The sequence below is a fragment of the Polistes canadensis genome, unplaced genomic scaffold (assembly GCF_001313835.1).
Source record: "Polistes canadensis isolate GaletaPanama2010 unplaced genomic scaffold, ASM131383v1 scaffold_16, whole genome shotgun sequence".
NCBI lineage: Eukaryota > Metazoa > Arthropoda > Insecta > Hymenoptera > Vespidae > Polistes > Polistes canadensis.
The window spans coordinates 317549-385239 of NW_014569563.1; the positions used below are offsets into that span (position 1 = coordinate 317549).

General features: G+C 31.2%; 3 protein-coding genes across 6 annotated transcripts; 2 read left to right on the forward strand and 1 right to left on the reverse strand.

Annotated features, from left to right (window-relative positions):
- The first annotated feature begins 3360 nt into the window (after window positions 1–3360).
- On the forward strand, window positions 3361–4787 carry LOC106793654 (chromatin accessibility complex protein 1). Its single transcript, XM_014760788.1, has 2 exons — window positions 3361–3743; window positions 3965–4787. The coding sequence occupies exons 1-2, from the start codon at window positions 3609–3611 to the stop codon at window positions 4340–4342; spliced, it is 513 nt and encodes a 170-aa protein (XP_014616274.1). The 5' UTR covers window positions 3361–3608; the 3' UTR covers window positions 4343–4787.
- LOC106793653 (biogenesis of lysosome-related organelles complex 1 subunit 5-like) lies at window positions 4720–6957 on the reverse strand. Of its 3 annotated transcripts, none has more exons than XM_014760785.1 (4): window positions 6654–6832; window positions 6147–6335; window positions 5343–6070; window positions 4720–5265 (listed from the first exon to the last, which is right to left on the reverse strand). In XM_014760785.1, exons 3-4 carry the CDS (start codon window positions 5758–5760, stop codon window positions 5015–5017), a joined length of 669 nt encoding a protein of 222 aa, XP_014616271.1. In that variant the 5' UTR covers window positions 5761–6070; window positions 6147–6335; window positions 6654–6832; the 3' UTR covers window positions 4720–5014. The 3 variants fall into 3 exon arrangements, with proteins under 3 accessions (XP_014616271.1, XP_014616272.1, XP_014616273.1); XM_014760786.1 differs by having other exon boundaries at window positions 6686–6831; XM_014760787.1 differs by lacking the exon at window positions 4720–5265 and adding an exon at window positions 6854–6957 and having other exon boundaries at window positions 5358–6070; window positions 6654–6736.
- A 14799-nt stretch (window positions 6958–21756) lies between these two features.
- On the forward strand, window positions 21757–58004 carry LOC106793628. 2 transcript variants are annotated; one of them, XM_014760730.1, is made up of 4 exons: window positions 21757–21906; window positions 22859–23147; window positions 51934–52168; window positions 56982–58004. In XM_014760730.1, the coding sequence occupies exons 2-4, from the start codon at window positions 23019–23021 to the stop codon at window positions 57308–57310; spliced, it is 693 nt and encodes a 230-aa protein (XP_014616216.1). In that variant the 5' UTR covers window positions 21757–21906; window positions 22859–23018; the 3' UTR covers window positions 57311–58004. The 2 variants fall into 2 exon arrangements, with proteins under 2 accessions (XP_014616216.1, XP_014616215.1); XM_014760729.1 differs by having other exon boundaries at window positions 21757–23147.
- Window positions 58005–67691: the final 9687 nt, after the last annotated feature.

A 67691-nucleotide genomic window follows, 5' to 3' on the forward strand; every position in this document is an offset into this window, starting at 1 on the left:
AAATTTTTCAGATTTGTGTCGTTTATCGGATCTGTTGTAACTAAAGTTACTTGGTGACCTCGTAAACTTAAATGTTTGCAGATAGAGTTATAGACTATTTGATGACTATATGAAGGAATTGGRAAAATAGCYAAAATTCTTGCACTGTTTGTAAGTCTTATGTTGATAGTCAAAAGACATGTCAYTATTATAACGATTAATAATTTCATGATGGTATATTTTCTTTTGTCGACTTTTGAACCAACTCACGACAATGCACTTATAAAAGTAAGTAAAATAAAGTAAATGTACTGAAGAAATAATGCACGACAGACCTACTGATAAAAATGCTAATTGCGTTACATGTAGTCTATTACATTCATTCACGATAAAAAAGCCATTCTGAATTTATTCCGTTTTTGCTTGCTCTACGCACGTATGATACAATCAGACTGATCTGAGGAAGACTGTTGGATGATATAAGTACAAGTAGATAGATTTACTGATTCCTCTTATCTGTATATTTGATACTCTCAAAGTTCACTAACTAGAATCTTTTTAACCCTCTATGGGGTAATGTTCTTTCTGGTAACATGATAATTTTTCGGCATTTTACCAAATATTTTTAGTTCTTTTAATGAGATGGCGTATATATACATCTTAATTTTATAATGTCTCCGAGACAACTAATACCAATATTTATGACGGTTGCTAATAACATTAAAACTAAAATAACAAAGTTAATGTTGTGTAAGCTGTCTGCAGGAGAGTCAAGCAAAACCTTTTTTTTCAGTTGATATTATTTGTGCTTCTGTCGGTGTTTACCGAATAAAAAATTATGTAAATAATAGTTCAGTTTAAACCGGAAAATGTTTTTTTCGTTTGCATATATATGTTTATAATTGATTTTCAGTTCCAAAAAAATTTTTTTTTTTATAACAAAACTTCGGCCCATAGATGGTTAACGTATATCGTATAATTCTAATTAAATGGTGGATAAACTTATGTTTTTCCTTTAACTGTGAGTAAAAAACATTTAAATATTTACCGTAATGTTTTATTTTTATATGAGTCACTTATTTACAAATCTGAATTACTTCAGTAAACAAAATATTATATAATTTTTGATTAACTTCGTAAACTTTTCTTTATAACTAGTTTGTATTTGATATCTTAAAATATTCCAATGACTTGTTCAAATCAAAATGGGCCAAAAAAGATTGCGTAATGATTGATTATGAAATTGGTTTAAGTCAATTTACCGCCCGTAAATATGTATATATACAATGTTAATCGGAAGAGATCGTGGATGATGCAAAATGAACCAGCCCAGACGACATCAAAAGCAGAGATTCACCTAAAAAAGATTATGCTGTCAGTCTGGTTGGATTATAAAAGAATTCTGCACTTTGAACTTTTACCAAATAAGCAAACAATCAATTTAAACGTGTACGTTCAACGACTCGCCAAACTGAGCGATGCAATTCAAGTAAAGCGGCCAGTATTGGCAAATTGTAAGAGTGGTGTTTTCTACCATGATAATGCAAAGTCCCACACATCTTTGGTCACTCGCCAAAAATTATTGGAACTGGGTTTGAATGTGATGTCACATCCGCTATATAGCCCTGACCTTGCGCCTTCAGATTACTATTTATTTCGTATTATGCAGAACTCCTTAAATAGTAAAATTTTTAATGACGCTGATGATGTCAAATCACATTTAATTCAGTTTTTGGATAGTAGAGATCAGAAATTTTATAAATATTCATATTTAAAATCCGTAATCACTTAGTTGCCAACCCAATAAATTATTTTTTTTCATCCGGACTTCTCATTTCAATATCTTATCTACATTTTCTATTATTTAATATCATATTATTTTTTAATATTGTATCAATGCGTTCCAATTTTCCCTGTCTATTTCATTCGTACAATTTAATTACTTTATAATGTTTTTTAATAACTTTTTTATATTTTTTACAAGTAACACACAATCAAAAATTATTTAATAAAGCTAGCAATCCCTGGCGAGTCAGGGAAAGCTAGCAATTCCTGGCGGGTTTTGTGTCCATTCAATGTGTCTATGCAATTTTTATGCAATTCTTTAATTAAAACTACACTATAAATATGTAATTATTATATATAAATTACAGTTATACAATTGTAAATATTGAATTAATATTAAATAATAGAGTAACATGTAAGAATTAAATTAATGTTTCTCGCATTTTTAACGTATATGTAAATGAAAACAGAAAGTACATTTCTCTAAACAATTATACAACCAATATATGGTCAAATTTTTTCTACTAATTTTAATTTTCTTTCCTGTATATAATTAGAAATTAAGAAATGTAAAAAGAATTTGTATAACTTTAGGATAGAAAAACTTGAAAAAAAAAGTAATTCCCCTGCGAAGAATCGAACGGTAACTACCGATGCGAGAAGCAGAGACGATACTACTTACACTAGCGCGCCACTTAACAAATGTTTTATTTTTTTCTTACAACTTTTATGACTTTGAAGCTGAATAAAAATGCATTTCTGTTTTCTTATAACATAAAAAAAATGAATTAAAATTATGTCTAAACAAAATAAATTCCACGTTTTTAGAATATTCTTTCCTGTATATCTTGAATTAATTTTATGTATAGATATAAAATTCTTCTTTTTCAAATATGTATATAAAATTTGATACACAAATAAATTTTTAAGAGACAAATCTGTAATTTAAAATTTCCTAAAATACATAATTTAATAAGAAAAATTTTTAAATTATAAATTTCGTCTTAAAAAGAATACGTATTCAATTTGATATACAAATAAATTTTAGTGAGGCAAAAAATGTATATCAAGCTATTGATTTATCTGCGAGAGTCGTAGGATTGATCTGAAATCCGTGCCGCTTTATGTATTAACAACGGAGCTATACATGTATACAGGCTCCATGGTAAAAACCGTGGAAACTTTCTCCGCTTGCGAGAAACGACGTTTGAAAGGTGGTCACCTAGCGTCTGTATGCCGGAACTAATGTGATCGGCGCACCGCGGATGTGGCGAGGTAACCGCGAGTCGCCACAAACCTCCGAACACCACCGCCGCCCTCGTGGAAAATTATCGTACTCGGTATTTTCTTATTTTCAACAACACTAATTCGATGAAAACGCGTATCTCGATAGTTCTTCTTATATTATATATAGGCTTTGTGGTTGCGCTCCTATCTCGTTTTTAGTTGATATTTGTGCCATTCATGTCGCTGAAGTCAATCATACTTCGAGTGAAAGGTAGAGGATAGTCTTCAATTTTAATCGAAGTTTATGGAAATAATAAAATAATAGTGGGAAAATTTGCAACTATTTTTCGAAATATTTTTATGTATATATTTACCTTCTCTTAAATAGTGTGTTTCAGGTTTAGTAATAATATGTTAAGCGAGATTATGAATCTTGATGAAACATGAATTAAAAATGTAATAAAAATAAAATTTGTTCCTACGAAATATTATTTTGTATCGAAATAATGAAAACGTTTATTTCGATTTAAGTTAACGGGCAATTAAATCTGATACGTCGTTAGTTAATTTTAATAGCGTTGTTCAGTTTATATTGATTTGTTATATTAATTTTAAAAATGGCGGCGCAAGGTTTACCTACGAAAATGAAGGAATTACGTTTACCCATTTCAAGAGTTAAAACTATAATGAAAAGTTCGCCTTACGTAGACACGGTTGGACAAGACGGATTATATTTAGTTACAAAAGCTACGGTAAGTTTTTCATAACAAATAATCGGAAATTTGGAAGATATAAATATATTCGAGCACGATGGTTAAGCCGACATGCGCATTTTGCGGCGGGATTATTAAAAATATTGTTAATTTATATTATTTATTATCCTTTATTAAAATTGTATACATGAATATTCGCGCGAATATAATATTTAAATATGTATATTATTTGTCAATTAATAATGTTCTAATCTTTTTAGGAATTATTTATTCATTATCTGACAATAGAGGCTCATATGCAAAATAATAAAGGAAATAATTTAGATTATAAGCATTTGGCAGAGGTAGTACAGACAAATGAAACGTTGGAATTTCTACGTGAAATAATGCCTCGGAAAATTACAGTAAGGCAATTTAAAGAGATGATGGCAGCCAAATCATCGACCAGTAGTTCTTCGGATGAAAGTAGCTCGGATTCAGATAGTGATAGTGAATCTGATACTGACTCTTGTTCTAATAGCGACACAAAGGATGATAATGAAAACTCATCGGCTAGTGAACATGAATTAGAAACACAAGAAAATGGTAAAAGTAGTTATAGTGATAAAAGTGACAGCGATGAGGAATCTAAGAGGTAGAAATAAATAAATAGAATCTAATTCTATTACATTTATAAGTATTTTAGAAAATATTTTATCTACTATTTTATTTTTAAGACATCTTAATAAAGAAATCATATTATATCTTTATCATTCTTATTTGTTAATAGCTCTTATTATTTAAAAATCATTATTAAAGTTAAAGATTAAAAATATGAAAATTCAGTTAGAGTCTAAGATTAGCAGAAAATATAAAATTATTTGTATTTTTACTCACATACATACATTATTAGTGCGATAACTTTTAGAAAACAAAATTTCTTTAAAAATAAATACATTTTATCATCTTTAAATTTCATATATTTCTAAAGAAAATTGTAATTTTCAATTTTTTTTATTTACGTTACAATAATGTCTTTTGTATAATGTATCTATTTATTTTAACAAAGTGACAATTTCGATAATAAATTAAAAGCAAAGAAAAGCAGTATGCAATGTCTACATAGCCTTATATTTTGCTTTCTCTGAAATTTTGTCTCATTTATTGATATCATATAATGCATTATTATTATAAATAATTTAAAAGTATATAAAATATTATGAGTGCCATATAAATATTTTTTAGTAACAACAAATAAAATTCTGATTTCTAATTATTAGAATTATACACTGATGTATAAATACAAAATATTCTTGTCTAATTAAACAATTTTACTCTTGATGTAATTTTTTGAGCTTAGGCATTGAGAATGCATCGTAACAATCTTCATTTAATTTAATTGCCAGAAAATAGATTTCGGCTAAAGCAATTACCAATGCACATATTATGCCTAGTAATAATCTAAATCCAAAATCTAAATTACCAACTATTAATTCTACTCCAATAAAACCAAATGTGAATCCTGCTAGTACGGAGAAGATAAATTGTACAACGGCAATCAGTTGTTTATTTATTTGCTTCACTGTAAATAAAAAAGAAAATAGAATAAACATGTATTTGGAGATATAATAGAATATCATTTAAAATATTATTATTTACTTTGATAAGCTATCGTATCTTCTGGTAATTCTTTACGTGTTGTATCAATACTTTTGGTCATAGCTTTGTATTCTCTTTCATTTTGTTGTGCCGTAAGTTTTTGTATCCTTGCTTCCAATTCAGGATTTCTAGGTGTAATTTTGGGCGTTGGCAATATTACGTCAACGTCTTCTAAAATTTCATGCAAGTATACCTTTTGAGCTGTAATATTTCTATACTCTTCTAAATATTTATTTAACCAATTAATATCATTTAATTTTAATAGAACGTCGTTGCACTTTTTCCTACTACTTTTTTTTAAACTAACGATACCAGGCGGAGCATTATTTACATCGGATACATTTTTCCAAACAAAGTCTATTAATTTTGTATTTGGTTTCAGGCATAAGGAAGGATCATCAATAGTTTCTATAGGCATTTTTATGTTTTAAATATGATATAGATATTTTTTCAAAAAATAATGTTAGTATTTTAATAATATTTAGTATTTATATATGTGGCACTGCTGTTACTATTCTAAGAATTTATTTGGAAGTAGTAAATTTTAGATATTGATCGAATCAAGGCGTAATGTGTAACTTTTTTTCTAAATCAATATAATATTCTTTGATTTCGTTTTCTTTGTCCTGAAAAGCTTTATCCACTTTTTGACATTTGTCACTCATATCATTTATAAACTTTTCCCATTCTGCTTTACGAATTTCTCTGTTATGTTGCAACGCAAGATCCTGCAATATAGGAGTAGTTTTAGAATAGTTACCATATAAGTGAAGTCTTTTTTATTGTTATTTTTGAAGTACGTACACTGTTAAATTCTTCTTGTCTTTGAAGTACCCTTTCGCACATACTAAGCGCAACATCAATGTTTGCTTTTAAACTTGGCAAATGACAATCCCCTAGTTGCTCTGCACGGGGCAATTGATTTTGATCTAGTTCGGTTGAATATTCAAGAATTTTGAAAAGTCTTTCCACTTCTCTATCGTTTCTCTTTTCCTAAATAAATATCAATTTGCAAATATTCTAATTTTTTTATATTAAAGCCTTATCGTGTAACTACTTCATTCATTTGTTAATATTACAACATTATAGTATAATATAGAAATATATAATACAAAAAAATGTTAAGTGGTTACAAATATTATTTAAATATATTATTATTACAAATATTAGGTTATAGGTATCAAGGTAAAAAGAAAACTATGAAGTTTATACAAAATTATATTAAGTCAATTCAAGAAGCCAATTTATTAGATTTCATTTAGGTAATAAAATGATTATTAATTATTGTTAAAAAAGAAATATTAAATTTACCTGGAATTCTCGTAGAAAGAAATTTACTTCACCTTGTATAAATGGACGATGCTCGAAAAGTCTACTCCAAATTTCCCCCGTGTCTACGAAAATGTGATCTCGAGTAATATTATTATAAGCATCTTTTGTATAATAATATATTATTATAATTTTGAATTATTTTTCTTTCTAGATTTTCATATATGATTATATGTTCGCACCTTTGATAACGGACGCCATGCTGTAGATGGAAACACTTCGTGAACGTAACAAAAATGAGTTCAATCATATGATCAAGCATGGTTTATTGCGCAGGCGTCTATAGCTTTCTCTAATAATTGATTTTTTCAAACAAAATAAATAATTAGACAAGAATAAAATAACGATTGAAAAAAGTCAAATTTGCAAAAATAAATTTAAGTATTCATCTTAATACAATTCATATTTTGAATGAAATTTTCATTTCTTTAATTTATTCATTGATTATAATTCCATAGATTTACTTAAAAACAAACTTTTTATTAATTATGATGAAATATCATTATTATTGTGTAAAATATTTAAAAAATTATGACATACTACGTGTATTATATCGATATATTTGAATTTAATTTAATAGAGCGAGAAAACACGAGCTTTTTACATCTTTATACAAGATTTTTTCTTTTTCTTTTTTAAAATATCATTCTTACTTTTAATCAAAGATATTTTATAAGGCTCCGACGTGATGTCTAGAATATTGTTAAACAAATTTAGTTTAGTGTTACATGCGAATTACTGATTATGAGAGAAGTAATTTGAGAAGAAAGGCATAATGTTTCGCAGAATTTGAGACGTCTGGTATTATGATCAATAGGAGCTTTTGAACGCAATGACAAATATCGATTCGCGATTTTTTTTAGATAAACGATATCATTCATTGTTTTGTTGCAAGATTTTGATTTATTTAATCATGAAATAAGATTAATAATCGTTAATTGGTGTATCGATATAAATAAATAAATTAAATTAAAATTAATGTATTTTAAATTAAAAAAAATAAGAATAAAAAGAAAATAATTTCGTACAAAATTTGAAATAATTTTACTGTTTTACCTATCATCAATAAATTTTATAGAAACTTACATTTTTACCATCTGTCGATTAACCGTAATTACAAATGCAGTTTTTCTTTTTATTTTTAAATTCTCACAATATTTGATTTTATTTTCCAGATATTTATTATTTTCAATAATATTTCATTGAAATAAAAAAATAAATTGGGAAAATAAATATTCCATTGGGAAAGAAACAATAATTTCTAGTTAATTTATCTTTGTAATCATTTATATGTATATATTTATGCAAGTATATACTACTTATTTACGTACTACTTACATATTATATATCTTTGGTTGCTTTTCCAGTTCATGTCAGAGGAGAATTCGTAACGTGTATAATCTTTCCAATTAATTCACTAGTTTCCTTTCTGTGTGACAAACGTGCCGTTACTCTACGTCTTGTGGATCTTCCAAAAGGAAACTAACTGCAGGAAGTTAGTTTAGTTTCCAATTCGACGAAAACCGCGAGAAACTGCAACGATGACTCGACGCCAAGTACTACGTGTCTGACTTATCGTCGATTTGATCACTTATCTATGTTCTCCGAGTAACAAGGGTTTTGATCAATGGTACATATACATATATACATGTATACACATATATGTATAAGTAAATAAAATGTATCTATATTTTCCTGAAACATTTTTGTTAATTAAGTTTTCGTTTCCCCGCTTTTTGAAAGTAATATAAGTAATATAATATAAAAAAATTATGCACGTGTTTAAGATCAAAAGATACCTTTACAGTTGTTTGGGATATTTTTCAACTTTTTTAATGAATCTTTAGAAAAATATCAAAAACTATACTGATGAAGTATCGACAGAAGTCAGCGTAGGAGGCGAAGGAAAATGAAATAAGATCCTGATGCGAGATTACAGACAGTTTACCTACTAACGTATCGTGTAATCAAGTATTCTGAGGTTCACAGTGAAGCATCACAAGCAACCTGGATGGCGTACACCTAAGTAAGCATACATTACGTAAATAATTCCAGTTGCAATACGATAATAATCAATACTCTCGCGTTATGGCATCTACGTATGTATATGCATATTTTATTAGCTTGTACTGAGAGATATGTCTGACATTTGCTGATTTATCCGTTTACATGTTGAGTTGAAATTAGATTATGTTGTATGATGGAATCTACCGTTGAACATCCGTTTTAATCATTTCATCATATGTTTTATATTATATTTTTTAAGTACACGAATAATGCAGCATTGTTCCAATTTAATTGTAGGAAGTATAATAAAATATATATATATCTCAGATGAAAAAATTTCATGGTAATCTTAATAAATGAAGCCATCTTTTGAGATTTGTATCGGTCAATAGCGAATTGGACAATAATTTCAAAGTCTCGGTCGGAGTCGGATAATAATGGATGCTTTCGAACGGAAAAAGGGATTAAAATAAATCGTGAAATGGAAGAGAAGAAAAAGATAATGAAGAACCGTGGAACAGAATACGTAAAATTAAACCGAGATCTTGGAAAGAGAACGGGGAAGTAAGAGTAGAAAGGTAATTAAGTATTTTCGTTCGAAAAATGATGAAAAATCGAAGACAATAACGAGATATTAAAAGATGATGATCACTTATACATATATATATATTTATATATCTTTTTTTATTTGTTTATTCATTCATTTATTTATTTATTCATTTATTTTATAAAATTATGTGCATGCTATTGTCATGGTCTATACGATTTGGCTGGCGACTGGCAAATTTAATTGTAAATTGTTTCGTTCATAGAATAGAAAAGCTTAATGGTTATCGAAAATTATTGAATAAAATTAGTTGTACCCTAATGATTTACAACCTGATATTGAAATTACTAAATATACATATTCGGATAATTAAATGCAATTTACGTCGAGTTAATTAATATTTGTTTCATTAATTTTTTCAACGTTTTACAATAACTCTCATTATTCTAATACCATTAGTAATAATGACGAAAATTATTATTATAATATAGTTATCGTTCGTGTTTTATTTGTAGATACAATTATTACTGATTATTTTAATGAGGTGTGTCAGGACATAATTGAGTTTACTATTTGCAATGATTTCAATTTTCTAAATTGACTCAATCATTATTTGTTTTTCTCTCTTTCAGTAAATCTTTAGTTTTCTTCCTCGGATTTGAACTTACTAACGTAATTTTTATTTAACAAAGAATATTTGTAGTCATATCTTGTTATGAGAAGTTCAATCGTTAGTTGTATTTTAAACGCAGAAACTTTAGAATTCCGCTTTAAAATTGGTTTGCTTGGGTAAAATAGTAAACGGATTTTTGATTAAATATAGATGGAGAAAGTACTGTGAAAGTGGAAGAAAAAGAAAGAGAAAAAGAGATGGAGAGAGGAACAGACAGATAGACAAATAGGAAAGGATAAGATTTGTGAGTAACGAACTTACTTTAACGTACATTATAATATCGTTATTTTATTACAATTATTCTTTCATTAAATAAAGTATCAAGAAATGTTCTTTCATTGAGTTTAAGAAACTTAATATAGTATTTTTGTTTGTGCATTTAAACTTATTACATTATGTTAATGTTACAATGAGAGAGAGAAAGAGAGAGAGAGAGAGAGAGAGAGAGAGAGAGAGAGAAAGAAAGAGAGAAAGACAGAGAGAAAGACAGAGAGTATACAAGACTTTATCATGTTTTCCATAAGAATGTGAGTTGTTTGCATACGTTAGAATAGATTTTCTTGTAAAACGATGTAGAGAGAGAGAGAGAGTGAAAATATAATGAAAGATTATGTTGATGTTTTGTATGTAAAGAAAACAAAATTATAGCGAAGGAAAAATATTTCAATTATAATCAAAGTAGAGGAGTATAAATGAATATATAAGTCATAATAAAATTTCTGACGTACATATCGTTAATCTTTATGGGAAAATTTACTATTATTCATAGCTTAATAGGTCTGTAGTAGGCTGATAATAAGGTTGGTTGCACGAACTTTGGCTCTGTGGATTTCATGTTAAGGGATTTCCCATGGCAATATCCTCTTTTCTCATACTGCAGAGAAAGCGAACAGCTTCTTCGTTGCCGGTCTTAAGCCGATCTGAACATACGTAAGCTTTTGCATACGGTACATGTATATATGTAGTTAGATACGATGTGTTTGGGATTCACACACGTTACGTGTCAAGCCTAATGTAAACTCCTTGCAATTGTGTACTCGATATCAATGATATCATAGCCACGTAACTTATGGATTAGAATATATGGACCTTTCAAAACCTATCAACATAGTTTATATTATATTTCCATGAACAGTCACGTTTATAATTAACGCAGAATCCTATCAATGTAATTCTAGGTGTTACTTTTTTCTTTTAAACACATTATTTACCGGTAATCGATTAATATTTACATTGACAGCGTTTATTAATTGGTAGCTTAGAAATAGGCTTTCGTTGATTACGTTTATCGACTACCCGCGGTTGGTTAAGTAATGAATTAAGTACATTTGTTATTTTTTCATTGCACTTTGTTATTTAAAATTAAAAAAGAGACAGAATAGTATACATGGATAAAATTTAACAATAATTATTTATTATGTTTTTGGGATGAGTGTAGTAAAGAAAAATAATAAAAGAAGATATGAATGTTCTTAGACATTAAACAGAAACCACAATTGTCTTTCCATTACTTATCCAAAATAATTTTATTTTTAATTTTAATTTTACCTACACAAACCTGGTGTTATTTTGATTTCTGAATTTTGATGACTCTGCAGTATAACAAACTTAAATTCTGACTAAATTCTTTCTTACTCTTTTTCTCTTTTAAGTAGATTTTGTATCGATTCACAGAGACCTCGAGCATTATATTGAAGTCAACGTAGGGGTACTTTGGTCTGCCTCATGTCTAACAAATATAAGCAGTTAAGCATAGAAAGGGGTAGGTTAGGAAGACTTCAAAACGTAAGGTAGTTTGAGAGTAGGATTAGAGCATGTTTAGTTATAGAACAGATAAGTTTGACTTTGCTCGATAACGGCAACTGTGAGAGAAGATTATCTGCTGGAACAAGCACTTACATTAACTTATGTATTATATTTATGTATATAGGGATACATACAAATGTACTAAATCGTCAGAAGAAATCAACAATTATATCAACCATATTGTATCTTCTAAATTTGATCATATTTAATTTACTTTTTTATTTATATTAAAAAGAGATGATTTTAATATTAGATCTTGTTGATTATGAAAAAATTAACGAAATATGTACAGTGAGTTAAAGAAGTATTTATGTTCCTACTGCTCTAACCAATTTTTTTATTATTTATGTGAAATTATATTTCTCTAACAATAAAATGTTCTCTTATAATAAAATTTCATGTAACAAAATCAATTTGAAAGTTTAATAATCCAAAAATAAATTTCTCTATAGAATTTTATAATTTTGCATTACAAGCGAATATTAATTATTTAAAGTTTACAGTGATGGGCAAGTAAGAGTACTCCTGCGATTTAACGCATATTTTATTTATTTAATTTCTATTTTATTATTTGTAGTGTTGAGATTATACTTATTATTACTCTTCATTTTATTAAGAATTGTCAATATATTGTATATGCAGGGTGTTCAAAAATGTTAGGACCAAACTTAAGTTTATACGTAATTTCTTCGTCTATTTGATTTCACAATCAGTGATATGTAGTACAAGTTTGACCCCAACCTTTTTGGACACTTTATATATAATATATATATATAGAGTGCGTAAATACGGTAAGATAGAAGTTCCTTACTGTACAGGAAACGCTCGATTGGATCACGAAATTTCCTCGCTCTTTACTTATTAACTTATTGCATCTCCTAAGTTCTATCTAAACTGATATTAATTATCGTGGTTACTCGACCCGATACGCGCTTTGCTTTTCCTTCCGACCTACTTTCTCATCTTCTCTCATCCTTATTTTTCTCTTTATTTTTAATTTTCAGGATCATTTCTTTATTTGTGTATTTCAGTTATTTGTTTTTCAGTTTATATATTATTATTATATTTTTTCAATTTATTTTACAATGAAAGAAATTCCAATGATAACGTTCGATTAAAAAATTTCAACATTTAACGAATGAGCGCGAAATTATTTCTTTATTAAGCTCATATTTTCCTTATTATTTTTTTCTTTCCTTAATTAATGTTGTTGAAGATTCAATGCAAACATTGCTGGAGTAATGGCTGTGTGTTTTGGTACATTTAATTCATATTTTATTTTTCAAAGCTTTTCGATTTCATTGAATTAATCATTTGTGACTATAAATGATATTAAATGTTTCAATGTAATTTTTAAATATTGATTATTTTCAGGGATCATTTATGAGACTTGTATGTTATTAAATTGAAGGGGAGAGGTGACTCATATATTTTATGTTATCGTAAAAGACCGAAATTGGAGAATGTCAAGATTCATATGGTCGCTTGTCAACACATATGTCGGTGAAAAATCGAATATTTGGATTTATTTTTATAAATTAATATTTCGGACATACACCAAAGCGATCATGTGAATCTTGACGTTCTTTAATTTTGGTTTTTCACAGTAACATATATATATACACGTGTTATTTTGATTTTAAACGACGTAAAGAATAGTCGTATCGTGTTTGTTTTCCGTGTAAGAATTTATTCCTGGATAATTAAATAATAATTTATTACAAGAATTTTATATCTAATTAAATCTCATTTGATTTATGGGTTTTATGCGGTCGTAATCGTTGGTATTAATGTCCTTGAAATTAGGTAAAATGATTTGTAACCAGAATTAGAGGATCTTATATTTTTCTATGGTTGTGCTAAATTCAATCTAAATTTATTTACATGTTTAATTATTATTCACTTTCTTTTTGTCCTCCCGACATATTATTTTCTTTTTTTTTTTCAAATAAAAAATAAGTTTTGTGTCCAATGTTCCATTGAGCTTTATTTGGCCCAAGGGGGAGGGAGAATGTGTCGGGTAAAATTTGAAGTTAACAAAATTAACAAAAAAAAAATGAACGAGATATACAATCGCAAGAATCTTATGCTACTTTGTAGATAATAGTATAAAGAAGATATGATGTAAATTTCATTAAAGTCGGTGCATCGTATTTCATCACCCTAGTGCCGGTTGACCGTTCAAGGATTTACGTAAACTAAAGCAAGTTAACTTTTAAAACATTTTTATACTACATTTATTTTATAAGACAATTTCTGTAAATTAGACATTTCGCATCAGGGCTTTAAAAACGGGAATATGTTTATTTTATAACTTATAATACGGAATATTACATGAGCTTTTTTAATTAGTTCCACCAATGAATGTTTTTTGGTACGTAAACTGTTCGTGCGTTTAGAGAATGCACCACTGTAATAATAGAGCATGAAGCAAAAAAGAAACTCTCACAAAATTGTGTTTCAAGAGTATAAATACTATTCCAGATGACGAGTCATTTTCGAAAGTTCATAACATGTTTAAACATCCGCGGAGAATGATTCGTTGTTTTATATTTTTATTTCTTTCATTGTATTTATTTTTGCTCTTCAATAATTAATGTTAAATTTAAAAATAATGGTCTATTTAATATATTTTACATAAATGTGTGTGCCCCACAATTTTTTCAATAATATATGTAATAGGTAGAATTTAAAGAGAGATAGGATATCGTGTATATACTAATTATATAATAATAATAATAATAAAATAAAAAAATATTAATGAAATATATTTTACATCAAATTAATTACGAAATGTCGATAGATAGTTGATCGTATTCGTATGAAATCATTTTTCCTCTTTTTTTCGGAATCATTTTTCTACTCAAAGATAATGTATAATATAAAAATGGTGATCGATCGATTGGAGTAATCGATCTTTGGTACAATGAAATCACGTGGACATATCATCGATAATATAATATTATTTTTAGACTAGGTAAAAGTTGATCGATGCGACACTAGGATTTTTAAGGAGCTCGTAAATCGCCTAAGGATAAGAGTATCCTTTTCTTCTTCGAATATACATGTATATATAGACTTTTTCGTAGTTTCATAGTTTGATATAAACAAAAACTCCCCGGTGCACTAGAAAGCTGCTACTAGAGATTATTCTTATTCTCGTAATATTGCACGTAATGCAGTCCGTATTTCACGTAGAAATAATTCTAACATTTTATCGTGCAAAACCGAGAATGATAATACGTAGGAAAAAAAAAAAAAAAGAAATACATATTATTAAATTTTCGCAAAGGTGATTAATTAATTATATAGGACATAGTTATAACAAGAAAAAATCCGACGAATTATTTCGTTTTGGTAAATAATTTCAAGAAGTTAAAACTTAACTTTTTGAATTATTAAATAATTAATTAAGTCATTCATTATTTCCATTTAATTAAAGATCGTTGAGTCAAATCGGCGAGAGTTTAAAAATTCTTTTCTTTCTTCTCTAACATCGTCTAATCTTAAATGTATAAGAAAAGAGATAAGAAGAATAAGAAAAGAGAATAAGATCCTTCAACGATCGTTTTTATCTTTCCTTCTTCGAGTGTAACGCTCGTTTCACAATCGCGCGGTGGAAGAAAGTTTAATACTCGTCTTCAGTTCACGCAAAGAGGATTAATATCAAAAAGAAAATGAGAGACTTCCGATGACTAGGCAGTCGTTTAATAGAAGAAAGAATTCTCTTTCTTTCTCTCTCTCTCTCCCTCTCTCTCCCTTTCTCTTTTTATTTCTATCTCTCTATCTCATTAATCTAGAAAATAAGTTAAGAACAAACATTAATTTAAAACCTTCTAGTAGATTCTCGACCGATGAACGATGCTTTTTTATGAAAATTGTTAGATCTTCTTATAGAAGAAACATTAATTTCATCTAATTTTTTTTTTTTTTTCATATTCTTTCTCCTTTCATGTTGAGTATTACTGTCATAGTATTAAAATGTTTCCTTTTATTGTATTATATTTTCAAGTACTACATCTACACGAGAAACCACATGAACATTTTCTTGGACCGACTTAATTTCACTTTTGCACACGCAGCGTAGCTTTAATCATAGCAAAATCCTTTTCACGTTCTCTTAGTTAAACTCGACCGCGAGGGTTCTTCATATATATTTTTTTTTTCTTTCCCTTCCTTTTTGTTCTTTTTTTTCCTGAATAAAGTTTTTCTCCTATTTTTTCTCTTTTTTTTTTTTTTTTGAGTTTTCCTTTTTATCGTTGAAAACTTAAGTAAATATTTTATCCCTCGTGTTCACATATTCGCGATGGGATATCACATAGTGGCCATGCCCTCTTGGGATGCATCATTCATGCCGCGCGCCTACGGAAGAATAAATAAATTTATAAATAATACATGACCCCTTTCGTCCGCTTTCCTTCCTGGCTTGTACATCTCTTCGCGAAGATAGGTACTCCCTTATCACTCAAAATATATAGATACGTATATAGATCTGAAGATATATATATATATATAAACATGTGTATATTCTACTTAATAGTTGGTTTCTTCGAGCAATGATATCACATTCGAAAATGTTGTTTCATATCGAAATCTAAAATTAAAGAAAACTATTCAAAGAAAATTGAATATTTTTGTTTTTTATAATTAATAACTTGGCGAAAAGTTAACTAGACGATTAAAAAAGTAATCTATACGAAATAATAAATTTTACTTTAAGAATATTGCATTAGGTGTAGAAATTAATTCGGTACCTTTTAAAAAAATAAATTTAATGTCATACCAACGCACCGAATTATTTTTTCTACACTTATTTTAATATAAAATCACAAGAGAAATTTAAAAGATATTATTTATAGAAAACTTTGATAATATTTTATATTCTTTGCACACACAAAAGGGGAGTAGGTATTTATTTGAATATATGTTAACGTTTAAATATCTATATGGTCTATACACATATGTATACGAGGATCTATATTTTACGAGTTAACTTTAGATGTTTATACGTATACAGGTAACGTAAATTTAATCGTAAAAATATCATAAAGTTGACTCTTTTTCCTCTTCCATCTTGAAAGTCTTATCGCAAGCTCGGTACGTCGTTGGTTTTGTCAATACTGATTGGTAGAGAAGGGGGACAAACGGGGAAAGAGTATATATACAACGTGAGCAGGCATATTATAGACATAGTTTGAGAAAGAATTTTCACGTTGATCGCATATTGTATATTTAGTCGTGAAGTAGCATTCTCATGAGATAACATTTTGTAGATAAAACATTGTCCATTTGCGTAAGTTTGGAATCGTAACTGTACAGGAAGTTAAAATTCATGGTTTTCCTTTCTTTCTTTCCCTTTTCTTCCGAATTTCTTAGAAAATAAATAGAACGATGCCGTACGAAGGATTTCCATATTCTCATGTTGATGTAATAAGCTTTCTCTCGTTTCGAGACAAAGCTTGGCCAAAGCCAAAGCTTATATATCCGATTTTCACGGTACGATCGATCTCTGCCGGTCCGTTGAGAATCCTGGTTAAATCAACGGGTCCATAAAATCCTTTCTCTCTCTCTCTCTCTCTCTCTCCCTCTCTCTCTCTGTCTCTCAAATTATTCTCCAGCGATTGTTCGTACGTTTATCGTTAGATACAGTTACTAGGTAGATGTTCTATCATGAATATTCCCTATATTTAGCATATATATTCTCTTGTATTTCTCTAACAAGATCGAAAAGCAAATTGATAAACCCTTCCGATGCCATTCCAAATGTAATTCCATAACCAAAATCATTTCTATCCAATAATCATCATCATATCGTAGATTATAATATCTTTCAAAATTTTCTTTATTGTTTCTTGTAACATAGTAATTTGAATATTTGATTAAAACGTAACCTATGATTAAATATAAAAAAATATGATTTATTTTTCCGATTTGTATTCAGTCAAATTAGAAGCAATTCGCGTTACATGAATTATAGAGACAGAATCAAACTGTTTGACTTCCATTATTCTGCTGAAAGAGCCATCGTTGATCATCGGGTACAATTAGCGAATGCAGAAATGGCTCGTGTATGCAAATTTATCTGGTAATCCTGGAAAACTACATATACCACTGCTCTTGCACGATTTAATCACGCTACGTGAGCAATTCAATCTCTTATTTTCTTCTCTGTTGACCAACGTTGTTCGCGACAATATTACGGAAAGAGAAAGAGAGATGAAAAAAGAAAGAAGATTTTTAAATTTATTCTCCCTATTTGTCATTCCTATTTCTTTTCATTTTCTCGACGAATTTCTCCTTTGATGGCTTATTCGTATCGTATCACGAACAAATTCATTTCATTCATTTTTTGGAAGGATATAAATGTACCACTCACTTTGTAAATTAGTACAAAGGGGAAAAAAAGGTTATCGGTTAATAGAAGAAGTGAAGTGAAAGGTAGCAGGCGCTTTCTCGATTGTAGAAAAGATGAAAAAGGGGGTGTGGTTATGGGTAGGGGGATGGGGGGATAGGTAAAGATTAAAGATACGAAAGGGATGAGTGGGGAAAATAATTTCCCTACGGCGTGATTAATGAATTTAATTAGAATTAATAATTAGTGTCACATAGAAGGAGAAAGTTTTCTCTTTTCATTTCTAACTTGATATCTACTTACTTACATGCATACATACATACATACATACATATATACATTTATACATATATAACATCATTAACCCAACCGACATGAATATTCTCCTTTTCCCTTTCTCGACACAATTAGTAGCGAATCTTTGTTAAACACGACTCGTATAAGAGTTTGCGACTCATTAAGAACGTTTTATTAGTGACGAATGTTTTCGCATAACCGATCTACGAGAGTAGTGTTCGCGTCACGCGCGTTTCCCTGGAAACAGGATCGTGCCATACATATATATTCGTGTATACGTATATTATGTCTCTTTTCCCTCACTGTGTCTAATTAATTTCTTTGGTAAAACTACTCAACGACGATTCATACTGGTCATGCTCATTCCTTGCGAACCGAAATAACGAAAGGGAAATAAATTACTAATGAAAGTTAGAAAAAGAAAAAAATGTCAACGCTAAGCAATTCGTTTGTAGATGAGATTATTAAAGACAAATTTCAATAGAATTGTCGATGAGAAGGATCGTTTTCTTGTGTGCATATACTTGTACACGTACGCGTACGCGTATGCGTGTGATAAGAGAGAACCATCCAAGAACGATATTTAATAAGGTTTCTACATTCCAATTGGAAATCATATCATATAATCAAGGGAAGCATTCAGAAAGTTTTCTAACACGAAGTTAAGTTAAAGCAAACTTTAAGTTCTTATAGAAGGACGATCGATCTTTCAAGGAAGACGAGAGAGAGAGAGAGAGAGCTATTGAAATCGCCGAGTTTTCGCCTCTATCGTTATCCGACATCAATGTCATCCTTCTCACGTAGAAAGAACCCATGAATGTCGATAAAAAAAAAGCTTGATGAAGATTAACGGAAAATTATTCGAAACTTTCATCGTGATTTTGCAAATGATCTATATATTTTATTTTTTTTTTATTTTATCGTTTTTGTTTTTAATACGATCGACAAGAAGTAACATTTATTTAACAATAAGTAAGAAAATCTTTAAACAAGAATAAAATCGTAAATTTCTGTCACGTTGAACTTCAAGGATACATTTGTAAATCAATTATTTCGTATTGTATGCTTAGAAAGAAAATAAGGGCAACAATTGATTTAAAATTAAATGATTAATTGAATACTTTGAGAAATGTGTTACTTCACTCATGGAACGGAAATTAAGTATTCAACGTGTCAAGTGCAGGAGCGTTACAGATGCATTTTGTTAAGCTTAGTTTCTGGGATGTCGTAACGAGAAGAAACATTAGTGAAAGCTTTTATGTTAATTAAAACGATCAACTTTAGTTTAGATTAGATCTTCATTAGAAATAATTATAACTTTATTTTATATATTATGTTAATGTAATAACATTAATCATTTTATAATGAAATCAACAAGCAAATCAACACATGAAAACACAAAAACATATATAATTATATATTGAAACAAGTTGAAATATATGAACAATGTCTCGATGATAAGCTCTTTTTTTTTTTGAGAAACATAAACTCGACCTATTTAAATACATCGTTAGTAGTCTCGTGTACGTTTCTGTCAGCTTTTAGCAGCTTCACTGGCAGCAAGTTGTGCTGTCGAGCAGATTGAATGAACGAATTAAGTTTTCATTGCGACGATGTGTGGTACTCTAGGGACTCTTTCTGTCTGTCTCTCTCTCTCTCTCTCTGTCTCTTTCTCACCCATGATATCACTATCTTTCTTTTTTTCTTTTTCTCTCTCTCTCTCTCTCTCTCTTTTTCTTTTACTCACACGTAGTATACTCGTCTCTTTTTTTTCATTCTCTTTTTCTCTTTCTTTTTTTCTCTTTTGCTTTTTTAAACTTGTAGTATTTTTGTGTCTATCTTTTTCCATATCTATCTTATTTCTTCAATATGCTATGTCCAGCCCTGTATACTTGTATACTTGTCATCTTGTTCTATCTCCGTTTGATCGTAATAATTCTCCCCCACTACATCGTAGTACTTCTCTTTATTGAGGGACTTGACGGAAGGTCGTGAGGCGACCGCGATTATTGGCTGGGACAACAATTGCAAGGTTAAACGGAAGCACGAGCTCGTTTATCGTTTATGTGATTCATTTATAAGCGCAAATTGTTCAAAGAAATTATTCTAAACATAAAAAGACAATGTAACAAGATTTTGTAGGTAATATAAAAAGAAACCGTGTGTATGAAGGATTAAAAATCTTTTTATCTTGCCATCCTATCTTTCTCCTGGTTGTTGAACAAGCAAATGTCCGCGAACTGGTTAAATTAGCGAGTATGCGGGAAAGCACTTAGAGAGAACATAGCTCGTACACGGTGAACGTTTCTAAAGTACTTACATATATACGCCCGAGCGTAAATCCAAAAATTCAATGTCCAAAGAGGATAGAATGGAAGGGAGACAAAAAATTACAGGAAAATTATTATTTTATATTCGTATCACACACACGCACACATGCATGTATGCGTATATATATGTGAACTCACGCATATACGTATAAATATTTGCACAACTTTCAATATTCGCAAAAATGCATTTAATAAACTATCTAAGAAAAATTTATATGAAACTACAAAAAAATAAAAATAAAAATTACAGATAAAAATGTGTCGTTGTTTGACAAGCACTATCATCGAGTAGGGCTAGTTTTTACATCAGTAGATCGATACAGGAATAATGTTGCAAAAAAAAAACAAAATCATAATTCGACCTAGTTATTAAATACACATATTTTGTGTGTGTGTTTACGTATAGGCTTAATAAATTATTTAAAAACAAAATTATAGATAACTTACATTAGACCACAAGTTTGTATATACTAAACCAAAAGATTTTTGACACGTAGCAAGATATTAAGGAAGTCATATTCTGAATCAATGAATCTAAACACATAGTAGTCGATTTATCGAAAACCGAAATTAATATTTCTATATACAGAATGTTTCAGGTTTTCTCGTACGAACAATGTAAGTGTATTCTACTCAAAATCGACTGAAAAAAATGACACTGTCTGAAACAATAAAATAAACACACGAACTTTTGGTTAACCCTAATATAAAATACTATTAAAATGATCTACGTTCATATAATATATTTGTTTTTTCTTATATACAATACATATATTTGAGCATAACAATATGCTCACAATGTGTTTGGCGGGAAAAAAACACCTCAGATATCCCGTATATCAAAGCTTTTACTTTTCTCTTTCTGTAACACTAATACTAACTCTAATACTGACTCTCTTATTTGAGAGTACGCATGAAGATAAGGGACGTGGGTTGAAGAGGTGATGGAGGTGGACGACGACGAGAAGGAGATGGAGATTATGTGGGAGGAGGAGGAAGAGGAGGAGGAAAAGGAGGAGGAGGGGGAGGGGGAGGAGGGGGGAAGGGGAGGAAACGAACAGAGGACCAGCAGAAGCTCGACCGGGATCGTCAGAGTGCCCTCCGACTTGGCCGCGCACGCATCCCTCCTCTGCCAAGAGCAACGATATCGAGTCGATATTGTGAGAACGCGCGCGTTGACAACCATTACGAAGAAGAAGATACCACAAGAACGTCAACGAGAGGTAGAAAGAGAAAGAGAGAGAAAGAAAGAGAAAGAGAGAGAGAGAAAAAGAGAGAAAACTACTTTCGAAGTTTCGAAAGTTCGCGCATTCTTTCGGTGAAGGATCGAGATACGGTTAGGACAACGATAACGATAATCAAAATCACCACGAGGAGAAGAACGAAGATTAAGAAGATTAAGGAAAAGAAAGAAGAGAGAAATGAAAGAATCATTCTTCGAAGAATATTCTATTTTATTCGACTACCTGTGGTATTTTTTCGGATGATCGAGGAATAACGTTTCATTGATTATCGATTTGTTTCCCGTTGTTGAAAAACAAAACGAAAAAATAAAATAAAATAAAAAGGAAAGAGAAAATAAAGAAGCACAAGGGGATCTGTATATTATACTTCATCATTCAGATTGTAATATGCTTATTGTTATGAGCGTATGAATGGTGTGTTGTTGGTGAAGTTTCAAGAGTATAATAAAGTGTCCGTCGATTCGGTCGTCGATTAATTATTTATCGTCAATCGATCGAAGAAATATAAGAAAAAAAAAAAAAAAAAAGAAAAAAAAATAAGAAAGAAATTAATAGGATCAAGAAGTCGCGTGATAACGGAAGATAAAGGTCGAAATCATCGTGAGAAGATTTTTCGCGCGATGCGCCATTGAACAACGATGCCTGCTGAGATATAAAAATAAAAAATCGCAGAGTACTGAAATATATATATATACGAGATTAAATTTTCCCCTAGGATGCATCTTTGAAAACACTTGTACCAATATATATATATATATATAGTCATCTCTTTTTTTCTTTCTCCTTTTCTCTCTCTTTCTCTCTCTCTCTCTATCTATCTCTATCTCTCTTTCTCTATCTCTCTTTCTCTCTCTCCTTTTCTCCGTGGCTTTATCAGTCTCTTAATTTTTCGTTGAACGATTATTAAAGAAGAAAGAGAATATTTTGTTAGAGATAAATATAAAGAGATCATCTCGCGTATTCGATATATCCGGAGAAGAATAGAAATCTTAATCGGAATAGTGTTGTACGCCGGACCGGAACAAGTCCTTGGCTTTGAGAAACTTGAGGATAACGTTGTGCGAACGTTGACGGTATAACACGCGCGAACAATGAAGTGGTACTACCTAGTGCTGGCACTGATCGCTGTAACCAGGGCCGACAATGCGGTCCAAACGACGGAGTATACGAATTTCAACTGTCCCGAACTCAATTCGCAAGAGGAAATCGATCTCGATAAGGTTAGTTCGTCGCGATTTATCACACAATTAAGTTATTATTATTAGATAATAAATTTATACTCTTAATTTTATAGGAATTAAAATTATAATCCATATACAAAATTATAATATAAAATAAAATGAAAGTTATTATTTTAAACATAAATATACAAAATATCACTGACTGAGCTTTAATCGATGTTCGTTTTCTTGACCACAGAGGTCATCATTTTAAAATGAATTTATTTTTTTTTGCGTTTTTTTTTTCTTTTTTTTTTTTTTTTTTTTTTTTTTTTTTTTTCTTTTTTTTTTTTATTGTTTTCGTTTTTTCTCATGTTTTATGTGCAAGCACATGAACGCGTTGGGGAGACAGATTTCAACGATATTCTCCTGTAATTTTACGAATGAAAATATACGCGCTCTCGCGCAATTTTTCCGAGAGACCGAATTACGATTTTCATGGGTAGGGGTTGAAGGAAGAGAATGAGAGAGAGAGCATAGGGTAAATGGTTATGGTTCGTGTAATATCCATAATGAACGGCCTGTGATTCGATCTTTCTTTCCCTTTCTATCTCCCTCTCTCTCTCTCTCTCTCTCTCTCTCTCTCTCTCCTACCCTCATTTTTTCATTTTTTTTTCTTTTTTTTTATCAACAGTTGCTCGCGTTTATCACGTTTCGAGCAAACAAAAATATACGAGGGGGTTGGTGAGACGATGTTCGGACGATTAAAGTTGTAAATTGTAAATGTCGCCTTTATGAGCTGGATAAAAGCTTGCGGAATAATGGAACTCTTTAATTTTCTTTTTTTTTTGTTTTTGTAATACGTTCGTTGGTCAAATTTCGAAGAATTTTCAATTTGTATTCATGAAAAATCTCTCTCTCTATCTCTCTCTCTCTCTCTTTCTCTTCATATACATATATATTACATATATCTCGTACACGTACGTATATATATATATATACATGTATGAATTATTTTTTAATAGAAAAATAAAAAATCAAGGAGAAATTTTCGAAACGATCGAAAAGATAAGTTCGATAAGCGTTAGAGGTGGGTCACGTAATGGCTCGGAGTTGGCCGTAGCTTAAAGTATCGTTAATTCAAAACAATTACGAGTTCCTGGCACGCTGCCTCGGCGAAGTTGTCGAGTCCAGAGAGAGTGTGAGAGATAGAAAGAGAAAGAAAAAGATAGAGAGAGAGAAAGAGAAAGAGAGAGAGAAAGAAAGAGAGAGAGAAAGAAAGAKAGAGATAGAGATAGAGAGAGAGAGAGAGAGAGAAAAAGATAGGAGCTGGTTTATAGTCGTTACATACAAAGTTAAGTTAACTGATGGATATAATTCGAATAAAATGAAATGTTCGTTTAGAAAATCGCATACATTTTGACCAAGCAAGCTATTTGACATTTTCCTATATGCTCTACATATGCATGACTATCTAATGTCCCTTGAGAGATTTATGAGAAATCGTCGAGTTGGATTTCAAGCTTAGAAAACAATTTCCGTGTGTCTTGCTTGCATTGGTAATCATCTGCCAAGGTAAATCTCGTTTTCTTTAAGAATTTCTCTAATGTCAACGTTGAAATATTATATTTTGTTAAAATAAGTGAAATAGAAAAATATTACGAGAGAGAGAGAGAGAGAGAGAGAGAGCGTAACGAATATTTACCAAACGACATATTTCTTTTACGTTTCTTCATCTTTTTCTTTTTTTTCTAATTAACCTAGGACTAATTAATATCTTTACGTCGTTTACACAAGTCGCATATTCGATGGGGTTACTCAATTTTTTTTCTTTTGATTTCTTTTTTAAATCACAAGAGATTAATTTGTATGTTTTCTAATGGTCACATATTTGATTGAATTTCTTGGTTTTTTTTTTAGGTGAGTTTATTGACCTAAAATTGACTAATATTATTTCATTGCTTAAAAATGTCGCATATTTCGTTGGATTATCTTGATATCTTTCTTTTATTTCTGATTAATTTCACCTTAGATTTGATTTAATTCATCTAATATCAATTTAACATTTGTTCGTCGTTTTAAAAATTGCCATTTATTTACATAATTACGATAATGCAATGTCCAATATCGCGACATTATTTTGTTGGTCGATTGTTCGTAAATTTCGATCGTAGTTTCATCCATATTATTATTATTATTATTATAATGGAACATCGTCGGGTATAAAAGGAAGATGAATCATACGAGATAGATGGAGATCGTACTCGACGTCTATCAAGGGAGAGAAAGAGAGAAAGAGAGAGAGAGAAAGAGAAAGAGAAAGAGAAAGAGAGAATTCGGCTTGTCAACTGTCGTTGTCAAGCCGGTTACATCGCGGAGTTCGTCGAGGCTTAATAGTACTTCCTATTATTCGAAGTTTCGAAACGTGCAAGGTGGATAATCGAAGCTAGAAGTACATCGAATACTGTACCGATATATACGTATACTCGTAGTCACGTTTAGAATGTGCATAGAATTTAACATGGAACGTAGAATTCGATAATAGTAAACTTCCGTTATCGATTCGATAAAATTTCGCGCTAGTTGAAGGGAACGGGAAACGGGGGACGGGGAACGGATAAGAGGGAAGGATCTTTTGTGGGGCTTAGGGAGTTGGTTTTACTTTAACCAAAAATTTCACCAAGATTTTTTTGTTACCTTTCTCAATTTTGTCTACTCGTTGATTTTAAAATATTTTTCTTTTTTTTTTACACTTTTATCGTGAAATCTCATTTCTCTTTCGTCCAAGTACCATCAAGTCTCTCTCTCTCTTTCTCTCTCTCTCTCTCTCTCCACCTGAAATTTCCCTGCATGGTGATAAACCGTAAACACTTTGCATCTCACGTCTTTTACCCTTTAGTTTCGTTCTTTCTTTATTTTTTTTTTCCTTTCTTTATTTCTTACCCTCCATCACTGGTGTTCTCTTGCTTGTTGAAAAGAAAAAAAAGGGTAAGAAAATACGAAAAGCGAAACGAGTCGTGTGTCGAGTTGGTATAGAGAAACGAAGTGGTAGGACCTTTTCCACGTTCCGTTTCCTTCTTGTTTTCCATATAGCTGACTTCTCGATTAGCATAAGCTTCGCTTAAAATCCATGCGCTGAATATAAAGCGAGTCGAGACGTTGTCGTTGTTACTAGTTGAAGTTATGGGCAAGCTGTTGCAAGGGTTGCAGCTGCGTATCTCTCTCTCTCTCTCTCTCTTTCTCTCTCTTTTCATCCCTTTTTGTTTTTATTTTTCATCTTGTTACATTTGCGATCAAAAAGAGAAAAGTAACCGGGACAACAATTTCATTGTAATTTGTGTCCATTGATGAATAACCCGAAGATATACAATGCTTACTTTATTATTGCGAATACACGATTGTCTTAACGATATTCCGTAGAAATATTTTTATCGAGAGAGAACGTTGGGAAAGATAAGTTGGATTTTTCTTTAGCTACAATTTTTCCGCTTCGCTTGAAGATTTACGTGGCTATCGGGATGGAATTTATGAACAGTCTCCTTTTCGTCTTGAATCTTTCCGTGATCTTGAACTTCCGTTTTGGCCGGACTCACACAACTCTACGACGTCCTCGTCCTCGTTTTAGTTGTAGATATCGCAAATCATAGATATTCAGTCGATATTTTTTCTTTCTTTCTACCTCAACCATAGATTTTTCCATCTTTCGTATAAAATATAGCGACATTTTATGGTCCATTTGACGATAATATGACAACGATTGGCGTTATACTCGTAAAATGTCTTCTTTGGAAACGTTTAAGTTCTTTAGATTATACTTTTCATTCGTTATTAATCAGTTATAATATAATCATTTTATATCGTAGGCTTATACATTAAACGTAGCAATTAATTTGGTGTCGTGATATTAAATTTATTACATCAAAATCGTTATATACTTTTTCTTCAGGAATTAATGTAACGAATTATGTGTATCATACAATCATTTGAAAAGTATTATTAGATGCAGAGAAGGGGGCTAATCAAGTATTACATAGAAAAAGAAATAATTGTATTTTTACTATATTTTACGTAGATGCAAATACTCTTGCGAAATCAATTTTTGATCATTTAAATAAAACGTTCTCCTGTAATACAATTGATATCATTTCGAAAGTTGAATAAATTTTAAAATACGTTTATTTGTATAAGAATTTGAAAACAATGCATTACAAGCATATATCGATTATTTAAAATTTACAATAGTAGTACGAATACTCTTATGATTCGCTACATACATACATATATATATGTATATGTTATCGTGAAAAATCGAAATTGGATTCACATGGTCGCTTCCTATATGTATTATTGTATTAATGTATAAGAATAAACCCAAATATTCGATCTGTCACGAACCTATTTGATATCTGTTGACAAGAGATCATATGAATCTTGACATTCTCCAATTTTGGTCTTTCACGGTAACATATATAAATAAATTAACTGAAATAATCAATAAAGTTCAGGTAGAAATCACGGGGCTGTAAATCGAGCAACGTGCATTCTGATCGAAATAGTCGTTTAGATAATCAAAGGGAAATTCTACAAGTTTCTCAGTATTCGTAATAGTGCATACATATAGATAGATTGATATATACACATATGATAGGTGTGTACGAAGTCATCGACCGATAGATTACCATTTACATAACATAGAAGGCAGGCTAACGATCGAAATCGGATTTGTCGATGACGAGATGGCTGTCACGTTGAAAGACGTCCTTCTTTTTCTCTTTAACCATCCGATAAATGACCTCATTAGCTTTTTTTTTTTTTCTTCCTTTTCATTCCTATCAATCAAAGGTTCTTTTAAAAACAATTTTTTTTTTTCTCTATCAGACTTTCTCAATTATCTCATAGCTCGACGAAGGCATCAGACGGTTAATGAAATATTTTATTAACATCTATTCTTTTAATTTATAATATAGAAAAAGGGGAAGAGAGAAAAAGAGAGAGAGAGAGAGAGAGAGAGAACGATAGTATCAGTAATCGATGAAAGGTATCCGGAGTTCTCTCGTTTCGAAGCGTCAGGAAAAAAGGTAGACGGATAACGTCATCAGGCGTCCGAATGAAATTCATCGAGGAATATAAAATTTTACGATGGCGAAAGGAATCAGGACACCTTCTACGTCCGACTTCTTCAATACGAACGTTCGTCTCTAAAGTCGATTTTTGTAGGGAAGAAAATGAAAGAGGAGGTGATAGCTTTCAATTCTCACCCCTCGACCAACTCCCCCTCCTCCCTCTTTTTTTTCTCTTTCTTTCTTTCTTTCTTTCTTTCTTTCTTTCTTTTTCCCTTTTTCTATTTTCCTTCTCGTAGGGAGGCAAAGAAAGTTCTTTCGTATTTTCGAGATAATGGTTATCTTAGTAAAAGAAGAACAGCAGGAAAGAAAAAGGAAAGAAGAAGAAGAAGAAGAAGAAGAAGAAGAAGAGGAGGAGGAAGAGGAAGGAAAAAAAAAAAGTCATGAGGTTTCTTCTTCTTTTTCCTAGACTTTAGATTAGAAAAGAGAAACCAAAACCAATGCGATTTTTCTTCGATCCATCATCCTTTTACCAGACAACTGTATAAAAATTCTTTTCTTTTCATCGTTTTAACTGTAAGCTCACCGTTTTATCATTTCTCTATTTCTATCTCTGTTATACATTTTTCTATAATCTACTAGTTCTCGAAACTGAGCTTCACGAGTAACGAGCTCGCGAATTAACAGGGTTTCACAATGAAACGAGAAGTTTTACTTGAATAGCGGCATTCGCAGTAGCATCCTACCTAAAGTGTATCTCATTCCTATCGCATGAGTTTTTTTTTCTATTTTCTATCCTATATTTCCATTGAATACCTAACGAGTTTTTACGTTTAAATCAAATCTACATACGTGTAATATGTTGAAAAAGAAAAGTATAAAAAATGACGCTACAAAAATGTAGTAAATGAACTCTCGCGATAAATTTTATATTTTTTAAGCTTACTTTTTTAATTATATATTATAATATATGTTTGTTGGTAATGACTTTTACTTTAATCTAACAAAATGTATAAAGTGAAATTTTATATAAATTTAAATGCAACTTTTCAAACTAATTTAATATTAAAAAGGAGACAGAAAACGTAGATATTTTTTATATAAAAAATATTATATATATACAGAATGTAGCAGCTATAAAGGGGGCTATCTAAAAAAATATTTTCTTTTTTGTTAATGATATAAATAATATTTACAACATACCTTGTTTGATTTCAAAAAAGATGTGTATCATTGGAAAAATATTTTCTTCTAAGATAATATTTTTATTAATTTTATCAGGGTTATCGATATTTTTTATCCTATAAGCGTTTATTTTTATATATTATACCTTACAACGGGTAAAAAATGTATTAAAGTATACCTGTATCATAACTTACAAATGATCTTGAACATCATAAGTCTTAAAACGAAGAAATACATATTTTCTGTTTCCGAATTTACAACAGGTGCAGTACAAGCAGATATTGAAAAATAAAAATCGAATGATATTTATTTTTATATTTATTGTATTACTTCCATTTAGTTGAAGTACGTAATTCTATCTTATTTCATATTTAAACAGGTCATTATATAATTATTTCTGAGTTTAGCAACTAGTCATTTCACGAATTAACGGATTTGACAAAGTAACGTTAAACGCGTATACATATATACATACTATATTACATTATATTATATCCGCACGTTTAATATAAATTTACCTCTTCCTCGTATATTTATTCAAAACACGGAGAAAATTAATTTCGAGGTATCTCTAATGGGGTTTCGATGAAAACAGAATGTAACGTTTTACGTGGCCCGTCCCGCATAATCACAATGTTAAGTTCATTTCCGGAGTTGAGGGAAAACTAGACGACGCGTAAGCGCGTAATTACGACATTAAGCAATTAAATTTCAGTAAGAGAATTCCTTCTCGCGTGACGAGAAGTCGGCATCGTCCACCACGTGTGTACGGTTACGAAATAACAAGCTGACGGAACGATATTGCATCTCTGTATCTCTTTCAAACCGTGAAGATGCCAAAAGAAAGAAAACAAAGGAAAAGAAAAGAAAAGAAGAGAAAAGAGACTAATAAATAAAACAGAAGAAAGAAGGAAAGATATAAAGATCGAAACTTACGAAACGAGTTTTAAAAAGTTTTCTTTCGGGGCAAGTCATAAGGGTGCTCGTATGTAAATCACAACTGAAAGTGAGAGAAATAAAGGGAGATCTTTTTTTTTTCTCTCTCTCTCTCTCTCTCTTTCTCTTATCGTGATTCCAAAGGAGGATATTGTGCAAAAAAAAAAAGAAAAAAGAAAAAAAGAAAGGACAAATAAATGATCGATGAAACTTTTCACTAGAAACTAGAGCTGTTGGCTGCGGAGTTTGAAAAGGATTTTATCTCATGTGAGTTCAAGATTTCTCTATTTTTCTCGTTCACTCACCTACTCTCGTTTCTCTTCACCCTCTTTCTCTCTTTTGTAAATGCGACGGTGCAAAAGGAGGGATTGAAAATATCTTCGGTAAAGAACGACAGAATATTTCTGCATCTTCACAGCTCGAGAAAAACTACGTTCGCGAAGTTAAAGGCCACCGATGTCATGAGTATATACATATTATACAAGTAAACGTGAAATATATAAAGTAATATGTAAACGTATATTATATACGTACACCTACATCATAGGTAGATAACACATCTGTTCGTACACGTCAAAACTTGTAGTAACATACGTATGTGTAGGAACTTTTGTGTGTGTGTTTTGAAACTAGTCGATTTTTCTTTTGATTTATATGATTAATAAGGAAGAGAAAAAGAGAAAGAGAGATAGAAAGATAGTAAAATAGTCGCGAGAATATTTGTCAAATTTTGTAAACCAAATCAAGTCATTGAAATTCTCTAATAGTTTTTCGTTTTAATTAACTCAACAAAATGTATATATATATACGTTATCAACGAAGGAACGAATTTTGAAATAGAAGTGCAGAAGCGAAAGAGAAAAAACGAAAAAATTAAGTAAAGGATAAACGTATGATTCAAAATTTTGTAATAAAAAGCATTTTGACAAGCTGGTTACATTATTGGTGATGCAGCTGAACTGTATCAAAACTAGACGAAATGCTTCGAACTTTTTGATTTTAATTTTCTATGGGGTTTTGCGAGACTCAATTTTAAATCCTTTCTTTCGAGAATTTGGAAAATATTGAAAAGAAAGAAAAAGATGAATGAATAGATAGATAGTTAGATAGATAGATAGATAGATAGAGAAATGTCGTATACGCGTTCTAGTTATCTCTTTCGAAAAATTCGTGACACGATAGGAATATTTTAACGTTTGGTTGTCACATCGCGAATCCATTGCGCTTCGCAGACAACAATTTTCCACGTTTGATCGAAAGATTTTTACTGAGGCAGTTCCATTAAATCCTTTCCATTCAAATTGCTTTTATAGTCTTCTATATTTCTTTATTTTTTCTTCTTTTCCCCCCTTTCTTTTTTCTTTTTTTATTTTGTTACTTCCATAATATTCCCATCTAGTCACAGAATTTTCGCAATTTCATTTCTTCGTTGACGACTTCATTTACATATTAAAGATCTTTGTAATACGAGGAGATTTTATTTAGCGAAGAAAAAAGACAAAAAGAAAGACCAAACTATATAAAAAGAAAAAAAAAATTATTGCGAGTACCGTATTATACCGTATGCGAGTTCCGAATTTTTTATATTTTGTTCAGTTATTGTTACAAGTGAAACACGTTTTACGGATTAATTCTACCGGAAGTACGATAATAAAAGAGAAATCGATTTAAGGATTAAACAATAATAATAATAATAATAACAATAACAATAACAGTATGATGTAGTAGTAATATCTGGGGGAAGGCGAAAGTAAAAAAAAAAAAAATTTAAAAAAAAAAACACAATACATATAAACGCTAATTGCAAAAGCGAATTTATAATCAACGCCATACAACCGGAAGAGATTTAATGGCAAATTTGAATCGATTTTCGAGCCGTAATTTATCCCACTCGCGAGCAGTCGTAAATTAGCTCGATATTCATAGTCACAGTTTTCGTTATGTAGTAGAATAATCGAAACGTAGGTACGTATGTTCAATATTTTGACAAAACTTCCATTCGGGATTTATATTAGAAATCTTGAGAGATTTATCACTCTAATGTGTTTCATAAAATGCGAGTCACCGGCACGTGTTTCATACGTGTTTCATACGTGTATATATATAATAATATATTTTGGGAAGATTTTCAAAATGATTGTAGTAAAATAAAATTAATCGATGAGGAAAATTTCGTCGTACGAAGACTCTGAATTATGTTAATCGGCCGCATTGTTTTAGCTTCCATTAATCGCACTGTTAGTAACCATTTTGTTGTCCCTGGATTCATGAAAATGTATTAACACGTACGTTTTCGAGTATCATTTTCATCGTCGTCGTCGTCGTCGTCGTCGTTGTTATTATTGTTCTTGTTGTTGTTGTTGTTATTATTACAGTTATTACTATAACACATCACGAGAATCCAACAAGTTACAACTGGTACAATTAGTGACCACTCGAGATTGAATTAGTAATTAAACGGCAACACGTTGGATAGCGTCGGTTGCCATTACGGTTATTTGTTGTGCAGATGCTTTTGCCAATCTGTTTAGGGATTCATTAAGGAAGGAGACGTTTAACTTTACCGAATCTCGGCTTACGCTCGACAAATTTCCTATCCGCAATCAATTCTGTTTCATTACTTACGCAACGGCCATCAACCTTGGCTAAAAGCAAAGCTCGTAAAACGATACTTGATATTTGTGTTTGTGCGCTCGTGTGTATGTGCGTATATGATGAATGTTTGACTGAGAGTGGTCTTTTCAAATTGCGAACGATAAGTAAATTTTACTTGAAACTCTATCGACTATATAGGCATGTACCTAGTTTACTAGTGGTTTTATCATTGGTTTAAAAAAAGAAAAAAGTAAAAATAAAAAAAAAACACACACACACACAAAATGTGAGTGTACCCATAAATATTTAAATTTTCACTTGTGAATAAATTGAATGATGAAAGGGATATAAAACAAAGAAATCTTCATCTCGAGAGCGATTGAACAACGTATATATATATATAATATATGCTCTTTGTTATATTTATCGTTGAAAATTCTAAATGATTAATAGTATTCTACGCGTAGGAAGAAACGACATATCGTATTCGTAGCTATTTATTATCGTGATTTATTTTAAGCTCGTAATTAAAAAACTACGAGACCATGTTGAAAAGGGAATTCGAAATAGAATAGAATAAGAAAAAATATAGCAAAGAAAAGGAAGAAGAGGAGGAGGATGAGGAAGAGTAGAAAAGCTTACCAACGACGAACAATGCGGTGAAAGAGAAATGTTGCTTCGATATCCGGTCCATATCCGTGGATCATGGAAAAAGGTCGAAGGGAGGATGGAAAAGGAAGCTCCGGGGACGTGGGTAATACGCTAGGTGGCAAAGGTTAAGGAATAAGAAGAATACAAAATATAAAATGAAAAGGAAAATCCTAAAGAAATGGGAAGAACGCGTTCGTGAGAAATTAGAAAGCTCGTCTTTTAAGCTTGCGTGGTGCTTTTCGAGCACTACGGTGTACGTGCACGGAAGAACTATGAGAAAAAAAAAGAAGTAGAGAGAGAGAGAGAGAGAGAGAGAGAAAGAATTATTCTAATGAATGAGGATAATAAGTGTAGCTAAATATTATCCTACAGAATAATTTACCTAAAATTATAATGCCTTTTTACAATTTTATTTTCTTTTAATATTTATGAATAACGCTATTAACACTATTAATATTTATAATATTGTTTTGTTAATATTACTAATTAATAATTGTATTACCTTTTATTCAATATTATTAAAAAATATATGTAAGAGGGTTGAAAAGTTTGGTATCTAACTGTAGGAACAATTTTTTGTTCGATCAAACTTACTTATAGTTAAAAAAGTTTAGTTGAGCCTTCAGACTTTTTAATCCAGCGCGCCTCGTATATTATATTAATTATAAAAATATAATATATTGTATTAATTAGAATTTTCCTTATGGATAGGGGATGAAATATATTCATAGTATCCTCGTGCTTCTCGTAAAAGGCGACTAATAGGGTTTGAGTATTGGCTTGACAATCACATTTCGCAAAAATCCACTCGTTTAAGTAAACTTCTGGAAGAAAAGTCAGAGAAGTGAAGATAAATATAAAAATGGAAGTTTCTGAGAAGATATTAATACAAAGAAAAAGAAAAATGTCAAATTTAAAAAACTAAATATTATTTAGAAAATTGTGATATATTTTATATTATTAATAAATATATTTAAATGTGATTATTTGTAATACCTTATAATATTATTATATTGGTAATACACAATAATCAAACGAATAGCCAATATTCGACATATTCAGCCGTACATTCAAGCAAAACAAGATTTTCAGCATTGAATTCAAAGGTAATGCAATCTCTCATAGATACTGTATATTATGTAAGTCGGAATACATTGTTACTAGTTCCATTCTTGTCTAAATAAGTACATAAAGAATAAAGTTAGTTTGATAGGAATCAGCTTGTATGATATTATATAGTTACCGTAACTTTAAGTCAAAGTGGGTCGTATCGAGCGAGGATGAAAATAAGTTTTCCTTCTGACGTCATGTATATTTCGCGTACATGCAAAATATTACCCCTTTTCGTGCATACGAAACGGCGTTCATAGTTGGAGCTAACGCAAATCGATTTCGGAAATTTGTATCAGCCTTTGACGACCTGCTTTGCTTTTGATAAACTCTTATCAGTTTTTATTTTTTTCTTTTTTTAATAATTCCTAGTCATTTTCATTGCAGAGTAATTTTCTTCGCAGAATTATTTTCTTTGATCTTGGCGCGCAATGCAACAGTCTGAAAAATCGATGGTAATTCTATTACTGGCAAATGATTAAAATCGCCAAAGAAAAATATTGGCAATTTAATTGTATCTACAAATCATTATCGGTTTGTTCACGTTGATTTCATTAATTATCCATAAATTTGGACATTCGTGAAAAGCATCAGGTGGAATTTGTAATCGTTGGAAATCGCTTTTCGAATGCGATTGATTCTCAATGAAGGAATTGCGGTAGTTTCGGAATAATTTGCATCGTGGCAGCCAATTAAATTATCTAATTAGCATAGGATTTAGTAAGGAATGAGATAGTTGGTCTACTCAATCCCAAACTTAATCCATGACTAAGCTTTATTGATTACGTTCTCATATATTCCATTTGTAGAAAGAGTATCGTTTATCAGTCTTTTACTCTTTCTTTCTCTTTTTCTTTTCTCTCTCTCTCTCTCTCTCTCTCTCTCACTCTCTTCTTTTTTCTACTTTATAGTGAGTTACTAATAGAAAGAACAAAAAGAATCCATCTTTGTTTGATCCACATTCCACAGCTTTACAATGTCCATTCGCTGTCCGTTTTCCTACGGACTGAGTGAGCTTTAAAAGTTAGAAACGTAACTTTACACTGCTTCCATGCTGGTAATTAATTCATATTATGATAATCACATATAAAGAAAAACGTCAAAGGGACGCTCAAAAGTAGATATTCATATTAAAATACTTTTAGTAACGTATATATGAAATTAAATGAAATATCGTATATTGTATTTTATTGAAATACATCGTTTTAGATTGTATCCATGAAAATATATTTTCTAAAAATAATCATTTTTATCGGATAGACTTTTAAAAATAAATTTTCGTGAGAAAACTTTTTATGATAGAGAGAAAATTTCCATTTGATAGTATCAACTGTTGCATCTTCGCGTCTATCGATTCAGAATAAAATAAGATTAAAAAGAGGAAAGAAAATAAGATAAAGAGGTAGAAGAAAATATGGAAAGTAGTGTAGCGTGCTTTGGAAGCGAGGTCTAGGAACGTACGCATCGTTTAAAAGGCAAAGTTTAATCATGCTCTAATGTAGGTCTAATGTAGGTCTAGCACATCACAGACGGGAACCCAAGGACCAACATCCCATGGCCTACATTCGGTTGCGCATGCTTCCCCTCTACCTTTTACCTTAACATATATACACGCACATTTATACGCACATACATATACATACTCGTGTATACATACATACATACACAAATACATTCTTTCTATGTTCTCTCTCTTTGTAACGGTGGCAAATCAAGAAAATTAACATTAGTGCATGCACAATTATTGTTTTGTCTATCTTAGTTACTTCTGATCAATGAAATTACAAAGATAATAATATCAGGAAAAATCCATCGGAAATCACTATGCTTGATTTCATTGATGATATTATGATATTGTCATTAAATCAAATGTATTACGTGAATTATGCTTTTATTGGTTTCTTTTTGTTTTTTTTCGAAAAATTGTTGCCTATTTTAAGAAAAATGTATATACCTACAAACCTTATATAATTGAATTATTATTTAATAATAGTTATAATATTATTCTCCAAATTATTATATTGGATTATATTTAATATTAAAAATATATTGATCGAATATACATATTTATTGATCGTCAAGAAAATTTCGAGCAACTCCAATATTTCCAAATCTAACTTTTTCTTTTTTTTTTCTTTTTTTTTTTTTTCTTTTACTTGTAAAAGTATATTTTCTTTCATCTTTCTTATATCCGTTAAAATTCTGAACTTCTTCAAATAAATGTTTCAAGATATAGAATGTAATAGTTCCAGCAATAAAAATGAATTCAAAGATGAGAAAGTAAGTAAGAAAGAAAGGAGAAAAGTAAGAAATAGAGATAGAGAGGAGAATATTTTGCGGTAGAAAAGTTAGCACGCGTTTTCCCATTTATATTTCTTCGAACGTCGATTCGTTCCTCGGCAATCTCGATTTATTTTACTGCTCGCCATCCATCCATCTCTATCTGTTGAGGACTTATCTTTGAAAGATCGATCGATAATTCGACATTCTTTGTAGAAATGCAGTTCTTTCGGTTGGGAAAGATAAAGAATAACTTGTTCAAATTAATTCTCAATGATATTACAGCAAATTAGGTACAAATAATATTTGCGAGTATTTTTCATTTACTTTAATATTTTTCTATAAACGCGTTGTTCTACAATCTTTCTGAAAGTTAATTTATTAAAAAAAAATTAAAAAACGGAAAWAAAAAGATAAGCAAAAAAAAAAAACAGTGTAATTAATAAACAAACAATTAAAGATACTTATTGTCATAATAATTTATATACATTCCTGTAAAACCTCAATTATACTTTTTTTTTTTTTAAGAGAACATACACTTTTATACTTTGTATAACAAAAATAATAATTTACAAAATAAAGTAGGAGGAATCTAATTTAACGGGAAACGTGAGTTACATGCGTCGAGGTAACAAAAAGGTTGGAAGGATGGTAAAACGTTGTTGAATGTCGAATTAACGAGGACTTGGGACAAGTAAGTGGGTTGAGTTTTCTCACTGAAGGTTACTCGTGCGAATCGAGGAAAATGAAAACGTTGCTTTTGGGAAAGTATTCTGCGGCTCGTGTTTAAAGTTCCGCGCACGTTGCGCGAATGGGGAAGCTCATCCGAAAGCGTCAAACTTTATCGCTCGGACCGTAAAATTTGCACGGGTTAACAGAAAATTTTACGCTCGCATGAAGCCTTGCTACATGACCTCTTCGATACGTACACACGGGGGTGTGAAATTTAGGTCGAAAGGGGTAACGCTGCAGATGGCACCTCAAAGTCCAACCAACTTTCGAGTCTTGTTTTGTATACTATTTTTTACCCCCTTTTTTCCTTTTTCTTTTGTTCTTTTCCTCCTGTTTTAATTTTGTTTTTTTTTTTTTTCATTTCCTTTTTTTTGTTTTTTTTTTCTTTCAAACTCAGTTCCCGCTCGTGACAAAAAAAAAAAAAAGAAAGAAAAATATTTCGACGAGAATAGCTAGAACTGCGTGATAGTTAACGCACAGAATAAAAGTAAAAAATATAAATATGTCAAAAGATTATAAATAATATATTATTTCGTGAATAATTATATAGCATATTTTAAACTTTTTCTTTGATAATAAATTGTCGAGTAGAAATTTTTGCGTAAAGGTAAAAAGACATAATTATCAATCGCTGTAATATCAAAGAGATATTACATCATTAGAATAAAATGTATATATCATTAGAATAAAACATCCTCTTATTTTAATCGTACCGTTGGTCCATCGATGGTACGAAAAGCAGATAAGCCAACTCGTGATTTTAATATCAAATCTTGAGAACGATTCAGAGTGGAATAGAAAAGGAAGATGAAAGAGTAAAGCTCAGCTAGAAACGCGAGCTTGCATGCAAATGTATTGCATAAGTTAGCATAAGTAAAGCACCCTCTCGCTTATTACTTCATGAGAGGAGGTTAAAACAACTGATTTTCGGCATTGGATAGTAACTGTGTGTCAGACATAAACTAAACTTCATCCACGACCCGAACGTGCATGGGTGCTCAAGAGAGGATTATGTTTTGCTCGACAAGATTTCCTTACGAAAGCTTCAATTATCTTTCTCTCCTTTTTCTTTCACACCATGTGAGAACACCAATATCCCTAAATCTCTTTTAATCTAACATTTTTGTGCTATTATAATCCACCATAGAATCATGGATTACTTCCTAAAATATAATTTAAACGAGAACACATTACTTCTTATTTTGTTTTATTTGTTTTTTTTTATTTATGTGATTGCTCATGATATTATTCAAAAAAAAAAAAAAATTAAATTATTTTAAATAAATTTTGTAACGAATTGGATATTACATAATTATATATCAATGATGTGATATTATTAATACGATAATATAGGAATGAATGACCAATAAGCTTTTATATTACTTTCATAAAAGTTATATCTTTTGAAGAGACATATTGGTTCATTGAATCAAACCAGAGTGAAAGATCACATTACCCGGATCGTCGACTGCTCTCCATTTTATAAATCAGATCAGGATACTCGATTATATAAAAAAGAAAAAAAAATGAGGAAAATATAAAATATAATAAAACAGAAACGGGCGTATTTCAAATAAGATTCAAATCGATGCATTTTCTAAAGAAATTTACGCAATAATTTTGACTTATATCTACTCGTTCTGGGAGTAATTAAATGATCACAATTTACGGGAAAAAGTTTGTGTCATTAGTTAAATTCTCCCGGTTATGAACTCCTTCTAAGTTTCGTAACTGTAACAGTAGTTAATATTAATCGTTATTCTCACTGTGCCTGTCGCGATAATGAAAAAATTTAAATGTTCCAAAAGTCCTTAGGAACGAAAGGAAAGCTAAGCGAAACGAAGTTTCAAAAAACAAGAAAAAAATAAAATAAAATAAACAGAGAGAAAATTAAAAATTAATAAAACAAAAAAATTCGTTACCTACGCGTCACGAATCACATTGTTCGTTCGTCCTTTCTTTTTTTTTTTTTTTTTTTTTTTTTATTTTGGTGTGTTTTCGTTGACGAAAAAACTCAATCCAAACGAATTTATTTCAAGAGAGGATAAATCGATCACACACCTGAGCTTTTTCGAATCGTCGTTGTAGGCTTAGAAAAGAGGAACTAAAATCGCGTTTTCTATCGTGGACAAATGGTTTTAAACCGTGTTGGTTTGTGTGTTAGTGAACGAACAGAGACACGAACTGTGGCATATCGATCTTTGAAATTTACCTGCCGATACGTGTAACTCGTCCTACGATTGACGCGGAAATAGTTACGTTATCTCGACTAGAAGAATAGTAACGTACTTTTGGGAATACGCCGAGAGAATACGATCGATAATAATACTCTTTCCCTTACTTTTTCTTATTCTTTCTTTTTCTCTAACTTTTCGATCTTTCAAAATAGATGGCTCGTCGACAGGCAATTATTAACAACTCACCCTATTTTTTTTTCCCCTCTCTTTTTACAAATACCAGCTGTAAATTGGAAATATATATGAAAACAATTTAAGGAAAAAATGAGGATGAAAAAAAGGAAAAGTCAGAAAAAAAAAACAAGAAAAAAAAGAGAGTAACAAGTTGTTCTTCTATGAAATGTAAAGAGAAACCGAGTAGAAAAATTTTATCGATAAGTTTATAACTTTTATCCAATACGTACGTACGTACGTACGTACCTACTTACAAGCGTTAAATCTCAAATAAGATTTTATTTTTTTGGTTTTTTCCTTCTTTTTCCTTTTTTTCCTTTCTATTTTCAAGATCCATTTTCGTAAAATATCATCAACTTCGAATAACGTAACGTCAACGTGGATAAAATGAATGGGCTGCATCGTACGTTTTCACGTCGCGAAGCCAAAGGAAGTTTCCCACCTTCGACGAAGTCGGCACCGGCATTAGCTGAGGGTGCCCACCTATTATTATATTTTGTATTTAACCAAACTTCGATGCTTGTTCCGTAAGTTAAGCTTCTTCCAACCACCTTATCTTTCTCTCTCGTTCACTTCCCCCCTAACCCCTTACCCCCACCCTCTCCAACCCTCGACTTCCTTTCTCTTTCTATCTGTCTCTATCTATCTCTTTTACTCTTTCCCGTCGGAACGGAGATGAGAGAAAACTTTCGAAAAAGGGGATGGCAGCTTCCGTCGTCGCCAAGTGAACGTTCTCATTTGCCTTTCAAAGGTTCGCTAGCAACCCTATCCCCATCCTCCTCCACTCTAAACCATCCCATCTCGCTACCACACTCACTATTATTCTGTGAGATACGAAGTAGAAGAAGAAGAAGAAGAAGAAGAAGACTACACCGAAACGAAGAGTACCACCAGAGTCTTCTCCGTTGAAAGTCGAGAGAAGCTGCGAGAGAAGGTTGAAAATCTTGTTGAATTTTCCTTCTTTCTTCCCCTCCCCACTCCTCTGCATCTCGCTTTCTATCTCTTTCTCTTTCATTCTCTCGTTAACGGCTATTAAACAATGTGCAAACGTAGAGAAAAGAGCTGGTAGGGTATAGAAAGAGATTAAAGGGATAGGGGGAGGTAGGGGGCTCGGATGGGGGCGGTTTAGAGAAAGAAAGAGAGAAGAATCATTTACACGGTGAAAACTATTCGCGATATAACAGAGGAAGAGGGTTCTTCGTTTCAAAACTAGAGATCTTCTCCTCCTCCTGCTTCTGTTCATCTTTCTTCCCTTCTTCTTCTTCTTCTTCTTCTTCTTCCTCTTGATTCTTCTTTTTATGTTAGACCTGCCGGTGGATATTAAAATTATGAATCACGCATGTCAGCTAACCTCCATGAAATTTACGTCCTAAGCATTTCGCGAATTCTTCGTCCTCATTTTCGTCGTCGTCGTCGTCGTCGTCGTCGTCATCGTCATTAATTTTTATGTTCTAACTTTTTCTTCATCTTATTCTCTTTTTATTTTCTTTTAATACTTTATATTTTCAATATTTTTCATTGGAGATAAATGTAGAGAAATTTATATATATATACATAGTTTATCAGTTATTATAATATATAAAAAGTTCTTTGTTTTTTTTTTTTTAATGAAAAACTTGATTATTATAATCGAATTAAAAGAGCTTTCGCAGGAAATATAGACGATGCCAATTTTTATCTAATAAGTTCTATCTAAATTTGAAGATATCTTAAGATTTGATGAGAAGTTGAATATTTTCGATACATTCTTGCACAAATTGCTCGGTACAATCTTATTAAACTATCGTTCTTATATTTTCTGATTGCTTCTGGATTAATTAAATGAAAATCTTTAAGTATATATATATATATATATATATATATATATATCTCTTATCTTTCACAAATTTTGCTTACTTCCATAAGTTTTCTACGACTCGTTCGTATTCGCTAAGAACTTTTACGTATCATGATTTTTGATCACAGAGAAACATTTTTAAATAATACGAAATGAAATAAAAGAAATAAAAATGACAAAGGAAATATTTTTTACGGATAATTCTTTTTTAAGAAATTAAGACGAAATTTTCTTGATATCATAAAATAATGTAGTTTATACGCATAAAAATAAGTGTCGCGTGTAAAAGCAATGAATGATAAAATTTGTAATGAAAAACGAAAAGAATTCAGCCAGTTAGCAATTAGTTTCCCGTTTGAGGTAAAAACATGAGTGTAAATTTATGGCTTCGATGCTTAAAACGTGACGCGACTAGGATCTATATAGAAGGGGCTACGAAGGGCTACCAGAGGGCTACGAGAGGGATACTGACCAGTATAAGATTTCACGAAGTTGTACGATCGTAATCCTACGGTAAAACTTCTGATAGACGAGATTGTAAAGTAAAAAAAAAAAGATAAAACCCCCCAAAAAAGAGAACTAAAATAAAGAAAAAAAAGAAAAGAAAAATATGAAAAATGTTTTTCTTTCTGTTAATTACATTTCATTTTAATAGTAATTTATAAACATAAGTTATGCACTTAAAATATTCCGGAATTTTAAGTTTACGAGTCGACTACTAGAAGTTTAAGCCCGTAGAGATAAATGGACAGAGAAACTGTATTTCTAAGCTTGTCTTTGTTAAAACTAGTCGAACAGACTTTAAAAATGTTAGTAATTTTAAACCTGACCGCAACATAGATGTCCAAAGATACTCCTAAAAGTTTACGTTCTCTCTCTTTTTTTCTTTCTCTCTGTCTCTCTCTCTCTCTCTTGTTTTCACTCTTTTTCTTTTATTTATTTTCCGAGAAAGAAAGTATACGAGAGTAGTTGCTAGCACATTACAACACATTTCAATAAAGGATAGAAGAAGAAGAAGAAGAAGTAGATAAAGAAAAAGAAAAATAGAAAGATAGAGTAAATGATGTTTTTCGTTAGAATCATAAGTACGAGTGAATGTTCTCGAAAAGACTTTTAACCAAAAGTCTTACCAAACGGGATACTTAATTCTAAAATAAGTTTCTAATACTATGTCTCTATGATACTATAAAAAAAGATAATTCTAAATAATAAAATAAGCCGAATTTTTATTTTAATTCGAGTTACCTCAAAATATCTACAACGTTCTTCCATCTCGGGCTTGACCATTTCGTTCAGTTCGTTCGCATTTTACGAGGATAGTGAGTATAAAAAAAAAAAAAACAAGAAAATAAAGAGAAAAGATAAAGAAAAAGAAAAAGAAGAAGAATGAAACGAGCACCTAACTATTTTGTGCTAGGCCAAAGCTTGATTGGATCGCTGATCGATGGTACGAGCAAGCAATGAACGCCGAAGCTCAAATGTTTTTTACTTTTTTCTTCGAGAACTATCGCGATGGTTTGATACCATAAAAAGAAAAAAAAAAAAAAGGAGTAAAAGAGAAACATCGCAACATTTTCGTAAATAGGATTTTGTCTACGCAAGCGAATAAGATTAACAAAAAATTTCATTTTTCTTTTAATGAGAAACTAGCGAAAATTGAAAGTAATTTTCTAAAAGGAACACAATGTTTTAGAACGAAATGAGAAATTTTTGTTTACTCCGGTATTAAATTTATATAACTTTTTCGTGTAACAATTAATTGTAACGCAATGTTTTTATAAAACGTGATTAGAATTTATCTTTTTACTCTATTATTAAATTTATATTACTTTTTCGAGTAACATTTAATTATATCATTAACAGAAAGAAAAAGGAAAATAACTTTTTGTAGAAGGACGTTGATTAAAATTGTATTAATTAGATTCTACACTCAAAAGGCGATGTAATTAGAGAGAAATCACGACGACATGTGAGATTTGGAAGTGTGATATCGAGTGATTCTCAATGAATCAATGTACACATACGCACAAACATATGTGCACATATATCCTTCCCGTAACATTCTGTGCAGTTCTGCGGGCGATAAGCGGTCGGATGTTAAATCAGCATAAACCGTAAAGTCCAATGAGTTCGATTAATTCAATATAGGATGAGTATGCTCTTTATACAAACGAGAACTGCTTCGGATGATCGAACTTTAACGCTCGATAAAGTAATAATAACATTCAAAGCGCCAATGTTCTGGAACGCGTATATATGTGCGTAGATATATGTACATATGTATGTACATATGTTACAATTTCAATTACAAAGGACCCATTTCAATGTAAAGATATACATAGAATGGTGCAACAAGAACTACAATTTTAATCCGTTATAGAAAGTTTTGTTCAATGAATCTTTTTCTGTAATAGAAACCGAGGTTACCGAAAAGATAAACATGAATATCTAAAAAAAAACTTATTATTTTTTCGATTATTTAAAATTACAGTTCTTGTTGCGTCACCCCATATATACATGTATACAATAAAAGGTACATACATTTTCTATGAGTCGATAATTCATGAAAAGTCGTTGAAAAAAATATACAAATAAAAACAAAAAGTTCAATCATAGGTTGAAATATCAAACGTATATATTGTTAACAAGCGCACAATGGTCATCCGTGAACAATTTAATAATTAAACGAAAAGATACAAAATCGTTTCGTTGGGCAAGAATCTAAAAAATTCATTGTGTATGATCACGTGTTATACCAACTATACATATACACAGAAAAATGAATGAATAGGTCGCATATTTATTTATTAAGCTTTTATTGACACCCGTTTCAATACTTTGTTTAGTTTGAATTTACCTATTGTTGCGAGACGAACCGTGCTTATATTTACGCGATCGATCGAATCTTGACCAAATATTTAATTGCAAATTTTTTCAGGTATTTTATAAAAAGTCATTTGTTTTGTTTCGATTAAAAAACAATTATATTATTTTTATAAAAAAGGAACGTTTATCATTTGCAATTTATCAAAAAGTTGTCAATGAAATTAGGTTTAATATATACAACAAATTTGTAATTCTCAATAATCGTAGTTAGAATTTTCACTTGATATTCGAAAATTTCTTGACTTGCCATTAGTTAGGTGAAATCCTCGATGTGTCGATTATACAGCTCGTCAAGATAATCGTGTCGATGGTAAATGATAAACGACCGTCAGAACGGTTTGATGTATCGTCTTATGATCAAGACTATCATTAGTTTCTGATATCATGCTAAGATTTTGAGGAATGAAAGACCCCGTCAAATTGGAAATCGTACTACTTACAAATTCTAAGGATATATAGGGCAAGCTTTTAAACCCTTTTTAAATATTACAGACATACATATCAAATTTGTTTAATTCATACTATAAACGTATGTACAATACCAGCCGAAAATTTGGTTACGTCACTTCATTTTGTTAAAATTTCTTTATTCTTTCACGTGTTTTATATGACTCTATTTAGAGTTGTTTACATTGGGGGTTTACCTTGTTTACCTTTGCTATGCTTGGATATAAATAATACGGTAAAAAATTGAAATTAAATTGTACCAAAACTTTTGATTACATAACGTATACTAATCTATTCGTTTTCTAATTGAAATGTAAAAAAAAGTGGTATCCATTGTTTAAAAAAAAAAAAAAAAAAAACAAAAAAAAAGAAGAAGTAAATTTGAAAAATGTAAAATAGAAAAGTGTTATCAACCGATTGAATCTAACCAAAGTAATTTCTTATCGACTCGATCTTGGAACTGGCCGCAATTGTTTAGCTGGCGTTCACCAAGGGACGATAGGTACCCTTTTAAGGGTGAAGCTCAGCCAGCTCGAAGTTAAACTTTATCCTGAAGATTCGCCGTAGCAGGAACTCCATTCGTTCCATTAAACCACGAGCACAAATCCGAAGTACGGACCATACAATTTCGGTTTAGTTTGCGCTTGGTCTAACAGAAAATATCTCGATCCAGATTCACTCACATACGTAAAGGATACAGACGATGAAAATTCGAGAGAAGGAGAAACGGAAGAACAAAAAAAGAAATTGTCTGTATAAACACATACATATACGTATACATTAAACGAACAAGAGATTGCCAGATATCGGGAAAAAGTATCTCAAAGATAAAAAAAAAAGAAGAAGAAGAAAAGGAGGAGAAGAAAAAAAAAATAACTTGGTAGGTACTAATAAATCGAACCTCGAGGGATAAAATCTTCCTTTAAACTTCGTTTTACAAATAATGTTGCTTTAAAATCTAACAGAAGAAAAAAAAAAGAAAAAGCACAATTGGAAGAAAATAAAATCTCTCACTCTCTCTCTCTCTCTCTCTCTGAGAAGAGAACGAGAATACTTTAAAGCATTATTCGAAATCGGATTTAGTACGAGTTTTTAAGAGACAGAATAGTAGAAACACAGAGATTCTACAGGAAAGAATAGTACAATCGTATCGAAAAGTAAAAAGAAGATTATAGGGAAGTTTTATCTCGCGTACAGTAGTAGAAAGAGGGCGACAGCTCTTCAAACGTTGACACCCTCCTGTCTTCAGATGAAAGGAGCTTCGACGTTCCGATAAATCGTCGCGTTTTTCGATTAGATCGTCGTCCAGCAGGTTCGGCCAAGACGTCACTGGATCAGACAATCTCCAAAAAGGAGACAGAGTGAGAGAAAGGGAAGAGATAAAGTCTTCTCTTCTTCTTGCGCGTGCCAGCTCCGGCATCAATTTTGGTCCAGTGATATACGAGCGAATATTATCCGGCAAGGACACGACACTCTCTCTCGAAGCTAGTGGAGAAGCTCAACGTATGCAGAGCCTCATCGATTTCTAGCCGTTTTCAGAGCACACCTCGACAGCTGGCAATTTTTCCAAGAAAACGTGCATTTGCATCTTTACGACTTTTGACGAGCAAATCCATATCTTGTCTTTCTCCCTCTTTCTTCTTTGATTTCTTTTCCAAACTACCCCGCCCCGTCCCCGTCCAGCAAAATTTTTTATTATTTTTGTTCTTATTTCCTTTTGTCTTTTCTCTCAACACGTGAGACTACTTCGTCTTCTTTTAAAAATCATTATCCTATTATTTCACGATCTAACTCAATCGTTTCACCACTCAATTTTATCATATTATAATTTAACATTTGATGATGCCATTGACGTCGTGTGTCATTATAATATATTATTTTCACGATCAATTCTAGACAATTATATTTTGTTTCATGCAATACAACAAGGACCTTTCTAATAATATAGAATTTAATTATCGAAGCTCCTTTTCTTTGTTTTTCTTTTTTAATAAAAATAGAATATCGTCGATCGTAAAAGTGATTAATACCGTTGTCGTCCTTTACAAGTGATTTCGAACGGTGAAGCAACAATCATCAATTCTCTTCGGTCAATTCGTGCATAATTGTAAAATTCAGATAACCGAAATCAAAGTGTGTGTTGTATGCTTGGATCATTGAACAATTCGATATTTTTTGGTGACTTTGAAAGCGTCCTCGCATTGAACGATCGGCCAGAAACGTATTTACTATGTCGTTAATTTTAAAGCTCACGACCACATTGCGAGAGAGTATAGAATGGAGGAGGAGAACTATCCAATAGAATGACAATAATTTACGACGAAAATAAAGGTTAGAGAGAAACCCGGATGGCGTATGCACGTTGCACGAGCATCCCTATACTCACACATACATTCTCCCTCTTTCTCTTACTTTATATATATATATATACAATTTTGTTGATTCGTGTTCGTATTTGTCGTTCCGTTGCCTCGTGAAAATATCTATTCGCGAATAGCCCCATAAAGGGACGATCTTTTGCTGACGGTTATTACATTATTGCGTAACCGCGAGCTTACAAGGAACCACACGCTTCGTTGATTAGTGCTACAAAAGAGACTTTGTACGTTATAGATCTCTTTATTGTCTTCATTCACTGTACACCGATTCAATATCTAGATTAAGTTACTTTCATTTTTGCTTTTATTTTATAAATACTATAATATATATATACTCAAATTTCTAACTCTCGTATTAATCAAATTTAATTCGTACCTACTTTTTGCTTCTTTTTTTTTATGCATTGCGTTATTAGTTTTTCAATACCACGCTCGTTTTAAAAGTCGATTAATATAGTAAGTGACGTTGTTAAAAAAGAAAAAAAAAATGATAACATAAAACGTCAGGAGCACGTATTCGATTAATTGCCGACTTTGAATGTAATGTATAAAACGTTGGTCGGTTATCGTTAAACCCTACGATCTTCGTAACTGAATGGGAAATACAAAGAGTGCTACGAGGATCGCTAACGTCGCGTTGTACGCTCATAAAATGTTCGTCCACCTGGGTTATTACGAGCTATTGCTCTATGCCATTTTTCCTCTCTCTCTCTCTCTCTCTCTCTCTCTCCCTCTCTCTCTCTCACGCTTATACCATCCACGAGTCCTTTTGAAATTCGCTGGTGACCTATTAAAAGGTTGCGTAATTTCTCGGCCTGACGCGATCCAATTAAAGTAATGAACAGGCAAACTGAACTACCGAATATCAGGGCTGCGTTATTCGCATTGTTCTCTGTATATCAAGTACAGTCGGGAACAATGATTACAGTCGACAATCCCAATACGAGAAAATTAAAAAACATTCATTTTTTATTTTAACTATATTTGTATATACATATATATATATATACGAAAACTGATTGAATCTGTGACGTTTAATCGATAAACTTCGTACGATTTAATTAGTTCAAAGGTTAATCGAGTATATTCACACGAAAATTCATAATATTTGAAAAAGAAAATGGTACAAATTTGTAATAATTTGTCGATATCGATTTTGACCCTCTTTTTCGTTTTTCTTTCCATATGACAAAAATAGTATTAAAAAGAAAGAACAAAAAAAAATCTCTCGGAGTTTATTGCGGACTGTACTTGGCGTAACGCGAGACAGTAAAATCGTGTACTACGTACTTTCACGCGCGCACGCGTGAATTTGCAGAAATAGTCGAGTATATGTATATACGCGTTGCGTTTATTAACGTAGAGGAGAGAACGAACGAATACGACTCGGAAACATGTTGGCCTCGTCGGTAGCTCAGTAATCGCACCGAATGAGATTCGACAGAGACTCGGGTATCATATGTGCGAAACTTTTAATTGCAACGGAGATTCTACAAATAGATATAGATATGAATATATGTATACATATGTACTTAAAAAAAGCCACTTCAGCACATCTAACAGCAATAAAATAAAAAGAAAGGGTTCATATGAATACATACCCTTGATTTGATTTTGAATAAATTCTATCTTTTAATATACTTTCATAAAAAAAAACGTTCAAAATGACATTCTCGTGTATACAAGCCTGCTGTTGCCCACTTTACCAACGACTGTTTTACTTTTTATATATGTCCAAATGTTACGCGGATTTTGTAAATATTTTATCAAATTCTTTCACGAAGAATTTCAACACTGTCACTGTTTCACTAAATTCATCTAGCGAAAGAATTATTATACATATATAAATTGTTTAGACGTTTGTTCTCTCCTCTCTCAGAGACAACTTGTGTTTACAGGATGTCTTTTGTAATTGGTGGTACAAACAAACAATGGATTATTCTATATGAAAAATTAAGTTTGAAATGTAAAATACAATTTTGTCCAAATAAGACTTTGTTTTTGGAGATAAATAAATTTGTAAATTTGTCAAGTACGCATGCACCTGATTTAGTTTCAGCTTAGTTCTACTCTTCAACAGTTCTACTCTTATGTTTATCGAACAAAGTTGCAAGCTCAGTCAAGTGCATAAGTACTCAACAAATGTTATTCCACATTTTCGACTTACAATTAGTTTTTCCATGTAAAATAATCCTTTACTCGCTTGTACCATCACTAGTTGCAGGATACCAATTATTTAAGCGCAAGGCTCAATTAAACGTCTCATTTCATTGGATCTTTCGCAAATGAGAATTGTATAAAGAATTACCAAGTTCACGTTCCATTGATATGAGATCTTTTTTCTCTCTATCTTTCTCTTATTACAAAGATCTTTTAAAGCTCGGTTGAAGCTTTTCATCGACACCTTTACTTACTCGGAATTAGTACAACATTGATAAAATGTATCATCAAATAATTGAAAAGAATAAAAGAGAAAAGAAACAGAGAATTATTAATAAATAATTTTATTTTAATTATATATAACTGGCTCGAATATTAGAGAAATTTAATTAAATTCGATGCAATGAAAATTAACCGATGAATAAAATTACAATCGTCGAAAAGTTATGCAAGCGTTAAGGCCTTACATATATCCAGAATTTTCCAAAAATCGATTTCTTTTTTAACAGATTGTTGTTCTCTATAGTTTTAGGCTTATTTCTGTAGAAGTCAATTGCAAAAATTCTCTATAGATGCAAAGTTAAGGTAGAAAATGTGACTGCCCGACGAGAGTTTGGTGCACGCAGATTGCTATCGTTTGTTTAAGACACTTAAAACCTTAAATGCGTTTTTTTCGAAACTACTTTTTCCACCACAGTCGGCATGATAACTCATACAATTTTTAATATTTTTTAATGCGACTTTTTTTAAATATTCGAAATCGTTTTCTCTATAATCTGTCGCGCGAGCCGGATTTTGGATACTTTGATTTAAAAATTTTATTAAAATAATTAAAGTGTAAAATTTATGACGTAAAACGCATACTTTTTTTTAAATCGCCACAAATTGCTAAATTTTCCGAAATTCAAAATTCCGGCTCGACAACTATAACGATAACTTTATTTTACAAGAATTTTTCTAAATTCTGTAGATCGATCAAAATTTACAGGAAATATAATATAGACCGTGAAGCAATTTTTTTTTTCTTACAATTAGTGTTGTGGATCACGTGATTTTTTATATAGTAATTTTTGTAAAAATAAAGTAAAATAAAATTTTGTATAAAGTTTAAATACCAATAAACAATGTGCACTATTTATTTTTATTAATTTCTATTGTTTATCTCTACTAAAAAAAAATTTTTTTCTTTTAGCACATTTTTTACGCTGCTAGACGTATGTAAGGCCTTAAAGTGAATAAAATAATCCCTAGGAAGTCTGGTTAATAATTTCTATTGATATATAATAATTACGTCTGTTTCTCTCTCTCTTTCTCTCTCATAGAAATTACGCATTGTTCGGTCAATGAATTTAACGTATAAAAGTATAAAAAGAATTTTCGTGGCTAGCCACGGGAATTGGATACTCTGGAGACTATATTCGTTCTATTCACTTGCTATCATTTCACTAGAATCGTGCTAGATAAAGAGAGACAGAAACATAGAGATAGAGAGAAAGAGAGAGAGAGAGAGAGAGAGAGAGAGAGAACTTAATCGCTTGGCGATTATGTGCTCGATAAATCGCCGGTAATTTGGTTTAAGCACTTTGTACCTTTATGTACATCCTGAATATAGAACTATCAAGTTCCTGGATTATCTCAACAATTGAGACCTCTCTCTCTCTCTCTCTCTATATATATATATATATATATATCTTGAGTTGTCTATAAGTTACAAGCAATATATTCCTTCACCTTATCGTTTACATACTTGTGTTAAACTTTATTCATTATTAATTATTATTTCAAGAAAATAATAAAATGGATTTTTTTCTGTAAGTTTTAATTTAATCATGAGGCTTCTAAAAAAAACCAATTTATTTTCACTTTCTGTTACAAAAATAAATGACGGATAATTTAATTCCTACGTTAATAAAATTAAGAAAATTATTGAATTCACTTACGTGATTCTAAAATAATTTTGTAGCGTATCGATAATTATAATTTAAAAAGAAAATTACATATATATATATGAACACATATGTGAAATTAAAATGATATAAATAATTTTTGTTAAATATACGAACGTTGTATTTTTCGTTAATATACTTTGGAATATATATTCTATTATAATAAGAAATTTACAATTAGATGGAAAGAGAATATAAATAATAAGCTAATCGATTTATGTGCCGTTTTCAGATAATGGGCAAGTGGTATGTCGTGGAAATTCTTGAACATAGGAACGATCCGATGAGACCTATAAACAGTGAACGCGTAGTTCTCGATTCCTGTCCAACCGTTCAACTACGCTCGCACGAATATTCCTCGCTGACACTTCTCTGGACAGAGACTGCTGGAAACTTGGAATATACATTTCGGATATCTGACATAACCAGGAGACCCGGATTCTGGACTTCCTCTTCTTTACAAAATGGTATTTTTTTTTCATTATACATATCGTCTATGTTCAGCCAAAAATTCCTAACTAATATTTATGCTAATCTAATTATTACTCGTCAAATAAATTTTTAAAGGGAAAGAGTTTGGTAAAAGTATGCTTTTTTTACCATTGATATGTTATACGGATCAAGGACCACTTTTCCTGAATTGTTTATAATGTTTTAAGCAATGGAAGCTACATAAGTCATTTTCGGTCAAAAGTATATTTAATGACTTTTTTCGGAACATAAACGATTTTATACTCTTATTACGCGTATTATTCGAATTGATTATTTATATTAAAAGAAAAATTAGAAAAAAAAGAATAAAAACATCGTAAGTTAAATACTTATATAAGTTTATTCTAACCTATGTTAAATAATTTTAAGGTCGGAGCTATCACAAATTACAAATATTCCCTTTTTTATTCTTCCCATTGTTCTTTTACTTTTTCTTTTTTCTTTTCTTTTCTTTTCTTTTTTAATTCAATCATTCCAGCGTGTATATAAATGGAAAAATAAATAGAAGAAGAAAACCAATTGAGGAAATAAAGAACCTTCAGTGAGAATATACGTAACTCCGATGGTCCGAAACGGACGGGAAGAGAAATTTACTTTACTGTTTGATAGATTCCGTCTTTTTGAAGGCTCTGTTTTGATAGGAAACAAAAGAGAGAAAGAAAGAAAGAGAAAAAGATAGCTCGATGAACCAACTTCCAATGGAAAAGCAAAGTTCTTTTGAAAACGATTATCGTAAGCTGCCAGATAACCGATCGCATAAACTTCCCGATGTATTTTGGAGGCCATTCGAGAAGAAGTTTTCGAAACTGTTTGAGGAATAAATTAGATTAACAGGCCGACCAAGCTACCACTATAAAGTTACCATAAAGCCTCCACAAAGTTACTTTATCTTAAGGATTATATAATGGCCAGCCATTAAAAATCAAAATCTACTTTTCGTCCTTACCATATTTTCATTAATTCTTTTCTCCACGGTCATGATTCTAATATCGGAAAGTATTTAGAACAAATTTTACGACCATCGACGGTCACTTTTCAAGTCCAAACTTCGTTGGATTAAATTTTTATCGAATAAAAAGTAACATTTTCAAAAGTAATAATAATCTCTTTCTAATAATCGTTAAATAATGTTTATATTTCTTAACATTCAACATCAAACTTTTTCGATTCTCGTCACTTTTGCCGAATACAAATTTACGCTTAACGAAATAGCCAATAATTTTTGCAAGGATTAAATAAAAATAAATTAAACGTATTTTAAATAACAAATAAATGTAATTGAACTAATTTAATTAACTATATTATTGGTGCGGGACGAATGAAACTGTTCGTCGCCGCGCATTATCTCAAATCGTGGAATTAAACTGGACACGACCACCCTCACTTTCATTTCCGTATTGATTTTTGTACGATATTTATTGTTATATTTGCTCAAGGCGACAAATAAAAAGTCGGAAATGAAATTGAAATTATAAAATTTATATAATATTTAACGATAGCTCCCCCCCCCCTCTTTCCAAAGCACCAAAGTATACAATTTGGGAACTATTGTTCTGTCACGACGATGATGCAATTAAACGTTATAGAATTATGCGATGTTTATATTTCTCAAAAAGATTGTAAATAAAATTCGACGGACATGTAAAAATAATAAAATCGATGGATTGTTTAATTATGTCGCGATAAAAGTTGGAAGAAAAAGTTTGAAAAAAAAAAACAAGCCATTGATATTATTCGAATCGATGGAACAATTATGTTTCGTATCATTTGTAGAGGAAGTGACAATCGTTCGGTTTGGAAAATGGATTTCAATCTGTTGGAAATAATTATTAGCACTGGCGCTCGGTTAAAAACAATTTTTCAACCGTTTTATGTTCTTCTCTTTCTTATATCCTATCTTTTTCATAGGTCTCTCTCTCTCTCTCTCTTTCTCTCTCTTTTCTTTCTATTGTCCAGGATTACTATAGATGCAGCTGCCTTTTCGATTAGGAGAAATCCATGCTCGAGGTATTAGCTCGATCGTAAAAAGGCAGATGGCAGATCGTTAATACCATTTATAATCAAAAAGAAAATTGGATTAGTCACACAAATATCTATCGGACAAACAAAAATTGGAAATATTCGACTAATAATTATTATCTGTAAGGATAAATTTTTCTAAAGTCGGCATAAAACAAATTTTATCATAGAAATGGAACAAGTATACAAAATAAGGTATACTTACGAAACAAATCTTTTTACAAATTCAAAATTAATTTTTTCATATCTCCGCTTTGAAAAGCTTTCTGTCCTATCACGAAAATGCATTGTCCTCGCATTTGTTACCATTCTCTATTTTATCTTTCTCCCTTTTTCATTTACAATGTTGGAACAACCAATTACGATTTTCGACTAACATAAGACATGACTGAAAACAGAGAAAATTCGTAGGAAAACTCCACCGATGCGGGGAATTCAAAAAAGCAAATAATTTAATAAAAGCTTCGCTTTTTTAATCGTTTTTTTTTCATTTCAAAATCTTTTTTCATCTCTCTCTCTCTTTATATATATATATATATCTGTTTCACACGTAATCATATATATTGAAATCGTAAAATATAAATTTCTTATCAATAAATCTTGATTTTTTAACGATCGTAAAATTCACAATAAACGAATGGGACGGAGCAAATAAATTTCTTATTGTCGGAGGCTTCATTCAAGTCGTCGAAGCAATAAATTAACGAGTTCGTTTTAAAGAATCGGAACTCGTAACTCTAATGCACAATCACGTTGCTCGAATGTTGAAATTCGTTGATCTCGAAGAGATGACGTTTTATGGACTTACGAGAGTGAAAATAGAGAAGTACTTACTTCCCATGGTAAATTCTTTGGGTTCCTTCGCAAATATCTCATCAAAATGCAACGATCGTAAGCTCGTACTCAAAAAAGAAAAAAAAATAGAGAAAAAAGAGACGAAGAGAGATAGAGGAAAGAAAAAGAAAAAAATAGAGAGAGAGAGAAAGAGAAAAAAAAGAAACGAAAAGGAATAGGAAGGGGGGATTGGTGAACGAGTTTGTTACGTTTTCGACGTTGAAAATCGTAATTTTCGTGGGTCCCGAAACGTGAGGTAAATTTTTACACTCGTGTTCGTCCTCCGGTCAGCACTTGGCAGCCAATAAACGAGGAAGGTTCAGCAGGTAGGAACGAAATCTGTGCACAGTCACTTTAACGACCTCGACGACGCATCATTATCTAATTTTGATAGTTAGTTCGTTAGAGCAAGAAAATCGTTGAATTCGACACGTCGGAGTCGCTTGATTTTTAATGATACTTTAATTTCTTTCACTTTTATTAGAATCTTTTCACGTTTCCTATCCCGTGAGAGACACTTTCATCGGAAAAGAAAAATGGTGGAAAAAACATATTATTTCATCGATAACTACATTTTTATAGCGAAAAATGACTAATTTAATTTACATTACTTAAAATGTTATAAACAATAATTAAGGAAAAGTTCACTATCAACTCTCTTACAGAGAGAAAGCATGGTAGAAAACTTTAAGAAAAAAACATACTTTTCCAAATTTGATTCGTCTCATTAACAATTTGTTTGACAAGCAATAACTCAGATTCATAATGATCAGAAATGTTAGATAGTGACTTTTGCTTGAACTGCGCGTAGAAGATATAAATATTTGATATATATATATAAAAGTAGTATTAAAACACTGTTTATAAATTGACTATTAGCACTTGGTGAGAGTCCTAGTTACTTTAGTTTCACGTCAAAACGTTCACTAGAAAACGTGTTGTAGAGTAACAAGATATGAACACGTATCTCGTATTACGTGTCATTATGTCGTTAGATAGCTACTTAACCTTTGATTAAAAATTACACGTAGCTACTCGCAGACACGAGAATTACATATGTATATAAAAGCTCAGTCACAAATGTAAACTTTAATTCACGTTTAATGTGCACCTCATACGATACGGTCCATAACAGAACGGAGTTTCATGCGTGTGACGTTTCGATGATCGCTCTTACAAATGTCGACGATCCCTGCTGAATCTGACATTTCATTGAAAACGCTTTTCACCGATCGAGCAGTTAACGGCACGTAAAAAATTCCATCCCCTGTCTTTTATCGTTTACATCTGCTGGTGACAACTAGGATGCAATAATGACTACCTTTTACATGAAAACAAAAAAAAAAAGAAAAAGAAAGAAAAAATACACAATAACGTTATTGATATATTCTAATAGAAACGGGACAATATCGATCATTATTTCATTTTTGTTTACTTAATATACATACCTTGATACATATTTACATATATCATCGACCAAAAGTTTCAGGTGCACGTATTGAATTTTTGTATATTGTATAGAAATACTTTATACACACACAGATAGAAAATTAATTAGAAAAAACTAACTATATACTAGAAAAATTTGGTAAAAGAATAATTAAATATAGTTAAACGTAATACTCGTAAAAGTAATCAATTATTTTCTTTACAATTATTTTCTTTACAACAATGTTTTTCTTCTCCCGTTGACAAATTACTCCAATTATTTTTTAAAATTGTCCAACAAATTTTCTCTCAACCTTAATACAATGATTGTAAATACATAAAATGTGTAATATAAAAATGCATTAAGTGTACCGAAATTTTATCTATAATAAATAGATACCAAATGTATATATAAAGTAAGAACGATAAAAAATAAAAAAAAGTGAAAAAATATATTCACCGGAAGATATAAAAAATTCTAATCTCATGGGCATTTTTCTGTCGTAGGAACGTTGGTAAGAAACCAATACAGACAATTCATTGGTTGCGTTCACGTAATGAAAGCTGTGGCCTCGGACATGGTGTTGACCTTCTGCTCGCGAAACCCTACAAGCCAACTCTATTCCTTGCTACTCTCACGGGAACACACGCTTGGTGAGGCTGACAGACGAGGGGTTCACAATCTTCTTGGTCGACGAGGTCTGAAGATTGTAGTAACTCGTGAGACCTGCGTGAACGGTGCAGCTGGATGGAGAAGAGCTATGGTTGACCTCGTTACCTCTACGACTCTTCTAGCTCTCCTATCCTCAGCGATCCTTTCCAGATCCTCGCAGTAAAACTCTTGACGTGACCACGGACTCCTCCGCGATTTCTCCTACCAACCATCTTACCCCACCTTATGACACTTTACTCCATCCAACCAATCCACCACCCCTATCCCTTGCGAACAAGTACCCCTCTCTCATCTCTCGAGTCACGTAGATCTCGCGGATAACTCACGCTCTTTTTTCCTGACATAAGAGGCGTTTCGTAATTTCGCACGATATCAAAAAAGAAAAAAACTCGTTTACCCGACTTTTCAATCGATTCATCTCACTCGAATATCGTGAAATTTATTTAAAATGTGTGTATTGAAATAACAAAGGAAAAAAAAAGAAAGAATAAAGGAACAAAGAAATAAAGCTTTTCAATATCAACGACATCGATATATCGCTCGATAGCAATGCACGAGTATATAGTATTGTTAGTTACCATAGAGAAAAACTATTATTGACGATTTTTATTTAAATCGATACTAGTTAGACACATCTGAAATATATGGACATATATTATATAGGTATATAAAGTATATCTCGATATATATACTATATATACGTATGAATATATATTATATATCACGTCCTTCACACATTCATACTTTACTTTTAACAAATAGTTAACGAAGAATCGTTCGTATAATGAGATATTACGGATACAATTTCATCTTGAAAAGAGAGAGAAAAAGAAAGGTACAGAAAAAATAGAAAAAAATAAAAAATAAAAAATAATAAAAAAAAAAAAATAAGTACCAATAATATTATTAATAATAATAATAATAATAATAATAATAACTAATATAAGAAAGAAATAGAAAAAGATTGACGTTGTAAGGTCGGACTCGATAATTTTCGGGTTCTTCGAGAAATCCATGACAATATCGATTTACAAAAAGCGATTTTGATCGATTTTTTCAACTACGAGTACGGCTTTTCAACGTAGATATCTTTCTATCTTCGAAATAGCAGTAATAGGACAAATTTTCAAAGATTAATATCCGAGTTCGTTGTACTCGTAAGTTTAACATTTTTCGATATCTCATCAAAGAAAGCCAAAGAGACAAATAAAAAAAATATCTAATGGCATTGGCTTAAACGTTCAATGCCAATTTGGGCTTTTTGTTTTTTACGCAAATTAGGCGAATTTTAATCGTCGATCGTAAAAAGCTCGAGTTTATTAAATAATACCCCCTATCATCCTTGCAGTGTGTCGCGGTTATTCTGATATTGCATAGATTCGGGTTTCCCAAACTTCTCCGCTTAACAACCACCCTCTTTTACCCGAGCCAACATTTTCACGATCCTGGTAGTATAAACTCTACACTATTTTCTCTTTTACTATCATAAAATCACAGAAACTATTATTTTCGTATTTTTTGTCAAACCAATTTCGAGTCCAAGAATTGTTCTTTTACTACAAATTTTCGCCACCCTTTACAGGGTCACGAGTCGTACTTTGAGAAGTCCTGATATAGATAATCGAATAAAATTATGATCGTTTTGCCCGAAGTGTCTCGAAATTATTAACCGTATAAGTAGACATGTGTGCCCATCGTGCGTTTCTTAAAAACAATGAAAAAGAAAAAAAAAAAAGGAAATAAAACAACAACAACAAAATTTATATCTATATCATAGTTGAAAACTTGTTGGAGAGATATTAATTGTGTTCGTTAGCTTTTTTAATTATTTATCTTCTCTCTCGAATTCGATCGTCGATCTCGTCGTTATGATCGCACGTTTCGATGATAATGTTTTTTTTTTTAAGGAGATTCCTTTCGAATGCGAATATGTGGGACGATATATGTAGGTATATGCAGTTAATCGTTGATTCGAATTGTAATCTATGCAAAAAAAAAAAAAGAAAAGAAAAAAAGGAGAAGAAAAATAATTATCGCAAGAGACTACGTGACGTTGTGTTTTAAAAAATGCTCTAGAGTCTTTATTTATTGTACAAAACGTGCTGAATATATGATGATATATATATAATATATATATATATATATATATATATTATGTGTATGTACATGATCTTAGTACCTAATACGATGTAATCGTATGCTTATTATGTGTATAAATATGGAACTAAAAAAGAAAAAGGAAATAAAAATTGGAAGCCGACATGCTTTTCATTTCGAAAAATCTTATTCATTTTTAATTTATTTTTTCTATTTCTTTCTCTTTCTCTCTCTCTCTCTCTCTCTTTCCCTCTCTCTTTCAATGAGAGAGATACAACGATATGTAAATAAATATATACAAATATGTGTATGTGTATATGTGTGTTTGCGCGTTTGTATAAACCAGTTAATGGAAATCCGATGCAACTGAGGAGATAGTCCGTTCGTAGTAAGGCGATCGATCGATCGATCGATCGATCGATCTATCTATCTATCCTATCTATCCATCTTTTTATTTTTTTTTCTTTTTTGTATTTTTATTTTACTTTTTTTTTTTTTTTTTCTCAAAGAGGACTCCACGTTGAACGTGAAAAACTCTCTCTTGGCAAAGATACACGTAGTGTATACGTGCGCAAGGCTGTCGATGAGAGAACACGTTTAAAAAGGGTGTGTAAACGTGATAACACGGAGAAAAGAGGGTCACACACGGACAAAGGACAATTCTCTATCAATCTCACTCTCGGCTAACTCGAAAGCGAAATACCTTGAAAGAAATCGTAAAGGAGGTCGTATGGGGAAAAAGAAAAAGATCCGAGTGGAAGGGTACAAACAGGGTTGAGGAAAGAATAAAAGGAAAATAAAAGTACAGAGACACGATAGAAGAATTCAAAAGAGAAAGAAAGAAAGAAAGAAAGAAAGAAAGGGAATAAGCCGAAACTCATCGAAAGAAGAAGAATCGGTAAGCTTGTGCTTAAACGAGAAAGAAAGAGAAAGAGGGGATAGTACGATTGGTGCTCAGTCGGCTCGTAAAGGGCAGAATGAAAGAGTCCGGAGGGTCTGATAATTAAGGTTAATTCCGCCATTAACTCCAGCCTCGTCTTGGTTGTTGGCATGGGTAGTAGTTCAATCTGACGCCTACCGATCGTCGAGGCAAACTGAATTTCCATCTCTTTCCACCCACGTTTCCTCCTTTCTTCATTTCTTCTTCCATTCTTCCCTTTTGCCTTTTCTCTTTTTCTTCTTTCCTTCAAATTTCTCGTCTCTTTCATTGATCCTACTTTCTTTCAAAGATCACCGTTCATTTCTCATATCTTTTTTCTCGTAGTTTTATTTTTTTTATAAAAAAAAAAAACGAGATAATACGTATGATGTTTAACAGTTTAACCAGATAATCGGTTTATTTTATAAGAAATCTTTTAAAACGATAATGAATCCTTTGATTTTTTTCATACTAAATATGAATTCGCTTTATTTTTCTCTACGTCTTTCTCTCTCTTTCTATCTCATTGAAATAGGTACGTGTAGATGTCAGAGAGAAAGATTGAAAGAAATCACGACCTCGTTAAAATTTCTTTTCCACGAGCCCCAAAGGGAAATTCTATGGTTCGAAGTTTTCCGGTATCGACCGGAAGTAGAAAATATTTCCACTAGGTACAGTTCATCGATCTTTGAAACTTTCTTTTCCTCCTTTCTGTCCCTTCCTCTCTCTCTCTCTCACTCTCTCTCTCTATCTCTTTTTCTCTCTTTTACTTTCTTTCTCTTCCCCCGTTCTTTCTCTCTCATTTACTCGAATGGGATAAGTTAAGAGGATCTAAAATTATGCCGGGTGAGTTCGCAAAGGTAGTAGGGTATGTAGGAACAATAGGACGGCTTCACAGAAAGGCTTCACTTCGTCCCAGGACAATATCCACTTTAACTCCATACAGATTATCGACTTTGTAAAAGAATGGAACGATTATTCCATCGTAGCTATTAGCATTTTAATTGTCGCGTAGGTGTATCATAGAGGCAAAGAAGAATAACGTGGAGGAGAGGAGGAAGAATTTTCAGAACCTTTCGGGGAGCACAAACAAGTGAATTAATAAATTAGTTAATCGCTCTTCCGACAAGTTATATAGCCTAATTTTGCATCCGGAAACGACAGATAGAGATAGACAAATTAAGAGATAAAAAAAGTTCAAACATTAGAAGTAGACAACGTACGTTATATAAACGTATATATATATATACATATACGTGCGTAGATATATGCATATTTAACGTGAGTCATGTAACGTGTTTTTATTTGATATCTCGGTCATACAGATACAATCTATTATTATTTTCCATTATGATTAGTTTATATAATCAAATTATTATGTTCTGAAATATATAGATGTATTTTATTTTATTTACATTTAAAGATAAAAACGATTTGTAACAGATTACGTGACTCACTCTATCCATATATATGTAAATATGTATATGTTATAAATACATATAACAAACACGTGTACGTTCATATATGCAAACATGTATTGCTCGATTTTACCGCTTTACCCGACTCTCACGACGGCTTTACGGGACATACGTGAGAGGAATAAGAATTACATTCAATTACGTGCGACATCTAACGCGCGCGTCCGGTTGCATAAACTTTGCCTTGCTCCTAAACTCGCGTACAGTATGTTTCCTCTATTCCTGACTCCCATGGGATACGTTCTTTCATGTTATACCAAACAGGACCTCACGCAGTGCTTCTCTATGGATCTTTGCTTGAGCATTTTCACCTTCGCGTTTTTTCTTTGAACGTTAAAGAAAATATTATTCAAGAAAATTACTACTTTTTATATAACGAAATTCGTATTTTGACTTTAGTTACAAACATTTTTGCATTATACGTTCGTGAAAATGTGTACAATTTGTTCTTTTTTGTTATTTTCTTTTTTTTTTATTGTTCTCAATAATATTAAAATAAAATTACGAAATAGAATTGATTGATATCAATAGATGAGATGAAATTCTTCTTTACTTTCCCTTACATTTGTAACTTCCCTCTTATATTCAACTTTAGTATTTCCTTAGCATAGCATTTTTCAAGTCAAACTGTACTTCTCTATCAAACTTTTGGCCATCCAACTTTTCTGTCTTTCTGTCATTTAAAGCATATATCTAAACGTAGGGAGAAAATTTGATGGGAAAGAAAAGAAGTAGAAATATCAATATTGGAAAGAAAATTCAATTTTCCGTAATATATACAAATTTCATCGAATTTTCTGATAAGATAATATGATGAGATTCTACGCGTTTCAGAATTTTTGTTTAAATATATTATTGATAAATAGAGTAAAGAAAGAAAGAAAGAAAGAAAGAAAGAAAGAAAAGACTTCGACGAAAAAGAAAAAAAAAAGGAAAGCGTGTACGCGCGCGAGCGTGTGTGAATGTGTGTGTGCCGCGAAAAGCCTAGGTATTTATCTCCCGCTTGAAAATCGGTCGCGCGCAGGTAAATGAACGGAAGGATAATCGACCGTTCGTGCAAAATTTGTGGAGGCGTGATGCTCGTCTGATCGTGAACAATTCTGTCACGCACCACTGAAGCGCTCGTTCCTTTCACCGAGGGGTTCGTCGATAATGCTCGTAAACAACACACACACACAAATTATATGTAACGATCTACATATATGTAGTACATATATATATATATATATATATATACATATACCTGTGTGAAAAAAAAAATAGAAAGAATAGCCGTTTACCTAGATCGTCCCTTTTTTATTTTTAATTTGCATTTGTGCCCCCACAATGGCAAAAAAAAAAGACAGAGAGAGAGAGAGGGAGAAAAAAGAATAAACGATAGTCCTTCCCAACGAGAGTAGATAAAAAGAGTCATAAAAATATTGAAAAGATAGGAGAGGCGTCGAATATCGACAACGCAGGTATCGATAAGTGTCTGATACTCGAATAGAATAATGCCTGAATATTGGCACAAGTATCGATACTATCGAATTTTTTGAAATTCAATCATTCAATGTAGTATATACGTATAAAAATTCACCATGTAAAGGACAATATCTTCGCCGCGTTAGTGAATTTTCGACGAATTCAAAAGTTGATTAAATTTTGTAGACGAACATTCGTTATTATCGGCTGATTCCATTCACCCGAATTTGTTCCCCCGAGTGAACGAGAGGAGCTTCATAGAGTATATCTGCCTGGGATAGGATTTAGGTCGAAGGTCGAGAAAAAGTTGGCGGAAAAATGGCTTTTCCAATATCGAAACCAACCCATCTTTACTCCCCTCTTCCTTCCCACCACTTCCTTTTCTCCTCCTCCTCCTCCTCTTCCTCGTACTCCCCTAACTTTTTGTTTTTTTTACTTTTCTGCATACGTGTAATCTCTTACCCAAAGTGTTTATAATTTACGGAAGTATTCCTAGATAACCGTTCGAGTTCGAAATTCGAATAGAGAATAAAAGAGACTTGGAAGAACTGCAGGGTGGTTGTACGTTCGACGTGTGAAAGAGGTGCAGGTGTAAAAAAATAAAAACAAATAATAATAAAAAGAAAAGAAAAGAAAAGAAAAAAGAGGTAAAAAATAAATGGGAATAGAGAGAGTGGGGAGAGAGTTAAAGAAGAGAGAAAAATAAAAAGTCGTCCGAGGATGGTCTTTAAAGCACTCGCGAAATTGGATATCGACATGCTTAAAACGGAAAATCGAAGAGAAATAGAGATAGAAAGTAGAGAAAGAGAGAACAGAATTCCATTAGCAAGTAAATCGTAAGGGAAACGCGAAGAGATTGGAAAATGGTTAGAGAGCACCGGAGTCGAACGTTTTACGGTCAGTTACAGTGAAAAACATTTTCTTTTGTCTTTCTTTTTCCGTTTTTGTATATAATACACCAAAAACTCTACGAAGTATTTTCTAAATAATCCTCTCAACAAACCCACATCAAAGAGATTTGCGCGCAATGCATGTCGCTGCTCGTTTCGATTGATATTATTCTTTTTATTCTCGTTATCGAAAGTTGCAGCAAAAAAATTAATTGATTAGAAAAGTTGAAAAAAGGAAAAAATAATAACGCACGCGTCTTATTTCGTTAATACTCGTGAAAAAGAAATGAGAATAAAAATAAATATAAACGTTCTACGTTGTTTCAATTTCCATTTTAACTTAGAAACGCGTAACGTAAATCTTTAAGTCTAGGATCGCGAAGAAAGTTATTTAATATCGCTCACGAACTCGAGTCTCTCCAACTAGGAGAATCGTTTAAAGTACAATCGTCTTTTTATTTGATTCGCATTTGCGAAAGCAACAGCAACAGAATACAAAGGGAGACCGAGCGTATCAGTAACTCTTGAAGAAGTAACTTGAATATTTCGCCTTGAATTTACTCTCATTCCTTTATTTCCTTTACTTTTCATCCCCGTAACATCACTTTGCATCGCCATATTTCTAGTTCGACAAACTTTTCAAATCATTTTACATATAAATACCATTTTACCACGAAAATGTTAAATATAAATCGAGTATTAGAATATTATATTATACGCATATATTATATATGTATATGTAATAATATATCAAATATATAAAATATATATAATTGTATACAATATTATACGTAGTTGGATTGAAAAGTTTTGAGCTTAACATAAAAACAATTCTTTTTTTTCTGTTAAACATACTTCTTTTTGTAAAAAGTTAATAAGTATTTCTCTTATTATGGCTCAAAACTTTTCAACCCACTCTCGTACATATTATATATAATTTTTATTGTATATATTAAAGTAATATAATTTTTGTAAAGTGGTATAAGTCAAATTTCTTAAAAAGTGAGTTAAGACTAATTCCAGTTAGGCATGGATAATTTCTTTTTAATAACAAGGCTATAATGATATAATATCCTTCTCAATTTATCTAATTTATCAATAATAGTTTCACAATAAAATTTTAACTCATTAATATTTTATTTGTAAATTGATATAAGTCTATTTGCAATTCAACAAAACTTGTGTTTCTTTTTAACAATTACTAAAATTGCTATCGGATAATAAAATTTACCATGTTTATATTTTAACAAATATTACATGAATTCATTAACATTTACCTACATTTTTCAATCGATTTAAACACAAACGTTTAAATATCTTCAAATAAAAGTTAATGAATTTATACTAAATACTTAAAAAAAAAAACAAATCATATATTCAATATCACAATAAACAGCATATGAAAATATTTATCTATTAAACTGTACCAATATATGATATAATTATGAAACGATCATTAATTAAATTATCTTCCAAAGTATCCAGAGATCGTAAACGGTTCTAACACGGGATTAACATGTCATGTGCAGGAATATGGATCAATATCTGTTATTCCTGATTTAAAATAGAATATAATTCTCTCTATCTCTTCCTCTTGAATGATAAATTATGTATTTTCGTGTTAAAGTTTGAAAAATATTGATCATAAATAAATTTCTAAACGATTGATTAAATTGCAGGATCAAATAGAAATAATGTTTTACGACCTTGAATAGTAGACACAGAAGAATTTGGAACACGAACGCTTGTAAAGAAAAGAAAGGCTTAGTAATTACATAACTTATACTGACTCATCAATTAGGATCAATTACTCGACGTTTTCTTCGTCGGTCTTAGCATTCCTTGCTTTATTTTCTTTCAAATACGAATTCAATGGAAACTCTTTCGAGAAATAACATCCACCTAATTTATTAATACAAAACATAAAACAATGCAATTTATTTATAGAATTATATTTAATATCTATTATCTATTTCTCATTTCTTTTATCAACCCATTGATATATAAATTTTTTTCTACACAAAACTAAATATTTTAAATGAATAATCTGAAACTTTGCACGTGTCGTGATAATACATCGTATCTATGTAGTAATACGATTTAAAAGTTAAATTAATCAGAATCCATCAAGCATTGTTTTGAAATCACCTGCGCGTGCTAGCGAGTAAACTCATTGTTAGTTCCTTTTTTGATTTATTATATTTTTCTTTTCCTTCCCTCCCCCTCTTCCCTCCTTCTCCCCATAAAAAGGCCACAAACATAAAAAAAAGAAGTGTTAAATAAATTAAGCTATTTAATAATTCGATTTAACTTTCCTGAAAAAAAAAACACATACGCTTACATCACATGCGACTCACATCCACGTACACGTACACGTGCATACTCTAATTATATCCAGTGAACGCAATATGGTCAACGAAGTTTCTAGAGAAAGAGGTAAAATGTGGAAAAGGACATGTCGTCTATGAAAGAAAGGGAGGTAGAACAAGCAGGACATTTTGCAGCCTGTGAAAATTATTTATCTCTCTTGTGGCTTGGTAGCAGGCGTTGATAAATGTGTTCTCGCGAGAAATGTTTCTCTCTCTCTCTCTCTCTCTCTCTCTCTCTTTCGTGATCCAATGTATGTTTGTATACGTTGGAGAAGTAAGAGGAAAGATAGAAAGAGAGAAATAAAAGAAGAAAAAGATAGATAAATAGATAGACAGAAAAAGAAAGTGAGAGAAAGAGAGAGAGATAGAATAAAGACGCAACATCAAGCTTTCACATGGTTGTTGAATCAAAAGGAATTTAGAAAAACAAAATTGTCACTCTTTTGGTGTCTCTGTAGAATTGAAATAAAAGCGAGTATTACATCTTCGCATATTCGTTTTTTCCCTTTTATTTTTTCATCATCTTTTCTCCTGTTTCACCAATGCTGTACAAAGCAATGCAATATAATGCAGAGTTTTGTATCATTTTGTTATTCGAGATATCGAAATTATTCATCAAATATATCTTTACGTCTCTCTCTCTCTCTCTCTTTTTCTATCTCATTTTTTTTCTATAACATATCTTACTTGTATTATTATTGTCACCTTGTTAATCTACTGATCTTGTTTCCTTTTTATTTATCTTCCTTTCTTCCTTCCTTCCTTTTTCTTTTTCCCTTTATCTGTCTGTTATTTCAATCATTTGGAGAAAATCTCATTAAGGTTAATTCACGTCGAATAAGAATAATGTATTATAAAAAATTTATGAAAAAAAAAGAAAAAAATAAAAATAAAAGAAAAAGAAAATAATCAAGGAGATATTATTATCGAGAATATCACGACGAATTGCTTTGTTGGAGGCTCGAGAATTTGTAAATAACGAGGGGCATACAGTTCTTTGAGCAAATAATAACGATCTCGAGAATCTTAGAGAGATAATCCTAAGCAGATTTCCAATTAAAAATGATACTCGAAAAGAAATATCTGCTATATTTTTTCTCAAAGTACCTGATAATTGGACAGTCGCGTTCAGGTGTATATCAAAAACAAAAAACACATAAAAAAAATGTTTACATAATTTTAATTTCAGAATATAATTTTATTTTTAAAAATAATTCTGAGATAAAGTCTAAATATTTATTTTTTATTCATCTCTTAAAATTACTTAACAATTTATTACACATGAATTATTTAACTTATTTATATATATAATAAAAAATATATAATA

Bases quoted from the DNA above. Each gene is read 5' to 3' on its own strand.
- LOC106793654 (XM_014760788.1), top strand. From the start codon at position 3,609: ATGGCGGCGCAAGGTTTACCTACGAAAATGAAGGAATTACGTTTACCC. The intron at 3,744-3,964 runs GTAAGTTTTTCA...TAATCTTTTTAG, and splicing joins ATTTAGTTACAAAAGCTACG to GAATTATTTATTCATTATCT.
- LOC106793653 (XM_014760785.1), bottom strand. From the start codon at position 5,760: ATGCCTATAGAAACTATTGATGATCCTTCCTTATGCCTGAAACCAAAT. The intron at 5,266-5,342 runs GTAAATAATAAT...TTTTATTTACAG, and splicing joins AGATACGATAGCTTATCAAA to TGAAGCAAATAAATAAACAA.
- LOC106793628 (XM_014760729.1), top strand. From the start codon at position 23,019: ATGAAGTGGTACTACCTAGTGCTGGCACTGATCGCTGTAACCAGGGCC. The intron at 23,148-51,933 runs GTTAGTTCGTCG...TGCCGTTTTCAG, and splicing joins AGGAAATCGATCTCGATAAG to ATAATGGGCAAGTGGTATGT. The intron at 52,169-56,981 runs GTATTTTTTTTT...TTTCTGTCGTAG, and splicing joins TTCCTCTTCTTTACAAAATG to GAACGTTGGTAAGAAACCAA.